This window comes from Marmota marmota, unplaced genomic scaffold (assembly GCF_001458135.2).
Source record: "Marmota marmota marmota unplaced genomic scaffold, marMar, whole genome shotgun sequence".
NCBI classification, from domain to species: Eukaryota; Metazoa; Chordata; class Mammalia; order Rodentia; family Sciuridae; genus Marmota; species Marmota marmota.
In genome coordinates this window covers 20,867,519-20,938,369 of record NW_026000026.1, presented here as the reverse complement: position 1 = coordinate 20,938,369, position 70,851 = coordinate 20,867,519, and the positions used below count along the sequence as shown (strand labels likewise).

General features: G+C 47.7%; 2 protein-coding genes across 5 annotated transcripts; one reads left to right on the top strand and one right to left on the bottom strand.

Annotated features, from left to right (window-relative positions):
* Positions 1-34,646: 34,646 nt before the first annotated feature.
* Positions 34,647-45,328, bottom strand: LOC107138243 (BLCAP apoptosis inducing factor). 2 transcript variants are annotated; one of them, XM_015480848.2, is made up of 2 exons: positions 44,813-45,328; positions 34,647-36,586 (listed from the first exon to the last, which is right to left on the bottom strand). In XM_015480848.2, exon 2 carries the CDS (start codon positions 36,410-36,412, stop codon positions 36,149-36,151), a length of 264 nt encoding a protein of 87 aa, XP_015336334.1. In that variant the 5' UTR covers positions 36,413-36,586; positions 44,813-45,328; the 3' UTR covers positions 34,647-36,148. The 2 variants fall into 2 exon arrangements, with proteins under 2 accessions (XP_015336334.1, XP_048666921.1); XM_048810964.1 differs by lacking the exon at positions 44,813-45,328 and adding an exon at positions 37,733-38,565.
* Positions 38,473-40,996, top strand: Nnat (neuronatin). 3 transcript variants are annotated; one of them, XM_015480830.2, is made up of 3 exons: positions 38,476-38,689; positions 39,660-39,740; positions 39,967-40,996. In XM_015480830.2, the coding sequence occupies exons 1-3, from the start codon at positions 38,618-38,620 to the stop codon at positions 40,057-40,059; spliced, it is 246 nt and encodes an 81-aa protein (XP_015336316.2). In that variant the 5' UTR covers positions 38,476-38,617; the 3' UTR covers positions 40,060-40,996. The 3 variants fall into 3 exon arrangements, with proteins under 3 accessions (XP_015336324.2, XP_015336316.2, XP_048666920.1); XM_048810963.1 differs by having other exon boundaries at positions 38,477-38,689; positions 39,660-39,735; XM_015480838.2 differs by lacking the exon at positions 39,660-39,740 and having other exon boundaries at positions 38,473-38,689.
* Positions 45,329-70,851: the final 25,523 nt, after the last annotated feature.

Genomic DNA, 70,851 nt, shown 5'->3' with positions numbered 1-70,851 from the left:
TTTTCCTGGCAACCCCCACTGCCTGCCGTTTCTGGGTCCTCAAGATGAAGGGACACGCCCTTCTTGTGCTTTCTAGGCTTTATCTCTGTGCTAACCAGAACATTTTTGGTTGCAAGCAACAGAAATCAAGTTTGAAATCGCTTTAAGGCAAAAGAAGAACGTATTGGCTCAGGGAGGGCCAGGGCTCATGCAGATTTCTGGGAAACTGAATGAACAGATGAAAGATGGGGGCAGGTCCCAGATACTCCCACCTGCCAATACAATACGCATTTTATTGTCATATATGTGTGTATATAACAACTTTACTGAGGTGTGACTGACATACAGATAAACCACACATATTTAAAATGTACAGTTTGATGAATTTTGAGACCTGTATACACTCATGAAACTGTCACCAGTCAAGAAAATGAACACACCCATTACCCCAAATGATTTCTGGTGTCCTTTTGGGCTCCCTCCTCCTCTTCCTGCCACTTGCCTCTCTCCCTCCATCCCTCAGGCGACGACTAACCTGCTCTCTGCCACAACTTCTAGAATTCTGTGAAAATGGAGCCATACAGAATACACTCTTGTTTTGTCTGTTTTTTTTTTCCCCTCACTGTAATTATTTTGAGATTCACCCGTGCTGTTGTGTGTGTTAAACCTTTCGGTGGGTGGGTGGCATTCCGTTGTACAAGGGTACACAGTTTTTTCCATTCACCCACTGAGGGGTATTTGGTTGGTTTCCAGGTTTTGACAATTACAAACAGACTCACGTACCAGTCTCGGTGTGGACTCGTGCTTTCATGCCTCTTGGGTAAATTTCTTGTAGAGGAAGAGTCTGATCGCCCCATAGGTGAGAGTTTAGCTTTTGAAGAAGTGGTCAATCTGTTTTCCCAAAGCGATTGTACCCCTCCACATCCCCCTCCCGGCTCTTCTGAGAGTTCCGGTTGCTCTACACTCTCACCAACACTCGGTGGGATCAGTGTTTTCAATTTTAGATTTTCTACTATTAAGACATAGTGCTTCATGGTAGATTTGATTTGTGTTTCCTTAGCAACTAACGATGTTGAGCCTCCTTGTCCTCCTTGTGTCTTTGGTGAAGGGGCATTCAAATCTTTTGCTCATATATTATTGGGTTGTTTGCTTTTTTTGTTTTTTAATTTAATGCTTACATTTTGACATACTCTGGATACAAGCCCTTTATCTGATATATGATTTGCAAATATTTTCTTCTAGTCTGTGGTAGCTTTTATTTTTTTTTAAATTCTCTTAGTAATGTCTTTCAAAGAGTTGAAGGCTTTAATTTTGGTGAAGTTTAATTTATTAACTTGTTATTTTAAGGATCATGTTTTGATGTTCTTTTTTTTTGTTCAGGGCATTGTATCTAAAATGTCCTAACGTTTTCTTCCTATGTTTCATAATTTTAGGTTTTATTCTTTCTATTTTTCACTTTTATCTTGATGCCTGAGTTAGTGGGGCTCCTGGTATTTCCAAGAAGAGTCCCTCTAATGTTATGATCTATCCAAAAGGCAGAGCTTGAAGCCTTCCATGGCTTCTCATTGATCTTGGGCTAAAATCGTAACCTCCACAGCGTGGCTCAAAGAGCCTGCCTGGGTTTCCTGGCTTGATCCCTGACCCTGTTCCTCTCTGGCACCTCCTCGAGCCCTCTGCTCCGCATACACTGACCCACGGGCCATTCCTGAGCTCAGTGTCAAGCTGGCCCGGCTGGATGACACGCTGAAGCAAGGCGCCACGACCCCTCTCCTCCAGAGCACAGCTTTTCCACTCTGAGACTGTAGCCAGGTCCCCACTTGGGCATCTTCCAGGGCTTTTCACAAATGGTGGCGCTCTGTGCCCTTAGGGTCAGGGTCTTAGTACATGTCTCCCAATCTTTTCCTTGAGACACAGACGTGTGTGTGTGTGTGTGTGTGTGTGTTTTACACAGTTGAAATCATATCCTGTATAATATAATTCGCACGCTGGATTCCCAGCTGCTCCTCCACTTTTTGCACCCTAAGAAATTTCCAGAGCTTTTGTAAAAATACAATTAGTCTATGAATAATAGTCCATTTGAGTGGATATAAAATAATTTGCTTCCCATTTTCCCAATAGTTGGTTATTTTGGTTGTTTCCATTTTTTATTATAAGCAAGGCCAGACTACATCTCTTGGTACATAAATCTTTTGTCAATTTGAGATTATTTCCTTCTGACCGAGTGCCGTAAGTGTGATTATTGGGTCAAAGGCTGCGGTGATTTACATTCCCGGCGCAGGCCTGTGTTTCATCACACTCTAGCCAGCATGGGGTATTCTCATTAAAATTTTCCTCTTCGCTCTGCGATGAGCAAACAGTGTTATCTCACTGTTGTTTTAATTTACTTTTTAAAAAATAATTAGATATTGGAAAATAGGTTCAACCTATGAGCCATAAAAAATTAATCTTCTGTTAATTGAGTGTTCCTACCCCTTCACATTTATCCAGCAGTGATTTGAATTCTTAAAACTCAATTTGTATGGATTCTTAAACACCAAGGATATTAACCCTCTGCCTGACATCCTTAAGGTCATTTTCAACGTTCACGTGGTTATGTCTCAAATTTTAAATCTCTTTTCTTTGTGGTTGCTTCCCTTACTTTTAGGCTTAGGAGACTCGTCCAGTTTTGAATGGATATTCCCTCTGCTTTACTCAAGTGTGGTTTCTAATTTAAATCTTTAATCCACCTGAGCTTGATATTGATGTATGACCTGGAGTGAAAAATAAAGTGGATTTGCTTTTCTAAACTGCTCAGCGATTATTCCAGCACCTTTTATTGACTCACCCCCTCTCTCCTCACTCTTTCCAAGGGTGTGGGTACAGTAATATCTTTCTCTTCCGCTGTGGGAGGGTTCCATATCCTCCAGCCCATGCTCGCTCGGCCCTGTACCCCCAGCCTCTGGGGTGCACTGTCCTTGGGGTCCTGGCAGAGGCCATGTTCTCCTGGGGGGGCTTTTGTTAGTGCCCAGAAGGGACAGCAGTTGTGCAGGCTGTGGTCTGCAGGGGGCCCAGAGAAATGAGAGCTGCGGGTTTTCAGGGGAAGCAGGGGCTTGAGAAAGGAAAGGTTCTGGAGTCGAAGCCCAGGGAGGAGGCCAAGAGCTTAGGCGGAAACAGGTCCTGAGTCCAACCTGCAGGCAGGAGAAGGGACGCCCAAGGATGGGACTAGAACTCTGGCTCAGCCTGGGCCCCCCAAAACAGGCTCATGTCACAGCTCCTGAACGAGTCCCAAGGAGAAATGGGGTCTCAGACAGGTTTGGGAGATCCCAAAGCAGAATCCCTAAGACTAACCCAGGGCTTGGAGCCAAGAGAACAAAGGCAGAATGGCCCGGAGCAGCCTGTGGGGACGGGTGGCCATCAGGGGACATGGTTGGGGCTGAGCCTTGTGAGCTGACAGACCCCAGGTGGGGAGATGCAGAACTTGGGGATGCGGTGGTTGGGTTGCCAGTACGTGAGGGTGGGACCCGAGAGGCAGGCCTGCCTGGCCCAGCTGAAGGGCATATTTGTCCTGCCTGGGAAGAGGTGGCATTCATTCCTGTCACACACAAGACACTTCTCCCCAAGTCCTATGGCCTCAACCTGCACCTTGATGCTATGGTCTCATCTGTGGGGTTTAGGGGTGGGTTTTGCCATCCAGGGGGGGCTAGACAGGCCTCCAGCTCCAGGCAGCCCCTGCAGTGTGTGCGGAGGGGGGATGTGCAGGGCCCGAGTGTGCGGGGCTGAGTGGCTGAGTCGGGGCCGGAGAGCAGAGCTGGAGTCCTGTCTGTCCCTACATCCCCAGGTCTTCCTCCGCCAATGCCCCCTCATTCAGGTCTCAGCTTCTTCTGTAAAATGGGTTGAACCATCTCCGCCCCCCTCGCAGTGATGTTCACAAGCAAAGCTGTCCCCCCCTCGTGTAAACCGTGGAGGCCCGTGTCCTGGGGGGCGGCCGACCTCCCTTCCCTTCCCACCAGCCCTGTGTGACCAGTCCCCATCCCCTCCCTTTCCGCCTTCCCAGGCCCCATCCTCTGCCCTGTCAAAGTGGGCCCGCGCACAGGGCTTATTGGTTTGGCTGTTCACAGACCCCTTTCTGGCTAAACGGTTTTGACTTCCATTTCAGACATTTGATTTCAGATCAGAAAATATTCATTTGGCAGTCTCCAGTCGGTTGCTCCCGGCTGGGGATCAGGCCAACGTGAATGAGACAGTGTCCCAGAGGTGGGGCGAGAGAAAATCCCTGCCAAAGAGGGCCACAGTTAAGTCACAAAGGTCACATACAAATTCCCTGAAAGAAAGTGGGCCGCAGGTCACTCAGCACAAGGCCGAGTGAGGACTCCTACCCCAGAGTTCAGGTGGACTGGTTGGTGGCAGGAGCTGTCCCTTTCCTTGGAGGCCTCATTTAGCTCAATGCCCGACTCTGCGGTGACTCCTATCCCACAGGTACCTTCCTCGGGGAAAATTAACAAAATTGAAATATTGCTCCTTTATTAAAACCAAAACTAGACAAAAAAATGCTTCCCCCTTTACCTACCCTCCTGGCAGGCAGACTAATCTTGTGCATGTCCCCCTGCTCCTCCCAAGCCCCTCAAGAACTAGCAAAGGGTCCCAGAGGTCAAGTCCAGGGATGTCAGCTAGCTTTCCCCCCCACCCAACTTCCTGCATGGAAACTCCTCCTTGGACTCCTGGGAGGTGTGGCCCTGTTCCCCCTGCAGTCCCTCTTTTCCAGGCCAGCCCCTGAATGCTGGTGCTTGGCGGGTCCCCCTGTCCTGCGCTCACTCCTCCACTCTCATCCCTTAATGTCAAGCATCCCCTGAGCACCTTCCACCCCCTGCATCCCACCTGGGCGGGAGGCCTCCCCGGTCTCCACCTCCAGCCTGAGTTCTCCTCTGGGCTCCAGAACCCAGAATTCCCCAAGGTACGTCAGACTCAGCATGCTTGACAGATGGCTGCTCCCCAGTCCAAACCTGCTCCTCCCCCCAGGTCCCACATCACGTGGAAAGACCCACCAGCCTGTGGACACCAGGGGTCTTCCTCCACAGTCGCTTGCCCTCCCCACCCCATCTGTACCCCCACCTCTGGCCTTGCAGACTTGACATCCCAGCAGCCCCTGCATCCTCCCAACTCTTTTCTACGCCACCACGGACACCCTGGTCTGAACCACCACCAACCCTGGTCAGCAGGTTCCCCCTCACAGGTCTCCCACAGCTACTCCTGCTCCCCACCTCATCCTTTCCCTGCCAGACGCCGGACAGATGATCTCGACAAGCAGATCAGAACATACCACCACCACGCCCAAACGTCCCTTGTCATTTGGTCTAAATATAATAAAGTTTCAAATCCTCAGAGCTGGTCCACCCTCCCTTTTGCACCCTGCTCCTGCTCATCCACTGGACACCAGCTCCATGGCCTCTTTCCTTGCCCAGAATCAGCTCTGCTGCCCCCACTGGGGTCCTTTGCTTGGTGTGCCCCTGCCTGGAGCGCTCCCCTGCGCTGCTTGGCTTCGTACCCTCATCTCGGGATCCCTGGGAAATCTCAGCAGATCCCACCCCTGACTCGAGCGCCCTCCTGTTCTCAGCACCACACGCCTCTCCTTTGTGACGATCAGGGTTTCTAATTACCCACGGATGCATGTGACTTGATTCATGTCGCTTTCCCCACTCGGACTAGACACTCCATGTGGGCAGGGGTGGGTCTGTCCTGCTGGCCTGGGCTAGCCACGCACAGGAAGTGCTCCAAGAGCATTGGTTAAACTGAATGGAGAACTTTCTCTTGATGCCACACCTCACTCTCTAGCTCCCAGACAAACCTTCTCTAAACTTTTCTAATTATCTAAACTTAATTATCTAAACTTCTGTGAAAGGGCCGTCTTCACCGACCGACTATCTATCATCCTCAGGCGCAGCAGTCGAGGTTCTGCTCCATCACACCCTGAAACCGCTCTTGCTGTGGGCTCCGATAACCCCCTAATTACCACCTTCAGTGGGTGTTTTTCCACCCCTGTCTTATTGGAATTCTCCGCAGGGTTGGATATTGTTGATCACTCTCGCCTTCTTGCAACGCTCGGCTCTCTTGGTTTCCATGACAACCCCCTCTCCTTGTTTTTAACCCATCTCTATGACGACTTCTCCTTCACAGTCTCATTAATCAGAGCTCTGATTCAACACCCTTGAAATGTTAGGGTCCTGAAGATTCGATATCGTAGAGATGTCAATTTTCTCCAAATTAATGTACAAATTCAATGCCTTCCTAATCAAAATCCCACCAGGATTTTTAAATTGAACTTAATACACTGATTCTAAAAGTCATATGGTAGAGAAAATGGGGGGAAAATAGCTGAGAATAATTTTGAGAAAGAAAAACAAGTGGTGGAAACAGAGTAGGAGGAAAAGGTCCAGATTTGCCCTACAAGGTAGCATATGACAAAGTGGCAGAGATCAAACAGCGTGGCAATGGCACAGAGATAGACACGCCAACCTGCAGGACTGAGGAGCTCAAGATCTGACCCAGGCTGGAGGGGGCGCGCCACATACCAGGAGGGGCTTTTCACTGATGCGCACTGGTTGCCCCGAGTTCTGAGATCCCACTTCTTACCTCTGAGGGCCCACCGGGCAGCCTCCCTCACACTGGACCATTGTCCTCCTGCGTCCCTCTTCTCCCCTTTCACAACCTGAATATGTGGACACCATTCCCTTCACACCTAGCTCTTCTATTTTTCTTTTCTTCCAAGTTTTCCTAGAATAAAAGTAATACATGATCTGGGATGATAAGTGTATTATATATTGTGCTCCTTATTTTATTCTAATTCTTTTCTGTATTTTTGAAATATATTATTATAAAAACAGTGATATTCAAACATCACAGAAAGTTTGGAGAGTAAACCAAGCGTGAAGAATTAACAAATCTTGATGAGAATCCCAGAATCTACTGTTGGGTTCGGTAAAAATGCATCTGGGAAACATGCCTCCTCTAGTCTTTTTATGCATTTGTTTACTCTCAATGTTTTTATTTTATATATAATTTGGGACCATCTTTTCACACTGATTATATGCTAAACACTTCTCCACATTAGTCAACATTCTTTGTAATTATTACGTTTAATGGGTGCCTAATAATCCATTTAATGAACGTAACATGATTTGGTTAACCATTCCCCTGGAGCCGGAGATTTTGCTAGCCTCCTTGTTCTTTTTTGTCTTTTTCTTTTTGTGCCTTGTAACTAAAGCCACAGCGCACATCTTTCTGGCACATCTTCGGGCATTGCTTTAGAGAATTTTGTTGGGATGAGCTTCCTATAAATGGAATGACTGAGTCAAACAGTATGAATCTTTTCGAGACTCTTCACGCATCTTGAGCAAATTGCCTTCCAGAAAGGTTTTGCCACTTCACAGTCCTGCCAGCTGTGCACGAGAGGCCCCTCGCCACTGGGGTGAGCCTGCACTGGGGGCTCTTGTTGTGTAAAGTGCCCCTTGGTCGGGCCCAAAGCGACATCTCTGCATTCTAATTTACATTTATTTTATTACGAGTAAGTTCAACATTTGCAACTGAATTTGCCTTTTGAACTTCATCTTTCATAAATGGACTCTTAACGCTCTTTATTGCCCCAACATTTCGTTATGAAAATTCGTACTGCCTCTGGGAATGTTTTATTTATGAGAATTTTCAACACACAGACGCTTTACCTTCCCTACAGTCAATTAGATTTGTATTTTCCACTACAATTCTACGACTGTGGAGGCTACAATGGCCTCCCTCAACCACAGCTTGGATAATGAATCATTTCTGTTTTTTCTTGTCATTAGTGTGCTTTTTTTTCTTCCACATTTAAATCGCCTGACATTGATTTAGGTGGTTGGTATAAAGGGAGATAAAAATTGTTTTTTTTTTTATTTGTATCTCAAATAGACAAAATAATTTTCCAGCCCCATTTAGTGAGAAGTCCTTCCATTCTTTATTAATTTGTGGTACTACTGCTCTCATAAATCATATTGTTCGATACGCTCGAGTCTGCATCTCGGCTTTCTGTCTATTCCAGTGAGATCTCTCGCTCTCACGCTCATTTTTAAATTGTTGTTTTGTCTTATATTGTGCTGCAGTGTCTGCTGGAGCCAGTACACTTGAATCTCTATTTCACATCAGATCACTTGCCCAGGTGTCTGACGCCCACATCTAATTTCCGCCTTGACATCTCACCTTAGGTCCCCACGGTGCCACTTCTTCACACACATACACATTTTTTTCCTAGCTATTTCTTCTCCCTGAAAGTCAAATTGTACCATCACACTCCATGGGGACAGGCTAGGGATGGGCATGGCCCTGAAACCTGGGGGGCAGGCTCTGGATCTGCAGGGTACACCCCGCAAGCCATGCGCTAGGCTGGGCCCTGGCATCCCAGCTGTTCTCTGAATTCTCAGTTTCCTTGTCTGTCAGCTGGGTCGTGAAGCCCACGCGAGGTCAAGGGTGTCACTACAGCTTCCTTCTTCACTCCACAATGTGGCCTTGTGGCAGGGAGAGAAGAGCAGGCAGGTGGAGCTGGTCTCTGCAGTGATGGTCTCCAGGGAGTCCACAGTCCATTAGGGAGAGTCCTCCATGACAGGACAAGGCGCCTGCCAAGAAATGGTCACCAGGACTCAGAGGAAATGCATGAGCCTCGCTTTGGACAGGTGGCTGCAGAGGGCCTTTCCAAGGCTGAGAAGTGGGTCATAGCAAAGGTTTAGCAGGGAGGAGGCGTGGCAGGAGTGGAACTCAGACAGGAAGGAGCTTGGGCCCTGGAGCAACTAAGACTTGGCTGGGGCTGGCGGACAGGGTGCAGGAGCATCCCAGGGGGACACGCAGGGCAGAGCCCGTGAGCCTCGCAGGCCTTGAGAAAGCCCTGGGGTTTTGTTGGAAGGGCACTGGGAAGTTGTGAAGCTGGAGATGTGAAGGAAAATGGGCCTCCTGCTAACATCCCAGGAAGTCGGCTTCCCTCCTGGGTGATGAGCAGAGGGCCCAGGAGGAAGCCAGAAAGCTGTGAGGCCGTCTGTCGCGGTGAGGAGATGGGGTCGCAGGCGCAGTGCGGGGAGGGAAGGGCCAGGGTTCTCAGAGATCATGGGACGGGCTGAGGGCGAGGAGGACTCAGGGTGACTCGGAGGGAAATTGGGTTGAGGTCTGGGCCATGTGTAGAGGACAAAGTGGGGAGGAGGCTTTGAGGAGAAGCAGCTGGTCGTCTGATGGGCCACGGTGGAGGGACTGGCAGGGGCAGCTGGGTGTGTGGGTCTGCAGAGGCAGAGCAGGCACGTGAGCCTGGAGCCACTGGTGATGGCTTGGGGTGACAGAGAGAGAGGAACAGACCCCCGCACGAGCCTTGAGGGAATCCTTAGATGATGGTGAAGGCTGGAGTGGATGGATGGCTAATTGGGAGGTGACGGTGTCATGATGGTGGCACAGGGACACTTGGAAGGGGCACTCTCAGAAGGGAGGGTCTCTGTGTCAGGTACAGCCATGAAGTCCAGTGACTCAGGGACAGAAAGCATTTGCTGGACCGAGCGACGGGTGGTTGAGAAGGAGGCAGCCCTGCAGAGCCCGGGAGGGGCCAGGCAGGGGCAGCTGTGTTAACTGTGACCCTCCCTCCCGTGCCCAGCCACGATGCTGACCTGGGGACATTTCCAACCCCCAACCTGTCCACCCCACCTACCCCGACATCTCTTTTCCCTATGATCACACTCCCGCTGAAGTGTCACTGAGTCTTTTTGGTAAAAAAAAAAAAAGAAAAGAAAAAAAATTCTGAACCTCCATTTCAGACACCTGATTTCAGGCAGAAAATAATTATCCTGCCCTCCCTCGCCAGCTGCCTGTTGCTAGGTGCCCAAAGGTACAAGAATGTATGCGAGGCGACCCGGCCACGAGGCAGGACGAAACCACAGCTAATTAGAGCTGCAGCCGGGACTCAGGGGCCGAGAAGCCTCCTGGAGAACACGGAGATCAGGTTCCCCGTAAATGAACATGATTGAATTGTGTTCCTTCCACCAACACAGCTAATCCCTTCACCTCCACACTAATCCCGCCGCCCAGGGCCCCTCTGCTGTCTGGCCCTGCTCTTCAGGCTTGGCTCACAGAGCCTTCCTCTGTCCAGATGTGGCCTGGGGGAGTGGGCGACTTCCTGGCCCTGTGGCCTCCTCCAGCCCGCCCCCCCTCCTGCTTTCTCAGCCAGACTCAAGAATGTCCCCTGTCCAGCAGGGCTTCTGCCCCTTCCCCAAGGTTGCTGTGGCCAGTGTTTCCGGAGGCTGGGCGGGCCCTGGCCTCCCTGACCTCTGTGCATATGGCCTGCCAGTGGCCACTGGTCCTTCTTGAACTCTCTTCCCTGGGCTCCTTGGTCTCCCTACTTCCCCTGCCTTCTTCCTGTCTCGGGCTTCCTCCCCACGAGCAGCACCACTTTGTCACCTTCGATGTGCCTGGGACTTGTGCTCTGGCCTTGTCTATGACGAGGTCCCATTTTCCTCAACCCCACGCCCAGGCCCCAAATCTTTGCCCTTCTCTCGGAGGCTGATAGTCCACCCCAGGCCTCCCCTGAGCTCTGCTCTCCCGCGGTGTCAAATCAAGCTCATTGTCAGGCTGGATAAGAGGAGGTCCGTTCCAGCCCAGCTAGGGACAGCCAGAAGAGACGGTCAGGAGTGCAGCCTGCCACTTCTGGGCCATTTTGCCTGGTAACACACTGTGTCTGTCATAGAGCTTGGACCAACACTTTCCCTGACTTAGGGTACTGGCGGGATAGAGAGAGGGTGTCCCCAAAAGACTCGCTTGAAATGCATTTAATGAAGAATCTATTGGCAGAGTGGGCAGGGTTTGAGTTTCCTGAGGAGGTAAGAGGGGGGCCCAAGCTTTCAGAAGCTGGAGAGAAAGTTGTGACTTTACGAAAGGGAGCCCACCTGTGGCTTCAGTGAGGCCAAGTGGCCTCATCAACCCAGAGCCCACAGGAAGGTGGCCAGGAACCTCCCTCTCCTCCCTCTACTGAACTGCAGTTCCTCTGCTGGTCACGCTCAGCCAGAGGCCAGAGGGCAAAGAGCCTAGCTGGTGTTAAACTTGGTCACTGGACACAGGAAGGAAGAAGTGGGGAGAAGGGCTCTGGAGGGGCCAGTCAAGTATAGACAGAACAGGTGCCAATGACCGATGCCCGCCTGGCGACTCGGTTCACCACCAACCTCCCCGTCCCCATCTCTGTACACCTTTTAAGTCAGGTTCTTTCTAAGTTTCCCAGGCGGGCCTCAAGCTTGCCACCCTCCTGCCTCATCCCCCATCACTGGGATGACCAGCCAGTGCCACCGTGCCTGGCTCACCCTTTTCCTTTTTCATCTTCACCACCAGGCGAGTTGGGTAGTGTAGCCACACAATGCCAACATTTTTAGGGACAGAGGGCACAGGGAGTCTTTCCCATGGCTTCCCTGCTCCCATGAACTGTCACCTATCAGACCCACTGTTTCCCTTCAGCCGGGATAAGAGGACGGATCTCAGCTCACTTCCAGGTCTTTCTTCCTGTCATCGTCTCTCTCTCTGTCACTGCCAGTGCTGTCTTTCAAGACTGGGACATTCTAGGATCTCTCCTGTCTTCAAAAGCCCTCCCTTGGTCACCGGCACTTTTCTCTCTACCATGTACCTTGTCCCCTGGTCCCGCAACCTTCTCCAGGCAGGGGTCTGTGTTGCCACCTCCCATTGGCCTCCTTGCCTCTGCTAAGCGGCCTTTACCCCTCACTCCCCCAAACATTTCCTGCCACAATAGCCCCCTGATTGCTGAATTCAAAGGACTTTGTCTGTTTCTTATTTTTCTGAGATTCGGGGCATAGAGCTGCCTTGATTACTTTCTCCTTGAAACCCTTCACTACCTTGGTTGCCATGGCAACCCCTCTCCTAGCTGTTTGTCGCATCTCTCAGGCCCTTCCCTCTCTCTCGTCTCCTTCCCACACCTCCACCAGCCCCTGAAATGTCTTTGTGACTCCCCCTTCTACCCTGGGCCCCCTCCCCTCCTCCCTCTCTGGTGATCTTACTGTTCCTGGGCTTCCCTTTAACCCCTGGCCCTGAGTTGGTCCCCCAGTCAAATCTCTTCCTGAGTCCCAGGAACCCATCTGGGATCCAACTGCCTGCTGGGTCCATCAGTGTCCCTGGTGCCTCCTCTACTCTCTGAATCTGAGTCCACTGTTGCCCTCCTTAAACGGACTCCCGGGTTGTGTCCCCATCTCAAGAACCTCCCACCATTCACCAAGGGTCTTGCCCAAGACACACGGGACTCACCTGGCCCTTCCCTCGCTCACCCCAGCAGCCAACAACCAGCGCACCTTTCTGACTTAATCTTCTAAGTTTGCCTCCCTCCCTGGAGACCGTCACCTCCAAAGCTGGCCTTCACACTCACCACCACAGAGATCTTCCCAATCCCAAAGCCGAGCATGTCGCTGGGATGCAGAATCTTTCAACACTGCCCACTAACTGCAGAATTTGGTGAAACCTTGACCTGGGCATCCTCCAAGTCCCCTCCAGGCCTGTGCTCTGTCCCCTTCTTAAATCTCTGCATCCCGTTTCCTCCTCTGCTCATCTTCCAGGAACACCCTTCAGTCACTGGCACTCCTCACTTCCAGAGCTTGGTGTGTGCGTCCCTTTAGCTTGTGATGTCCTTCTGGTCTCCTCTGCCTTACTCAGGTCAGACAATACTCACCTCTTCTGGAAAGTTCTGTGCATATCTATGCTCGACTACTGTACTTACCATGCTGTTATCATGGCTCACTTCAGGGCTGTGTATAGATTAACGTGGGGTGCTTCCCCCCACCCCACTTCCCTGTCCTTTACTGTTTTGGTGCAAACAAACCACCCCAAGCTTTAATGGCTTAAAAACATAGTTTATTATTTCTCATTGTGCTGGGGGTTGACAGGACTCAGCTGGGTGGTTCTTGTTTAAAATCTTTAATTCAATTTCAGACAGATGGCAGGTGGGGCTGGAGTCCTCTGAAGCCTCGACCAGGCTTAAGGTCTCAGAAGGCTCGCTGCCTGCAGGAGCTGGGGTGCTGCCAGCTGACGTGGGCACCTGGGGCTCACCTTGCTCAGACTCCACGTACAGCTGCTGGGTCACAGGAGGAGTGCTCCCAGACCAAGCGTTTCGAGAGGCTTGGGCAGAAACTGCAGCCTTAGGACTCGGCCTCACAAACCCCGGAATGCTCCTTCTGCCACATTCTTTTGGCTGAGGGGGTCTTGAGGCCAGCCTAGACCCACAGGGAGGAGACTTGCTCCCCTCCACGTGTGTAGGAGTATGTACATACATGGAGGGCAGGAATTGATGGTGATCACCTTTGCACACTAGCCACCATGGCCTCTTCTGATTCAACCAGAGCTTGGAGGGGATTCGGAGTCTTACAGCATAAAATGCAGTGAGAATGGCGGTCAGTGACTTTCTGACCATCTTGAAATCGTCTCTGAGACCTACAGTAGAGATGGATCGGGTTGCAGTCGCTGGGTGTTTGTAAGGAGGACACAATCTGAGGAATTGAATTTGAGATTGAGGCCCTGACCAGTAACCAGGGAAGAAGGCAGAGGCTATTTTTCTGCCTAAAAGGAAGTAAAAGTTTGACTAGTTATTGGGAGGAAGGGAATTATATGAAGATGTAATAGTAGAACCACTAGCTCTTTCCCTCCAAATTTTGGGGTATCCCAGGGCAGAAGGGGCTGTTGTGTGGCTTCTCAGGCATTGCCTAGGAGATAAAAAGGCCCCAGCACGGGCTGCGGAGGCGCAGGGGCCTTGTGGGAGGAGGCATCGCGTCCTCCTACCGGGGTCGTGGTGCGAGGGTGGGAGCCAGTGAGCAGCTGGACTTGTGACTACCTCGAGGTCAGGACAAGGGTGCCTCGGCTTAGTGGTTTGAGAGGATCGATGGTGGTGACCTAGTCAGGAGGGTGCCCTGGAGTCAGGGCAAAATTGGGGCTCCCAGAACCTGGAAGGCAGGTGCTGTGGGGAGCAGAGAGACTGCTTAAGAGAGACTCACACGTCCAGTTGTTTACCTGGAAGTGACAGAATGGAGTGGCAGAGGTGGTGAGCATGAACTTGACTAGCAAACAGTGCTTTGGGTAAGGCTGTGGTGGCTTTTCTGGGCCAGCCCTGGGGCGCCTTCCAGCTCATGCCCTCTCTTCCGTGCCCCTGACCCTGGGCTCCCTAGGTCCACTTCTAGTCGTTAGCTCGGACACCACTTAGCTCTGGCCTGCCGGGCTCCCTGGGCTGCCTGCTGCCTCTGTATATTCTCCCCACCCCCAGGCCTTTTTCTGTCCCCTCCTTCAAATCCTTTCTGCTGCAGCCAGAGGAATGGCAGGACTGTCCAGTGTTTTCTTAACTAGAAGACGCCAAGCCTCCTGGGAAATCAATCTGCACTCCAACCTGTGTGCTTTGAATGGAATGATGACTGAGCCCCCCTTATCAGCTAACACTGACTGGGCAGGGGTGGCCCTTGCTCGGGCTGGGTCAACGGGAGCCTTTCTCCAGGTTTCTGGTGCTCCTGGCACAGTATGGAGCTGGGGAGTCATCTCCTTTGACGGCCAGAAGGCGGAGAGGCTAGTGCTATTATGCCCACTTCACAGATGGGAACACGGAAGATAGAGGCCTTAGATAAACAGAGAGGAGCAATAGGCACTGACTTGAGGATAGTCTCTTAAAAGGCTCCTGTCCTCCTGCTGTGGTGTCTTTGTGGTTGTGACCCTGCGTGATGTGAAACATGAATGCAGTCTGTGGGAGAAATAGAGGCTGGCAGGTAGAGGTGTAGCCCCCAAAGTGTGTGACTTCTGCTCCCTAAGGTTGCCTCCTGGCTGTAAATTCCTTGTACGAGGAAGGGCACTTTCACCAGAATAAACCAAAGCCTAAGAGTAGCTGAATAATAAGAACGCTTATTTCAAATACGGAAAGTCCAGAGGTCAAGCAGTTCCAGGTATCTGGGAAGCTGCAAGTCTCCTGGCCTTCCCTCCTGGTCACGAAATGGCTGTCAGAGCTCCAAGCATCATGTTTTCATCCAACAGGACCTAGGCAGAAAGGACCGGGGACAGACGAGAAGCCTTTCCAGGTGCATCTCTGTCATTAGGGAGGAGGCTTCTCAGCATTGCCTAGGAGACAAAAAGGTCCCAGCACGGGTGGGAGAAGCATCTGCTCTCCTCTATTTCTAGTTCCTAAGAGCCACTCATGACAGGTGAGGCTTGGAAACCCTCCATTCCACCCTGCGTCTCCCCGCCGTGTTCACACAACTGCACTCGTGACCTTTTTAACTTGGAGAAACCTACTTGCCCCTTCACTCCGTGTTCCACCGTGCGTCCTCAGAAGCCTCTGCCCCCTCGGCGTCCCTGCCAGCCCCCACCTCCCAATCTCAATATCTTGACTTTCACGTTGTGATGAATGGTAATACTGACATTCTATTCTGTGACCATAACAAAATTCACTCAATACAGAAATTGACTATCAATGAAAACTGGAAAGGAAAAAAATTCTCATTACTTGAAACAACTGTACCACATATTTCCTGTGGGTGCCAATCTATGTGGTTGCAAGTTTTTAGAAATGTCTAGAAAAGTACACACTGAGCCCATTACAGTGGCCACCTCTGGGGAGGAGGAAGGGAATGGGATGGCAGGGGGTGGCCAGAGGGGACTTCAGCTTCAGCTGCAGCACTCTTACTTTTTAAAAAAGAGAATGTATTCATGTTTCGCTTGTGTCATTAAACTTTAATTTGAAAAAATTCCCATTCATTTTCAGCCAATTATGCCGGCCCGGTGTGTTTGGCCACACTGCATGTTTGTGCCCAGGGAGGAAGGACGTTGACGTGTGTGTGTCTGTGAATGAAGTGCAGTGATTAGGAAGTAGATTAAAAAGAAATGCAGCCAGCGAAAGCAGAGCCGAGGAGGGAGCGTGGAGGAAACTCGTGCAAGACGGAAACCAGAAACCACAGAAGCAAGCCCCTTAGGAACTGGGCACGCTCCCCACAGAGGAGGGCGGGCACGGAGGCCGAGGGGCGGCCAGAGCAGCCGAGGGCTCCCGGTGGAGGCTGCAGGGCTGGGCTGATGTCAGTTTCCTTCAAACTCAGCTCCAATTCACAGGAGTTGACAGGAGTGAGCCAAGGCAGGAGAGGAGGAAGCTCGGTGAGATGTGGCCTGCACTCCACGGTGTCAGAGGGAAAGCCAGGCCAGCCACATAGTTGGTCCTGACAGGGATAAGGAGAAAAAAAATGGTGAAAAAACCCAGGGGCCGTGGAAGAACCGAGAAACAGGGCCTCAGTGTGTAGGGAGCGTCCCCTCAGACCAGCAGAGAGGGCCAGCCGGCGGCCAGTCAGGGCCAGGTCAGAGCTCATCTCAGTCCAATCAGGAAATCACATTCCAGACCCAGTAAAGAACCAAATGCAAAAGGCGCATTGTTAGAAAGGAATAAAGAATATATCGAGGTCTTAGCACTGGGGAAGGACTCAACATGATATATATATATATATATTTTTTAAAGGAATAAGGGAAAAATTGATAGATTATATCAAAATTGATAACTTTTGTCTAACAAAAGTCTACAAAGAGTTAAAGGCAACAGACAGGCTGGGAGAAAATATTTGTCCATGTTCACAAAAGATTAATATCCAGATTATATTAGGACATTCCACAAGTCAATGAGCTAAAGACATCCGATTGTTTAAAATGAGCCAAAATAAACAGGCCGTTCAGAAAAGAGGAGATACAAATGCCCAATCCACATAGGAAAATCTCACTAGCAAACAGGAAAATACAAATTCAAAAAAGGATTTAATTTTTCACCCATCAGATTGGCAAATATCAAAAACAACTGCTTATGGTGTGAGGATTAGAGTCATCTCATACCCTCTGGCTGGAAGTTTAAATCAGAAATCATGGAGGATGCTTTGGAATATCTGTTAAAACAAAGAAACGGGCAACCTCGAGACCCAGCCTCCCCTCCACACAGCTTTCTGCAGTGCTGTTCACGTGGAAGAAAAGAAAGCAACTAAATGTTCCTGGAGCTTAGAGGGGATAAAATGTGGCACATGCACGGGATTGAATACAGTACCATTATTACAGGGCAAGAGCTCTGTGTATCAATATGGGGGTATTATAAAAACATAAGACTGAGTGAAAAAATGCTGCTTTCAGTAAAATCCCTATAATGTGGTATGACACATTCAAAATACCCACATCTGCTCTTGAACACCTCAAATTGGGAAGGGGATGGGAAATGAGGAGGACTTCAGAGGGTGGCCAAAGGGGACTGCAGCTATATTCATATCATCCTGCTTCTGAAGGGGAGAACGTGTTCATGCTTTGCTTGTTCATAGTTTGAGAAAGATTCTAATTTGTTTTCAGCCAGGCTGCCAGTTCTGTGTGTTTGGCCATGCTCGTGTGTTTGTGCCCAGGGAGGAAGGACATGGACTCGCGTGTCTGCAAATGGAGCTCAGTGACTAGCTAACAGGTGGAAATGGAACATGGAAAAACAAGTGCCAAACACATAAGAGCAGAGGGACCTCTCCACAGCTGACAGCGAACGCCTTTAAATACCAGGAATGAATCTATCAAGAAATAGGCAAAACGTTAACTAGAAAAGATCATAAAGCTTCTGACAGGAAAGATGCAGTGGTGGGAAGACTGTATGATAAAGATGTCAATTTCCTCAGATTGATCTATAAATTAGATGGAAACCCATCAAAATTTCCGAGCAGAAATCTTCTTGAAACTTGGCAGGCTAATTTAAAAACTCATGTGGTAGGACTAATATGCAAGAATGAGCAAGGCAATTTTGCAAAAACAACAAAGAGGGTGAGATTTGTCCTGCCTGTTAGCAAAGCATATCATCAAACTTAGGAGCAGACAAACAGATCAGTGGAGCAGAAGGCCTCTGACACAGACCTACACGGGATTAGTGTCAGACAAAGGTCGCGATTTTAAATTGGTGGTGGGGGGATATGTATGTGTGTGTGTGTGTGTGTGTTTGTGTGTATATTCCATGAATGGTGTTGGGACAATTATCTATCCATGGGGGAGGGAGTAAAATTAAATTCTGAGATTCATGCACATGGTATTTTTTTTTGTATAATATGAATACTTACACATATATGTGTACATTCTCTACAAATGTAAGAGAAGAAAAATGCTTATGACTTTAATGTAGAGAAGGCTTTCTGAAGATTGCCCAAAACAAAGGTATACAAGTACGATGGATAGATTTGACTCTATCAAAATTTTAAATTTCTCTAAGACAAAAGATGCCAGTCAATTAAATGACAAAAATCATAATGTAGAAAATGTCTGTAGTACACATAATGAAGTACTGATATACAAAAAAAAAAATGGTAAGAAAAAGACAAAATACCTTAAAAAAAAGAAAGAACAAAAAGAAGAAAGAAAGGAAGGGGCAAAGGATATGGACAAGCAATCCAGAAGAAGAATTATAAAAAGAGAGTAAACACAAAGACTTCAGCTATGCTGGAAATAAAAACACAAATGAACACAAGAGACTGAATTAGAAAGTCACTTTGAAGAACGTTTTCGCAGTATCTGTTAGAATTTAAGGTGTGTGTAGCTATGACCCATAGAGTGTCTGTCCCTGAGAAATCCATGTCCCTGAGTGAAGGCCTATACAAGGGTGCACTTACCCATCTGTCTTAATGGAACAACATCGGAAGCATTTTAATAGTCAATCAATAGGCAGCAACTAAATAAAGCAATGGCATAATCAGCTACACTGCCAGCGGCCAGCTGAAGGGAGCCCTGGAGGGAGCCCCGCTGTGAAAGGCCACACTAGGTGAGTCCCATGGAGTAAGCAGAGCTCAGGAGCAGCACCTCTAGCGTGTCCACCTCCCATCTATGCAAACAAACAAGAGAATAGAAGAGGCGTTTCGAGGGGCACAGGAAAACACTGCTGACAGCCACCCGCTACTAACTGGGACAAGGACCTGAGGCAGAGGAGGCGAGGCCTGTAGAGACTTCTTTATCTGTAATGGCTGATTTTATTTAAAAGAAAATGTATCATGTATTACTTGTGTAATTAAAATTTAATTTAAAACTTCAAATTCATTTCCAGCCAATTAGCTCTGATTTACATGTATGCTGTGTTCTCATTTGTGTGTCCAGGGAGAAAGCACATTCACTCTGTGTATGTCTGTGAATGAAACATAGTGATTAGTAAATTGATTAAAATTTGAAAAGTGAAATTTAAAAAGGGAAAAGGTTTCTCCAACCATGAAAGCAACAACACTAATAAGGTACTCCAGAATGAACTCATTAAGAAATGTGAAGAACCTTTATAACAAATGAGACCAGTCTTTATTATAACAAAACTAAACAAAACAAGTCAGACTCCAATTACAGGGAAATGGATACTATATTCCAAGACGGACGGCAAGAACTGGTGTCCAAAGGTGTCGTTTCCCACCAATGCACTCTCACCCACAACTTCCACAGGATTTTTTCCATGGAACTTTGACAAGCCGATTATAAAATGTATGTGGGAAAAATAAATGTGCAATACAATCAAGATAATTTTGAAAAAGAATAAAGGGTAGGTGTGGGAAGGTGCTTACCTTATCAGGTAGTAAGATCCTTTATAAAACTTTGTTCATAAAATGTGACATGGGCCCAGAAGTAAACAACTATCAATAGAACTGGAATCTAGACACAGGGAATTGGGAGAAAAGATGGTGTTGGGACATCTTAGCTTAGCAAACTGGATACCCATTTGGAAAAAGATCACATTAGACATCTTTGTCACCTCATACATGAAAATACATTTCAGATGGGTTAAAGACTTAGACATAAAACAACAGGCATTTTAGATGCACTGTGGAGGGGCCCTGCTGGCTGCTTCATCAGCACAGTGTGACAGGACACTGGAACATTGCAGGGCTGTAGGCAGACCTCACCCCCACTTTCTGCAAGGGCTACCACACTGGGTGGACTGAGGTCCACAGCCAGCTCCTGCCTCCTGCTCTGTTGACATAATAAGGAAGCTCCTTCCCTGGCTCCCATTCCTTCCTCAATGGGATAAAGTAATGCTCTGTTTCTCGTGGGGTTCGTAGAGTTGGTGTGAGATGATGAATGTGAACAGCACAGAGCCCTCCCTCCATGTTCACATTATAGACAAGGTGGGCCGAATCCCTTCTTTCCCCACCCACCCATCAAAACCCCTGAGATTCAACGCCCCAGTTCTTCTTTCTGGCATAGTAACTTCTGGAGAATTATCAGAGAGTTGTCATTCTTTTTGGCCAAAAAAAAGTTTAAATGTTGACTTTTGATATTCCATTCTAAGGCAGAAAATACTGATTTAGCACCCAAAGAGTTCACTGCCTGTTGCTAGGTGCTGACAAACGACAAAAAAATTAAGATGACACAATCCCAGCCATGAGACAGGATAAAACAGTGCTAATTAGACATATAGACAGTACACAGGTCAGATAAAAGCTCCCAAAAGAACATGGAGATCATGTTACTCTCTAAAAGGTAAATAACTTAATTTTGCCCCATTTGGTCAAACACACATTATTGCCCCAAACTAATTTATCCACCTCCACACTTGATCCTATCCCTGTTGGGAGCTCATTTGTTTTACTAATTGTCTTCATTCCTAACTGCTCAATTACTCAGGCTTCTTGCCATCCAAATATTCACATGCCAGCATTGCCTTCTTTCTTTCAAGGTTAGCATTTGAAAGTCCTGCATCTTGCTCCTCCCTCTCTCTCCTTTGTTGACTCCCCTCTTAACTACCTGCCTCCGCTGTCCTCGACTCCTTCCTGAGTCAAGCCTTTGCACAGGCTGTTCCCTTGGCCAAGAATGCTTTCCTTTGATTCCCTTTGTCCAGTGGACTCCTTCCTCTGTGCAACTTGGTTCGGGGCATCACCTCCCCAGGGAAGCCTCCCAGAGACAGGGACAGAGCCCCTCATCCACCCTCCCACATGGTGGTCTTTCCTTCAGTACATACTCCCCTAAGTGCCAGAGAGTATGTACTGACGTGTGTGGCTGTCTGATTATGTTCTTCCCCAACTCCATGCAAGCTGGACAGGGGCTCTGTCTATTAAACTCATTCTCCAGAATATCCACAGTGGTAGGAATACTGATGGGCACATAGTAGGTGCCAACTTGGAATATGTAGAATGGATGAAATTCTACCACCAAGCATGGGACACTGATCACCTTTGGGAGCTGATGTCTGCCTATAAACTCACTTTCTAAGCCTCAGCCTTCCCACCCACATCCTTCACCTTTCAAAGTCTTCCTTCCAGACTCCTTAAAAGATGCTTAGTGACAGTTTCATATCCCTCTTGATGTGACAACATTACTCCAGCTTATGTTCCTATCACTCCCCCAAAATGCTCTTATTAAGGACGCTAAAAGTTAGTAATCATGAAATCCAAAGGATTAAATTCTGTCCTTCTCTTATTGGAATTCACTGCTGCATTTGACAGCGTTGATTACTTTCTCCTTGAAACCCTTCACTACCTTGGTTACCATGGCAACCTCCTCTCCTAGTTGTTTGTGGCATCTCCCAGGCCCTTCCTTCTCTATGCTGCCCACACCTTCCCGATTCTGCCCTGGGCCCTCTCCCATCTCCCTGCACTCTCCCTGGTGATCATCTCACTCTTCTTAGGGGCTCCATCTTTCTGAGTAGTGATTGCCTTGGGCCAGTGCTGAAAAGCTGTGCTGCTTCCTGAGCACTAGACCTTAGTGCCTGCTGGGCCCCCCAGCTGGGCCCTGACCCCCTGGCTATATTCAAGCCTCTCTCCCATGCCTTAGACTGGGCTTTCTGTGCTGTTCACCACCTAGGGGGCCTCCCTAACATCCAGGACGGTTCCACTCAAGACACCCAGGAGGCAGCCCTGCCTTGACCCCCTCTCTCAAATGGCTAACCACTTACCCATTACTTCTAGTTTTGATCTACCACAAATTTCAGGTCCATTTCTCTCCATCCCCACAGTCTCGTTCAGGACTCTTCCTATCTGGATGTCTCCTGCCTCTGGACTGGTGACTCACTTCTTATAATGGAAATCCGGGTGTTTCTGTTTGTTTCTGGCTTCCTAGCACCTCGATTCCTCCCTACAACCCTGTATTACCTTTAGGGAGATTTCCTGGTCCTTATCTCAGCGGCTATGGCGGGAAATAGACTGCCCTATCATGCAGAAGCCACAGACATGCCTCCTTCAGGTCCCGCCTCTTGCCACTCAGTACTGTGAGGGGGTATGGCACGAGGCCCAGGCTCAGCCAAGTACACCAAGGCTCTCTTAGCATTGACTTTTGCCCAGATATGGGTCGTTACAATTTATTATCCAATGTCTAGGTGAGATCACCAGGTAGACCGTTACTGAGACCCTGAATGACACCTTCAAGACTGTGGCTCAGTTCCCACCCACTTCATTCCTCCCCTCTGCTCCACATCTCTTAGCTTCTTTCCCTGTGAAGTGAGAATAATGGTGACTGTCTGCCCCTGGGTGCAGGTGGTGTTACTTCGATGAGCAGACAAGGCCATGATCCCATGGTATAAACTATACGTTAGGCCGACATGGAGGGCATTTCCTGAGACTAGAGAGAATTTCCCAAGACACAGACAGCTTCAACCTTGACTTTTGTTTCCTTATTTGTTGATTCCTGAATGTTGCCCAGAAGTCTTTTTGGTTTAAAAAAAAAAAAAAAAATCAGATGTCTGAACCTCCATTTCAGACACCTGATTTCAGGCAGAAAATAATTATCCTGCCCTCCCTCGCCAGCTGCCTGTTGCTAGGTGCCCAAAGGTACAAGAATGTATGCGAGGCGACCCGGCCACGAGGCAGGACGAAACCACAGCTAATTAGAGCTGCAGCCGGGACTCAGGGGCCGAGAAGCCTCCTGGAGAACACGGAGATCAGGTTCCCCGTAAATGAACATGATTGAATTGTGTTCCTTCCACCAACACAGCTAATCCCTTCACCTCCACACTAATCCCGCCGCCCAGGGCCCCTCTGCTGTCTGGCCCTGCTCTTCAGGCTTGGCTCACAGAGCCTTCCTCTGTCCAGATGTGGCCTGGGGGAGTGGGCGACTTCCTGGCCCTGTGGCCTCCTCCAGCCCGCCCCCCCTCCTGCTTTCTCAGCCAGACTCAAGAATGTCCCCTGTCCAGCAGGGCTTCTGCCCCTTCCCCAAGGTTGCTGTGGCCAGTGTTTCCGGAGGCTGGGTGGGCCCTGGCCTCCCTGACCTCTGTGCATATGGCCTGCCAGTGGCCACTGGTCCTTCTTGAACTCTCTTTCCTGGGCTCCTCTGACTCCCACTTTTCTGGTCATTTTCTCTGGCCTCTTTTCTGTCTTCTCAGTAGGCCCCTCTTCCTGTGTCCATCCCAGAAAAGTCAGCCACAGGACAGTCTCTGGGGCTGGGTTGTTGCTGTGAACTCTGTATCTCTACTTTAAGCACATCCCTAGTTTTCCATTTCTTACCGCTTCTTTTATGAGTACCGATGGGTATAGATGGGTAAAGATCCGAGTGCCAATGGGAATGCTTGATGACAGTTCCAGTCAAGGTCAGCCATGGGCATTTTCCTCCAGCACCACCTGTCCTTTGATCTTGCTTCTCATTCTGACAGAAGGACTTAAGGTGAGACCCTTTGGACCTCTTTTGTCATGTTTATCCTTATTTCCCTTCAATCTAGCTCAGACCCTGTCTCCAGGCCCAAATCATTACTCCAGAAGCTTTTCCCAGAGATGGCCACACTGCTGGCCTTTCTTTTTCCTCTGCTCCGGCCTCACAGGAAACCCCTGGGGCTGAGGATCTAGACCCCTCATTACTCCCTCTGATGGGCGCTCAGACCTGTTGATGACTCTTTTGCCTGTTGATGACTCTTTTTATTTGTTTCATATCCCAGGTTTCCATGCCAGCAGGGGCTCTGAATTCTTCTTTCACATCTCTCTGACTTCTATTTCTCCTTTGTGGGCTCCTCTTTCTCTCTGCCCACCACTTCAGTGAGGATGAGGTTCTTGTACCTGCCCCACCTCATGTCTCTGCTCAGCTGGCATATTGTCCAGGGCCAGCTCACCAAAGTCCACGGCTACAGCGTCATCAGTCCCCACTCAGATCTCTTGCTTAAACCTCCTGCTGGGATTCAGATCCTCTACCTAGGATCCTCGCAGGCTGCCTCCTTTGATGCTCACCTTTGACTCAACTTGTCCAAAATTGAGCTTAATCATCCTTCTCTAGCTACCCAAGCCTGCTCTTTCTCCTGGGCATTCTCCTACTTCTCCAATCCCCTAAGAGACAAACAGAAAAGGTATCCTTGACTTTCTTTAACCCTAGCAACCAACTAGTGAGCAGGTTCTCCACCTCCTGGATCTGATCACCTCTCTCCATCTCCTTGACCTCACTCTCATCCAGGCTTTGCCTCCTCTACCCTGACCAAGGCAGTCCTTTTCTTGCTTGCCCTCACTGGATACTCTCATACTTATACTAGGTATGGTGGTGCACACCTGTAATACCAGCATCTCTGGAGGCTGAGGCAGAAGGTCACATGTTCAAGACTTGCCTCAGCAACTTAGCAAGACTCTGTCTCAAAATAAATTTTTTACAGGGCTGGGGATGTATCTCAGTGGTAGAGCACTTGCCTAAGTGTGCACGAGGGCCTGGTCCAATCCTTGGCATCAAAAACAAATAAACAAAACTTCATACTTGCACCACCAACCTTAGCTGCTCTTGTTCACATATCCTAAGCATACCTCTGGCCTTCACTGTCCACATATCATTTTACTACCAGCTTGTATGTGTTTGTTACCCCTCTGCAGGTCCAAAAGCAAGGATTATATTTATTTTATTATTATTATTTTTTTAGTTGTAGATGGACACAATACCTTTATTTTATTTATTATTTTTATGTGGTTGGTGCTGAGAATTGAACCCAGTGCCTCACATGTGCTAGGCAAGTGCTCCCCCACTGAGCCAGGATCATATCTTATTTATCTTCATATTTTAAAAACTAGCATCAAGCCTAACAGAGTAGGTGTTGTATAAATATGGGCCATTTGTGTTCTCTTGAAACTTTCATCTTTATTCTGACTACCTTATTGCTTTCCAGAAAGCATATACCAACTCACCCCCAAACCCAGCAGCAATGTACAGGCGTGCCTGTCGCACTGTAGTCTCATCAATATTGGATATTCTTATTGGAGATTCCTAAACTTTACCCCCTCCCTAATTTTTTGGTGAAAATCTTTATTTTCTTACCACTTTATTGTTGATCTTTGGTTGTTAGGGAAGGTCTTTTTCCAAATTTTAAGTTAATTCTTTTTTTCTTTTCTGTTTCAGTGACTTACAAATTATCCCTTTTGCTTTTGGATGAGTTATTTTATACATTATGGATCTGCGGATATTTTACCCACTCTGTTTTTTGGTTGCTTGTGATATTATTTGACTTTGGAAATAGTTTTAATGTAATCAAATTGACTGGCCTTTGCCTTCTGGATGTCATTTGTTGCTTTTTAGCTTAAATGGGCTCCCCCATTCAGACACTTGGTAAATATTCAATTCCTCTTCTCCCTGGCTTTTAATGGACTCTTATCTCCTTTTGACCATCTAAAATTATTTTTGAATTTGGGAGTGCTCTGCGGTGAGGTTGAAATGTTTCTTTCTTTTTCTTTTTAGTGAACGGTCTGAACCTCGCTTTTGGACAAGCTCTCCCCTCTCTGCTCCAGCTCCAAGTTATTCCTAGCTATGACATTTGTTGCAACAACCTTCTCAGAATATGCCACTGGGCAGGGAACTGGAAGGCTATAGGGAGGTATGATTCTGGACATAATGAGGCATTTAAGGGTGTAACAGAAAGTTTTTCTGGAAGTCCTGCCAGAAGAGCATGTGGAAAGACGTCACCTACTTTGCCAGTGTGAATGGACGAATCTAGTTGGCATCCACCAGTCCTGGAGGCATCCAATCCTGCAAGGAACCATTACTCAGGTGTTATAAAAGGGGGAAAGCCCCACCTTTTCTCCTCATCTGTACCAACCTACCTGCAGAGACTTTGCCAGGGACATTTCACCATCAGCAAAAGAATTGTCTCAGCCAGCTCCTGCAAAGTTCATCTTCCTGGGGCTGTGGCCATCACCATTATTCTTCCATGCTCCAAGATGTGGACTTGATTCAGACCTTGAGTCACTATGCTTCCTGTTCAATTAGTACTGAAGGCACCAGGGCATTTGAGGATGTGAGGCTAGAGCTGGAAAGGAACTCAGGGATTATCTAGTCCAACTGCCTCATTTTACAGATGGGGAAACAGATCTGGTAAAAGGAGGTGACTCACAAGACACCTAGCAAGTGACTGGAAAGCATCCTTGCTGGAAAGCCAGTATGAGGATTTTGCTTATATAACCATGATCATAAAAAATATTTGGAATCCTGGGTTATAAAGAACTACATAGTAAACTTGTTAATTGTTCAGGGAAGGGGTATGGTGTGTGAAAAACAGACACTGGTGTCAAAGGCCTATTTCTGACAGTTCTTTTGGGAACTGGGAATGTCTTCTTTCCTCTATAAAATGGGGATAATTGAGAATCCCAGGCGATGGAAGCAAACTCACCCACCAGACTGAATGAGTCTATGTAGAAGTCCTCAAACCTCAAAACCCTTAATGGGGACTACCCTTGCAAATCATGCAGACCTGTGTCCACAGGAGGAGCTGGTCCTGCTCGTCCTGTTCACCATGTAGGTCTCAACTGTGAGTACCCTATGCAGTCCCACCCAGCTGGCCAAAGGATGGGGCATCCAGTTCTCTTCTACTTCAGGAGCTTAACATTGGTATTTTTCCTCTTTGATGTAATTTCTCATTTCATATGTTTACTTCAAATCAGCAAATGTTTATTCAGCATCTCCCAACGATGGCTTGAGGACAGATGAGGTAACTGGCTGAGCACTAAGCCTCCGAGGTCTGGGTGGGAGGGTCATTGCACGTCTGCTGTCCGAGGCTGACCTATATCTGTCTGTCTAGTCTAGTCCACTCCAGGCATCTTGGGGCATAGCCTATTTCTTGCCCTTGTTCACTGTTGGTCTTTGCCTTCTTAATGTCATTTTGTTGCTTTTTAGTTTAAAAGAGATCCCCCACTTGTTAAATATTCAATTCTTCCCCCATCCCTGTTTTTTAATTTTTTTGAAACTGGGGATTGAACCCAGGGGCGCTTAACCACTGAGCCACATTCCCAGCCCTTTTTATTTTTTTTTTTTAAAAAGGGGGCCTCATTAAGTTGCTAAGGCTGGTTTTGAACTTGCAATCCTCCTGCCTTAGCTTCTTGAGCTGCTAGGATTTCAGGTGTGCACCACTGTGCTGGGCTTCCACCCCCAGTTTTTAATGGACTCATTTCTATTTGACTTTTAAAAATAGTTGCTCTAGGCCCTCTGAAAAAGTTCTGTGTCCTCCCACCCCTCAAATCCCATCTAACCTCTATAATGCCCCCTCTCCTCTCTCCCCCATCCCTAGTTTTCCACATCAGGCAGCCCCTCTGCCTTGTCCTTTCCCTTGAAGCTGAAGATAAGACAAGGATAGTGGTTGAGACTAGAGGACAGTGGAGGGGTTTCACATCCAGCTCCGCCTCTCATCTTGGGCAAGTGGCCTCATCTCTGGAACCTCCTCTATAGAGCACCTGTAACAGTGCCAACCTTAGGATGTTGAGGGCTAAGGGAGGTACTGCTGATAAATCGCTTATCAGGCCTGATCTAGAAAAGCACCTACCAAATACTGGATAAATAAAAAAAGGACAGTCCAACAGGTCCTTCCATTTCTCCATCTTTCTTTCCCTTCATAGTTGGAAAAAGCATATTGTGTATCTCATTTCCATTTTTCCCCTCTCCTCCTCCCCTCTTCCCACAGCAATGTGACATTTGCCTCTATCACTCTGGTGATCCCAAAAGGGATGATGAGACCTCCTAGCTAACCCAGTGGTCCCTTCTTGGTCCTCTTACTGGTGGTAGTTGGCACAGGAGACCTCACTTTCTTTTTCAAAATCCCTCCCTCAACACCATCTCCTTGGGCAATCTCCTGGCCTCACATAGGAAAGGGACCATCTCTCTTCAGGGAGGTTGGGCATAGCTCACCTGGCTGGGCACCTGGAGGAGCAACATAAGAGCATGCTGAGGCAGGTGGGAGTCAGACTGTGGACACTGAGCACTCTAGGGATGAGGAAGGACAGAAGTTAGGCTGAGAGCCACAGAAATGACCCACGCTGGTAAGCAGCCTGAGGACAGTAAGGTGGCAGGGGGGTCACAGGTCACAGAACAGAGGGAATAGCACTTCGCCTTGAGGCAGATGCTGAGGTGGGTCATATGGTCTCCAATTTACAAGTGATGAAACAAGCTAAGGGAGGTGTGGTCACAAAGGCAGGGCATAAGAGAGCCCAGTGGTAGCCATGAGGATGATGGGTTAGAAGGGACAGGATTGGAAGCAGAGACATCTGGTGCAACCCATCAACCAGAGATGATTGTGTCCAAATTAAAAAGAGGCGATGGACACAGAAAAGATTAACAGGGACCAGACAGAAAGGACTGGAGGAGCAGAGGCACTGTCATGACCAGGGATAAGGAGGCGCAATCCAATCTCGCTGGTTCACAACATTATTCAAGACTGCACACTCAGAATATCAGAAGCACAGTCATGAGGCCATTGGTTGCAGTAGCCATGGTGGTGCTATGCGCCTGTGGGCCCTAGTTTCTGTCAGTTCAAAATGAAACCATATGGCATTCATAAAAATGGCTCCTAGTGTGAAAATAAGAACTGGTTCATACTTGATCAGTAGGTAAAAACAAACAAAACCCCAAAACCAATTACCAAAAATCAGCTTCTGAAATGGTCCAGCCTGACCCCCACAGTACTGCGGCTGAGTCTGTGGGGCTGCACAGAGGCTGGTGGTCTTTTTTCTAAGTGGGTTGAAGGCACAGGGCCAAAGGCAGGACTTAAGTCTGGGTGATGTGCTCAGGGGAGTGTGTGGGGAATGCAGGTGGGTGAGGATGAAAAAAGGGAGTTCTGAGGCCATCACTCTCAAGAGAATGCTCATGGTCTGAGAGGGCAGGAAATGGAAATGGGAAGATAAATAACACTGATCACCGGCTCAGTTTGTGATCAGAGCTCAGATATCAAGGGCCAGCTTGGCCCAGCTGTGCCTCTGAGGGCGAGTAACAGAACCCCTCAGCAGAACTTTTGTTAGCTGAGAAACAGGGCAGCAGTCCATACCCTGCACTCTTGCCAGATCAGCTGCCTGCCAGGGTACAGGGAGGTGCTTATAAAAGCAGCAAAAGCCTGGGAAGTTACACCTGTGGGTTAAGGTTACAGGGCAGGTAGAGAGAGGCAGGAAGAGGAAATCACATCTTATGAGCAACTCAGGAATCCACCTACATCCAGGTCTTCTGGGGTGTCTACTACTGGCTAGACTGCCACACAGAGGATGTCAGGCTGTTGAAACTTTTATGAACTTCTTCTCACAAGTCTTTTGTTCAAAATACTAGTCTGGAGGCTGAAAAATAATCTCTGTCACTTCAGAGTTGCCAAAAGGAGACTTGGGAGGCAATTCCCTTCCATTTAAGAATGATCAGCCGGGGCTGGGGATGTGGCTCAAGCGGTAACGCGCTCGCCTGGCATGCACGGGGCGCTGGGTTTGATCCTCAGCACCACACAATAAAATAAAGGTGTGTCCACCAAAAACTGAAAAATAAATATTAAAAAAAATTCTCTATTTTTTTTAAAAAAGATAATAATTAAAAAAAAAGAATGATCAGGCCACCCATTCTTTAGGGAATCTGGCAATAGATTTGGGGGGGATCCATCTATCTACCCATGGGACTGGCCAACCAACAGGTACCATGCCAGGCCTGGTCAGGCAGCTTCTGTGCCTAGTCAAAGGACAAAGACTAAAAGCCCTATCTCTAAGGGCTGTGCAGGGCCTTAAGGACCAAGCTAAGGAGCAGGGACCACGGGCAACAGGGAACCAGTGCAGGACTTTGTTTTCCTTCCTCATAGACCTTTTCAGTGTCTGCCATGGTTGTAAGCTAACATTCTCGACAGTACTATAGCTAGAAATTTAAAAAAGTTTATTCTTCAATGAAAAATCCTTTGATTAAATACTTGATTGTCTTTTTTTTTTTTTTAAAAAACATGACGGTTAATACAGCAACACTCTTTTTTTTTTTTAAAGAGAGAGAGAAAGAGAGAGAATTTTAATGTTGATTTTTTAATTATCGGCGGACACAACATCCTTGTTTGTATGTGGTGCTGAGGATCGAACCTGGGCCGCACGCATGCCAGGCGAGCGCACTACCGCTTGAGCCACATCCCCAGCCCACTTGATTGTCTTAATACACATTTTTTCAAACATAATCTCTAAGACTGAAGTAGCAAAGATAGAGGTTACCACTGCTTCACAGAAGATGGCTTTGGAAACTTTAAGACTTCCTGGTCTGGTCCTCTCTTTGACTTATAAAAGGGGAAACAGGTCTAGAGAATGAATAGAGGAGAACAAAGTCACATGGGAAGTGGGTGGGAATCAAGCCCAGGGTCTTATCACCTGCCTCTCTGCCCCCTCCTCGGAGGTTGCCACACCAGTGTGGGGCAGGGGTTTAGCTTTGGCAGAGATGGTGAGCTGTCTAAGTGTAGGCTGTCACAACCTGCCCAGGAAAAGAGGTAAAAGGCCAGAACCACGCAGAGGATTAGTTTTTTGGGGAAGGGTCATGTTCAATCCTTACATGATGAAATACTCTTAAACAGGCAGAGATCACTCTCTAAGAGAGGGAGCTCCATGGAGGGTCACTGAGCAGGCTGGCTGCTGTGCTAGGGCTTGAACCCCAGACTTTGGTCTCTCAGAAAACAGCTACGCCTTGGTCTTTCCTTCCTCTATAGGATACTGTCCTTCCGGAGAATGTAAAATATCATTCATGGGGTTTGGGTTGTGGCTCAGTGGTAAGCATTCACCCAGCATGTGTGAGGCACTGTGTTTGATCCTCAGCACCACATAAAAATAAATAAAATAAAGGTATTGTGTCCATCTACGACTTAAAAAATATTTTAAAAAAACATAATTGAGAGATTTTATACCTAGTTACTGACAAATGGTCTCCCAAATAACCTCCCTGACTCCACTCAAGCCCTGACGGCAGGTGCTGTAACCACTTGCCTGTAAGACTGCCTCCTGCCCTGAAGCTCCAAGCTCCACCAGGACAGTGTGGTCTTGTTTTGCATTCATGTCTCAGAGCTTGGCAAAAAGCCTGATCAATGCTCCTTACATGAATAAATGAGCAGGAAACTCAGAGAATCAGTCCTATTCTGAAGCAGAGCACAGTAAGGTGGCAGGGGGGTCACAGAACAGAGGGAACAGCACTTCGCCTTGAGGCAGATGCTGAGGTTGGTCCTGTGGTCTCCACTTTACAAGCCACGAAACAAGCTAAGGGAGGTGTGGTCACAAAGGCAGGGCATAAGGCGTGGGGATCTCTGAAGTCTCATACTAGGGTTCTTTGGTCCTCCAAGTCTACCCTCTACCCAATGTTGGAGTCCCTTTTTCATTATCCCAAAGGAAGAAGGTTTCTGTCTGAAGTCTTCCGCTGCTGTTTGGCCAGCCTTCCCTCACTGGACAGACAACTCAATAGACAACTGAAGTTTCTCTCAACATATGTCATGCTTCCCAATTCTGTTTTCCCTTGGGCTTTCGGGAAGACACTGGGGAAGGACAGTTGCTGGTTTGAGGCAGGTTAATCTTCCAACAGTTGCCAAGAACACTTCCTTGCCCTCTCCTCTTTTCAGAACAATGACCTTTTTACCTGTTTTGGTGGGGTGGGTTGTGAGCTTTGCCGGGTGCCAGGGGACTAGGTTCTGGTTGTGCCAACTGACTGGACACAGGTGACAACCTTCTCTGGCCTCCTTTCCTGCCGCTATTCAGTGGGAGTTGGCTTTCCTGCTGTCCTCTTTCATTGCCTCCTCCCTCCTCACACATGGATGCTCCTTCCATCCACTTTTTCTCATTCGCAGTGGTCTGGCCAGTCTGGTCAGTGACCTTCTCAGCCGACAGCTCTGCTACTTTCCCTGTTGAAAGGCTGCACTGTGCCCAGCTGGAGTGTCCCACCTTAAATGCTGTTTGATTGTGTCACCTTCCAGCTTCCCTCAGATCCCTGTTCGTGATTGTTTCCTGTGATAGTTCCCAGTCAGCTGAAAATTGAAGAGTCCCCAGGGCTGAGTTTTGGGGCCTGCCACCAGCAATTCAGCCTTAGCCCCCCAACCCCCCTTTAAGATCTCCCATCAGTTAGTACTCTAACTTTAAATGGACTGACCTCTTTTGCCCAAAAAGCCTTTTGGGTTATGATTCTAGGGCAGCCAGATACTGGTGGTCCTTAATTTTACTCTCAGCCCAGTCTCTTTATCTGCAAGCACAGAGACGCTTGATTAGATGGTAAGAAATAACATCTCATTTATTACTTCACTGCTCAAACATTTACACTTGATCTTCAGATCTCAGTCTGAATGTCAATCCTCTCAGGTCTGCATCAGATCCCTTCTGAGACTCTCTTCTAGCACCTGCCACAGTCCACAGTTGTGTACCTCTCAGATTATTTGCTCAATGTCATTCCGTCTCCCATTTTCCTGGAAGACTCTCTAATGGTAGGGACTGTCCACCCTGTAGCCCCAAGCCCTCTTCATGCCTGGGATTCTGACAAATAGCAGCTGGATAAATAAAAATGCAGGCCTCCTTTTGAGGCAGGAGGAGCCCTCAAGGGCCATGCCAGGAATCTAGTCATTAAGGAAGAGTAAGTCTGCTTATCACCAGCAGAAGGCTGAGCCAAGTGCTCTAGGCAAGCAATCTCCAGGGAAAAATCCAGGAAAGCTTCCTGATAGAGGGAGTCTTTAGGTTTAAGGGGTATGTTGACTAATGCACAAAGCACATACAGGTTATCCCCAAGGTCCCCTGCTACCTGCTTAGAGCTTAGCCACCTTCCTCAAGTAGGTCCAGGAGGACCCTAAGATCCTGGATCCAGGATATCAGGGCTGAGAAAACTGTCTTTGTTCCAAAGACCAAATTGTATCTCTAAGGAAACTGAGGCCCAGGGCAGGGAAGAGACTTCCTAAAGAAGTCCAAGCCTAGGTCTTACAGTGTCTCATGGTTTCTAGGAAACTTGTGAGCAATCATCTGTCCCAGGAACTACAGTGTCAAACAGCTATAAAGTGTGGTTTTTCTAAGGCCTGGTGCCCCTTCCTCAAAGACATTTCAGGAAGATCCCTCATGGACCATGTCCTCCAGGATGGGGTACTGGGCAAGGTGAGAAGCACTGTTGGGCAGACAGGATGCTGATTTGGCAGGCACTGTGGGAGAGGTGGGAGGCAGGCACCCTATTGGAAAGGACCACAAGTCTTTCAGAGGGAAGCCTATTTGTGACTCTTAAGTGGGCTTGACCTAAAAAAGAAAGCTGCTTTCTGAGGGAGAGCAAAATAAGCAATAATCTTGGCTTCATTTATCACCCAGGTGCCTCCACAGGAGAGTAGGGACACAAAAGCCTTCGTTTGTTTGTTTTGTTTTTGGAATTTGCAATTGTCTATTTTGTTAAGTCTTCCCACCAGGCTAGAATCATGAGGTCTTGGAGAGCCAGGCCTGGGTCTTGCCCCTGAAATCCCCAGCAAGCCTAGTACAAGGTCTCAATGTTTGTTGAACAAACCGTCCTTTCTGTATATATGAATCCTCAGCTTGCAAGACTACAGAACCACAAAATATATTCAGAAACCCAGAAAAGAAAAAATTTATAGATAAAAGAACCAATGAGTCAGGTAGGAAAAATACCCAACATATATGATGGTTAAAATTTTGGTTCTTTGAAAATACCTCTAAAACAGATAAATTTTTGGTAAGTTTTGATCAAGGGAAAGCCTGGATAAGCAATGCTAGGAATGAAAAAAGGAATAAAGTAACAATGGGGGGGGGGACTTAAAAGAGCAGGAGAAAACTGCAGACAACTTTATAGCAATAAATTAACAGTCCAAGTAAGAAAGGTAACTTCTAGGAAGTTCAAAACCCTTCCACAATTCTTATCTCAGTAATTCCTTGTGAGAGCCTTATGCCTTGAGCAGGCAGCACTCCTATGATCCTGGGAGTAAGAATAGAGTCAGGAGTGGATGTCCAGCTCAGGGCCCTGACAAACTTCCCTGCTCTGTCTCAAGGTCGGTGGCCAATGGGAGTCTGTACACATCCCCAACATGGAACCGCACCACTTTCCTGCTTCTAGCCACCACCTTAAGTCTGCTGGTTGGACCGCCAGTCTTATTTATTTTTCCACTTGAGATGCCATGAGGGGTTTCACTTTATTTTTACTTCAAAAGCAGCACCATAAAAATCCTTGATGATTAGAGCTCCAGCTGTCTTAAGTTGTTTGTCAAGGGATCAGTTACTCAAATCTCCTATGGAGGGAAACAATTTCAGGCGGGAAGCCATGGGAGCTGAGAAACACAAATGTCTCATCTCTGAAAACTTTCAGACTCCCTCCTGTTCATCGCCTGGCCTGCCCCTGCCCCCCATCCCCCAGCTCCACCATCTGCTTTCCAGAGAGCAGATCAAATTTTCAGGCTAAGGTAGTCTGGCGCCAAGGACTCAGCCCCTCGGTGTTTCCCCCTGCCCCCCACCAACTCAGAAATCCAACACCATGGCCCAAATGGACTGCAGCCACATTAAACCACAAAGTAAAGTTTATAAAGCTTTATTAAACATTTCAAACAGCTGTGCAACGAACACACCAGAAATAAAAGCTCTACAACAGCAGTCCAAATGTTTCACAAGTGTGGCCTCACAGTCCCATTCCCTAGATGGACTGCCTCCAGTTCTGTCCTCTGCCTGGCCTGCTTCCCTCCCTCCTCAGGCAAGAGAGAGGAATGGTTCCGACTCGAAGGACAACCATGCTGATCCCCAGTGGGCAGGGGCCAGGAGAAAGTCTCGTTTGCCAACACTTGTTACTGAAGTGCAGAGAAAGAAAAAAGCAAGTGACAGTCACAAAGTCTTCCTGTGTGTTCTTCATAACGTACAGTCTACTTGCGCAGGAACGAAGAAGCTCCTGGCAGGAGGACGATGGCCACTGCTCCCCTGTGTCTTGTATGAATCACCTTGGAGTCCAGTGTGCTGGTCACTCTGCAATCCCCATGCTAAATAAAAACTGCAGCGGTACCTACTACATACAGCTAGCTACTGCTAAACCTCAAAATCGGAACACGTTCGGTAAAGCTTCTTTAAAAGGAATACACACATGTATTTGCACGTACATACACACACACACACACACACACACACAGGGCACACTGAAAAATATCCAAACACCTATCAAGGGGATCACGGCTGCTATGAAACACAAAAGAATGTTCCCATTCACTCAGCAGGGGACCACTAGCTCTACACAAACACACCATACCTCCATCCTGCAGAGCATGCACAGGAGACACAGGAGGCCCCCTCTCAGGATGCTGAGAAAGGCAGGAAGGAAGGGCAAAGGAAGCGAGGCTGGGCTGGGGAGCCGGAGCCCAGACACTCAGGTGAAAGAACAACCTCTATCTGTTGCTTCTCTCTTAAAAATGAAGCAGAGGAAACACTGGAGGTTTGTGGACAATGAACAGTCAAGACATGTTTCTGTCTAGCCTGCTGAAAAGGGGAAGGAGGATGAAAAAGCGAGGCTCTCGGGCATCAGCAATCTCTTCAAATTCGAGATAAGTGCAAAAATGAGCCCTGTTTTGAACAGGTGCTCCCAAAAAAAGGAAAGGGTAGAAGAGAACTAAAGGGAAAACAGGAGAAGGACTGAGGTGTCAGTAACATTCTGGGAAGGAGAGAGACCCTGACAAGGAGGGGTCACAGAGGTGACAAGGAGACTGGCATTTTATCTGCCCAGGGCAGTTGACTAGGATGGATGTAGACTCCTCGCTGTAATGAGGCGAGGGGAGTGGCCATCCTGCCAGCCGGGACCCAGATGGGGACAGAACACACACAATCACAAGACCACCCATGACTATAGGACTCTACAATAAAAGCACAGGTCAGTGCCATTATTCACATTATAAGGATAAAACATCACAGGCCAAAAAGGCGCCGTCAGGAATGTGGCACCCGCGGGGCTGCGGGATTTGAAACTCCAATGCTTTATGACCTATGTCAATGCCTCCCCTCCCGTCTTCTGCTTCCGTAGAAAGCTAACAGAGCAGCTGTTAGGTGCCCACAACACCAGGGTCGTGTGCTGATTCTGGAAGCGGGGAATCCGAGCAGTGGTACAGGAAACAGTTTCCCCAGCAGCTATAGCAGATGAGGAACAGAGCTGCCAGGAAAACCAAGGCACAAATTGTGCAAGGCTTCCGCTCCAGGAGGAAGCTGAGCAGGTAGAAGCCCATGAACATGGAGTGGCTGAACCACAGGGCGGGGTTGAGGGGCTTGGGGATGAGGAGGACGGGCAGCAGCCACTGGAGGCAATACATGATCTCTGCTGGGCAGGGCCTTCGCCAAGGCTGCCGGGCACCGCTGCAGGAATCGACCTAATGGGAGCCAGCGGGCGCAGGCAGCTGCCCTCCGCTTTCTTCAACCCTCTCTCCAGGAGCTGAGCCGCTGTGCTCTCTGGCTGTCAGCCCGGGATCACCAAGGCAGCAGGGATCCTGAAGAGAAAAGTCAACACAACAGACAAACAGACAAAGAACAGACAGACAGACAAAAAAAAAAAAAACAGGAACAGAATGTATACTTATTTGGGAAAATGGATCATGGTTAACAACAGTTAAATGTGAATGCCCTTTCCTCCCCGCCCACCTGAGCAAGTTCTACTCCTCTCCAAGCCACCAGTTCAGGAAACCTCCTGAGGTGTCTCCCTGGGGTTTCCACTGGGGAGGGGTCCCCCAGAGGGCTCTGGCACGGTCTGCACAGTGGACTGGCTTTGCCTGGGTCCTGCCCGGCAGAGATCATGTATCGCCTCCTGGGGCTGCGGCCCGTCCTCAGAGGGCCCAGACCTCACAATACCGCCCTGTGGTTGCCACAGGACCTCCATGGGTTCCATACTGTGCCCCCATGTGGTAAAGAAGGGTTCTGTAGCTAGTCTCTCTCCCAGCACAGATGCTGAGCTGGAGCAACCAGTGAGTGGTGAGTTAAAGCAGTCAGCAGCATACTGCAGGACCAGTATGAGGGTGGGCAATGGATCCTTGCAAGCTCTGGGCTGGGAAGCTACAGCAGTGGCTGGGCACCAAATATTTTAAGATGGCAGCCTGGGCTGGTCTTGTTTTTTTCAAACAGTCCAGTGTCATTTTGCCAAAACCAAACAACTTCTTCGAAAGTCGATGTAGGGAAAAGAATCACTATGCTACTTCAACCAAACTGAACTCCCTTGGATCATTACGCCTCCATCTGCTGCTGGCATTGTACAGAACCTGACCTCCATGAGCTTTTAATCAAAATTAATTTCCTATCCATGTAGGGGTAAGTGCCAGTTAGTCTCCATGCCAGGTAGCTTGTTGGAGAGAGGTGCTTTCCGCAGGCCAACCAGGCGCTGGGCCCCGCTGCACACCCGGTTTTGGTCTTCCCATGTACAAATCCAACATTCCGTGGAGGGAACCACCAGGCTGGTGCTCTGAGACGGACCCGCAAAACCCACGCTCAACTAGGGAAGCGCAGGGAGGGACTCGCTTCGCTATGAAACGGAGCTACCCAGCTACGGTAGCCCAAGCCTTGGCGGCTGTAGAGAAATCCGGCTCAGTGCTCCAGCCCTGTGGAACAAGGGATACAAAGACCCAAGCAAGCTGAGGCAGACCTACCAGGATCTGGGGGAGGGGAGCGGAAGGCAGAGATTGAAATGATCTGTCCTGCAGAAAACTCTTCCGAACACATTCCGACCCCTTCTCGGTAGAGCTCATTCCTTTCGCGCACACAAAGGGCGCCAATCCTTCTTTCTTCCCTCCCACAGAGTAGATACTATATCTTTTGCGGTAAGAGTGCAGTGTCCTGGCCCGGGTCCCTACAGTAGCCACCGCCACTGCTGCAGATACCGATCTTCTCGCTACCATAAAAAGCGGGATGTTAAGAATCACCGAAGGGTTCTTGCTCAGGGACTCCAATGAAGCAGAGGACATTGTATATTAGGAGAGTGCTGAGCAGGGGCCTCCGATGCCATGACTCCTGGAAGGAGTATCTTTTTTTTTGCTCTACCGGGCTGATGACCCCTCCCATAACTTAGGTTTTCCACCTGTACGGGAGGAACGTTCTGGCACAGCACTGGACATTGGGCTCAAATTTACAGGCCAGAGCTTAGAGAGAGGGGCGCCACAACAGGAGGCTTGCATTCCCTACCCTTGCCCTCTACTCTACCCAGAGTCGTGACGCCCCTCCATTTTACACCGAAATTCAAAAGCGGGCATGGCGGAATCTTCTGGAAGGGGGCTAAGATGGGACTCAGGAGGCGGGGGTCAGTGTGAAAAGAGCAGATGGATTATTTTTTTCTCGCTTGGCGAATGAAGAGCGCCCCCCGCCACCCCTCCTCTTGGACAGCCCCCCCGAGTGCGCATGCGCAGTTAGGTGGCGGGAGGGTACTTAAGGCGCGGCCGCGGCCGCTGCGGCAGTACGCCCAACAGCGGACTCCGAGAGACCAGCAGATCTCGGCGAACCCTTGCTGTCTCGACTACCCTCCAGGGACTCTCGGAACCATGGCGGCAGTGGCAGCGGCCTCGGCTGAACTGCTCATCATCGGCTGGTACATCTTCCGCGTGCTGCTGCAGGTAAGCGTGTGGGAACTCCAGGTTGAAGAGGGCTCCTGGTGCGCGCATCCCGATCCCACAAACCCTGCGTCGCGATTGCCGCCTCCCGAACCCATCCTATCCCGACTGCCGCGATCCCTGTCCGCCCAAGTGCCGCTGCGGCACCGCGCGCCCCTCGCGGGTTCCCTGCGCCCACCTCCTCGAGCAGACCCTTCCCAGTGCGCCCGCGCCCAGCTGGGAACAAAGACTCGGGCGAGGCGGACGATCGCTGAGGCTTTTAGAGACCTACGTGGTAAGAGAAACCCGCTACACCCAGACTCGACCCGAGGAGGGAGGCGGGGCGCTTGTATGTTTTAAGACTTTATCGCTCGCCTAGCAAAAAAATTCCGTCTTAAAAAAATTGCGCATTGCGGGGAAATTTTGTTTAAAAAATACACATACACACACACACACACACATATATATATATGCACATATATATATTTGCGCTTGCAGGGTTGGGACAAAAAGCAAGTTAGAAAAAGGTACTTCTCAGGGAAAAAAAAAATCACTTCACAAAAGGAAACACCAAAAGAGAGAAAAAGTAATTAAAGGGAAAAATAGAAGAAAACGCGCATTGCAGGAAAAAAAAATCGTTCAAAAGCATTTGGTAGGAAAAAAGCATTAGATAAAAAGCGCATTGCAGAAAAAAAATCAGACAAAGGAGCTAACAGAAAAAACAAATGAATCGGACAAAAACACTTTGAATAAAACAATTAGAGGAAAAAGCCCTTCGCAGAAAAAAATGGAAGGGGAAAAAAGTGCTTCCAAAAAAGGACAAATCACTTTGTTGAAAAAAAAAAAAAAAAAAAGGCAAAAGTGCTTTGCATAAAATAAATCGGAAAAAAAAAGCGCTTTGCCTATAAAATCATTTACCCGAAAAGCTCCCTTTGCAGGAAGAATTCCCTGCTAAAGGAATCTTTTGCCAAAGGAATCGCATATTTCCTTCAAGGTGTTCCTGGAATGCTGCATTTACTGGGTAGGATTCGCTTTTCGAAATCCTCCAGGGACACAGCCCATTGCGAGAAGTGAGGTATACCTAAGTTGTGGGTCCAATCAGCTTGCCGCCATGCAGCTCTCAGCACAGTTGGAAAAGCTCCAGCTGCCCTGACTCGTGGACAAGCTGCGCCCGCGCCCGCCTCTCCAGCCTATGCTGGGCAGGCGGGCGGGGCAGGGGGTGGGGCGCGGGTGGGCACGGCAGCACCGGACACACTGCGGGTGCCCTCTATTAAGGGTGGATCCTGGGTCTCTCACCGCAGGTGTTCAGGTACTCCCTGCAGAAGCTGGCATACACGGTGTCCCGGACCGGGCGGCAGGTGCTGGGGGAGCGCCGGCAGCGAGCCCCCAACTGAGGCCGCGGCTCCCAGCCCTGGGCGGCCGTATCATCAGGTGCTCCTGTGCAGCTCAACCAGCATGGGAGCCAGCGCCGCGCAGGAATGGGGGGTCCCCTGTGCTCCCTCGCCAGAGGAGCACTTGCCAAGGTCAGTGAGGGGCTGGTAGGCCCCCGGAGAAGCAGCACCGACAATTTCGACAATACTAGATCCCTTCCCAACCCCTTTGCACCTGCCCCTCTGCAGGTGGGGTGGGGATTGAGAGGGGTGGGGGGAGCAGACCCCCGAGATCTGGGCGTAGGCATCACATTCTGATCTGGACCAAGTCGGGACAGCACTATCCAAGCCCCGGAGCTGCAGCCATGCCAACAGGCCCCACCAAGGAGATCCAAACACCACACCAGCCAGCAAAATGGACATTCCAACAGCACCAGCTGAAGCCCTGAATCTCAATGCAGCAGAGGAGGCGCCAACTGTGTTGCGAGTGGCGGGACTGGAGGGCATGGGCAGCGAAGGAGGGGGGTTAAGAAACAGAGTGGGGCCCTCTCACCATCCCTTGCCTACAGTGTGCTTGCCAGCATTCCAGCCCTGCTGCCTCTGCTCCCTCCATTCCTCTTTTCTCCTCGATGACTCCCAAGCCCATCCTATCCCCACAAAATGTGTCACTTAATTTGGACCTATACAACCAATAAAAGAATCCCATCTTTGTACAAAACGTCTTCTCCGAGCCCCCTGCCCCTCACTGATCTTGCTTTCCCAGGTCTCACGCAGTTGTGGTCAATATTGTGGTAATCGCTAATTGTACTGATTGTTTAAGTGTGCGTTAGTTGTGTCTCCCCAGCTAGATTGTAAGCTCCTGGAGGACAGGGACCGCCTCTACAAAAAATAAAAAAAACAGTACCTCCCCCGACTCGCACAGTGTCCTAGGACCCTGCGGGTTGGTGGAGGCGCACCAAAAGATGTCTCTTGTGGCTTATTTTGCGGGGGTACACACTTTGCTAAGGCTGGGCCAATGTGCCCACTGTGGTGTGGGCCCACTGTCCTGAGATAAAGGACTATGCCCCTCCCCAAAGAGGAAAGTTGACATCTTTACTTGTGATCCCAGAATAAGGGACCACTTCCCCCTCCCCAGAGGGGTGGGAGCCTTCACCTGCGGTGCTGGAATAAGAGCCTCACCACAGGATATCACTTTGGGAGAAGGGGGAAAAAGTGGGAGTAGCACTCAAAATGGGGTATTGAGGCCCAAGGGGATGATTTCAGACACAAAGCTACACTCCAGTCTCTATTCAGGGGCCCCAAGGAAATAAGCATTGGGCAGGGTGGGAACTGGGCAGGGTGGACCCTGGCTTAGGCAATGAGGATGGGATAGGTGGTGCGGTATGGGGCCTCCTTCCCCCAGCTTAATGCTCCAAGTCCGTCCATCCTAACTTTGATATTCCCTAGGGTCTCCCCACCTCCAACCCCACTCCAGAAACCTCTCCCCTGCTCTCTCCCCATTGCCGGGTTCCCAGCTCCCCCCCACCCCAGCATTGGCCTCTCTATCCCTAAGGGTTGCTTACCAGGTCCCTGGCCCTGGACTCTTCCCTGCCATCAACCAGGATGGGTGGGCTGGCTGCTCTGCTCCCCTCACTCCTCAGCGAGTCAGGACTCCTTTTACTGACTCAGTTGGTCAGCTGACTGCCTCACCAAGTGGCCCCACCACCTGTTCAGCCTCATCTCTAGTTTTATCCATTCCTGTCACTACACACCTGTTCCTGGGTCAGCACCAAGGGAGGGAGTTGGAAGGCCATAAATCTCTTCTGCCACTTCCTCAAATCCCTTAGTCACACAGTTGTTACAAACATGCTGGAGCACAAAGCACCTCGGCCTCTTGAATCTGATGTTTCCCTTTCCTAAACAAGCCTCTTATATTCCTCAGTCCAATCACCAGCATCTCTGAAGACCCTATAACTTCACTCAGCATCAGAGAACTGTGTGGGATCTTGGTCTGGTCTTGGCTTAGCCATCAATTAAATCAGCCTAGGGCACCCAGCCAGGTCCCTCTCACCCCTTATCTTTAGTTCCCCTCTGGAAGAGCTCCTCTAAGATCCTGTCGACCCACATACATTAGAAACATTCTGCCAAAGCAGCAATCAGGACTCGGGTGGGATGGCAATGATAGACTCTATCTTCCTTAACTGGGTGGCTATATCCACTACCATGACCTGAAGGTAAAGCAGGTCTCCTCTTATCCAAGGGTGACTCTTTAGCAGGCCTCCTCTTATCCAAGGGTGACTCTTTAGCAGGCAAGGCCCACACCTCCTCCCTCCTGAAGCCTATATTTTAACCGGCCTCAAGACAAGGAGCTTCTGTGGTTTTTTCACACTAAACCCAAGGAACCAGGCACATATTTCAACATGTGTTCTCAATGAAGGCTGACCCTTCCCTCACAGCCTTCGGGGTGTGCTACTGCCCCACTGCCCCAGATGCTCTAACCTCAGTTCAAGTTAGACAACAGCTGAGTTCACAGAAAGAATCCAAAGCAGTATGGAAGGGCCTGTCAACTCTGGACATAGCATTTCCTGTGCTCCTCCCCTTCAGAAGGCAGGGTACTGCCGGTAACCTCAGGGCTTTCCAGATGATCTTGGCAAAGCCCTTTCCTCCATCCATCCTTCAGCAGGGCTCGGAGTGTATGTACTAAGATGATAGATTCTGGGTGGGCAAGGACTGCCTTGGTGGGCTGCATCCCTTTCGTCCCCACTCTCAAACTTAACCAGCAAATTTAACCAATTAGAGGACAAAAGGAATGCATTGACTTTCCATCCCCATGCAATGACTAGAAGTCTGATCCAAACACATCTTGTTTGTAAAATGTTTTTCACAAGCTATATCATAAAAAATTTTTATTCTCACAGAGCAAAAGGATATTTGGTTTTATTGCAAAGCCCTGAGTACATAAAGCTAAATGTCCCCTTTCCCTAAACCATTCCTCCCTAACCCCCCACCTCCCAACTTTGTCCCTATAAGGCCAAGAAAAGAGAATTGTGAGGAGACTGGAATGGCTTCGTGGGACGCCAGCAACAGGTTATTGTCCCACACCTTGGGTCGAATACCTGAAAAGGATGTCAAGTTTTCTTAGACCAACAAGGTGAAGTTGGGACAGGCTGGGGGATGGTACCAAAACTTCAAGAGTGTGGGTGCTATGTGACACTTGATACCTCTATCTTTGAAGCACCTGAGTTGTGACTGAAGGAAGGAATAGTTGTTATGGGGGGAAGGCTAGAGAAGGGACAAGTTTCTTGAGTTTCAACTATAGAACCAGCAACAGTTTAGTACACATGGCTGGATGGGGGAGCAATTGTGTTGTAAGCCATTTACTAGATTCTATTTTCAAACTTGTTTCTCCTCAGAAACAAACACCCCAGGGGGAGAGTCTGAAGATGCATTTAATTCCCTTCAGAGATTTACATGTGTGTACACATATGTGCACACACTAGTATAAAAACAGTCTCTTTTTCTGGGGTGACCTCTTTCTCCATATGCCCCTGAGACCCGTTACTATCTCTTCTGAGAATGATCCCCTTTATTCTCCCCACTTCCCCTCCTACAGGATCCAGATTCCTGAGTATTCTGAGAGCAGGAAGTCAGAGTGGCAGGCAACACATGGCCTTTGGTATATCACACAGTGATAGGTCTGAAATGGAATGCATGTATGTCAAAGACAGGAGAACAAAAACAAACAACAACAAAAAAGGACAGCCTAAGCCGGATTTCTCTTTGAAAAAACATATTACAGAAGGGAAAAAAAAAAAAAGCTTTCACTATTTCGGCAGCAATTCTAAGAAGACCAACTTCAGATACAGAATTGATCTAGTCACTGGAAATTGAACAGGTTTCCAGCAACTGAGCCTTCTAAGAGATCTGCTTGCCGTCAATTAATCTCTGATTTAAAACAAATAAGATCGAACACTTGGCGGTAGCACTGAATCGGAAACTTTTTTTTTTTGGTCCTGGCTTTGGTGTTGCCGTCCAGAAGGCTGACAGGATGGCTGGACCGTGTCAGGCAGGGCGGAGAGGCCGTCCCCAACACACCAGTTCCCTGAAAGGGACAAAAGACGATCCGAACCTATAAACAGAAAGGCAGTTTCTTTCCTAGGGCAGACCCCAGTTTCCCAGCGTTTATTATGGAAAAGGCCTGGAAGGAAACTGAAGCCGGTCTGGAAGGAGGAAGGGAAAGCAACGGTCCCCATCCCCCCATTCTTCCTTTCCAGGCCAGGAGTGTGCCAGGCATTCCGTTCCTTCAGCTGCCCTTGAGGGCCACTCCCCATGCACTGGAAGAAAGGGAACGAACGTCCAGACTTGATGTGAAGTTAGAGGGGATGAGAAGCGCCCGCGACCCGAAGCAAAGCGTCCACCTACCACCCGACACCAAAGCGGAACCCGGGGGCCTCGCCCACCCCATGCCCCTTCTGATTAAAAAAAAAAAAAAAAAGGCAACTGAAGTGGCGGNACCTGCCCCATCCCGGGGAGGGCGCTGACCTTGGAGGCCCCGAGCGAGCAACCCAGGAGCCCGCTGACCCACCCTCGGGCCGGGAAGGGACCCGCCAGGCCCAGGCCGGAGCGAAGCAGGGCAACCACGCGACGCCGGACAGGGGTGCCCCCACCCCCGGGCACGCGGAAAAAAAACCCAATGAGGGACCCAGCGACGCCTAAGGTGACCCCGAGGGGACAACATGGCGGCGCGGCCGCAAGGAGGGCCTCTCATTTCGCTCCCCGCGGGCTGACGCCACGGTACCTGCGAACCCTGCCATGGCGCCGCCGCCGCCGCCGCCACCGTCGCCGTCGCTGCCGCAGCCTGCCTCCACCTCAGCTCTCCACCAACGCCGCAGAAGCTGGGGAGACGCCCCCTTCGTCTTCTAGTCGAGCCGGACGAGGACCCCTCGCGGGATCGAGCTCCCCACGGCGGACGCCTGATCCTATGGCCCCACATGAGATCACCTTCGCCGGGACCTCCCCCAATTTCCGCCACAGACAACGCTTTGAAGGACTCCTATGTACTTTTAAGAAATTATGGGGTGCCGGGTTCTTCAGGACGGAAGAATTTTTAATCAGGCGAAGGCCGGGGAGCCCCAAATCACGGGCCCGTGGTCCCTTCATGCATATGCAGCAGATTGTGATCTTCACTCCTTGAGAGTCGAGCGGGCGTGGCTTAGTTCTCCAGGCGAGCCGTGTCGTGGCGGGTTTGCTCCTGCAGCCGTGGACTCCGGGCTCACAGTCGGGAGTGTGTGTGCCTCCAGGCTCACAGTCCGGCCCCGCGCCTGCCTTTCCACAAGGGCAGAGACCCCCGCTCAGAACTTGGAGCCTGCTCCTCCCCTCGCCCTGGACTTTGGGCAGGCGAGCCACCCGCCCACCCCCACGCCCAGCTTCCTCAAGTCGATGAAATGCCTGCCTCAGGGTTTTTATGGGCCCCTAATGAGTCAGTGTGTTCATATATTAGCTGATTAGGCACATTCCTGAGTGCCTACTATGTGCAAGCGCAGTGTTAAAGGCAAAGAGGTAGAGAGTACCAGGGCTCTGGGCCTGACCTCTGTGTGCTGCCAGTCTAATGGGTGAGAGTGTTGGGGGCGGGCGTGGGGGAGGAAAGACAGTTATCAAATAATCACTATATACCGATAAGTTTAAGCAAATCAGTACATAATTATACACCAGGGGAAGTGATGTGAGGAAAAGTAGAGTGTTGTGAAAGTGAATAGGGTCCTAATGTAGGGTGGGGGGATGAAGACAGAGCCTCCTTGGGAAGATGGCATTTAAGCCAAGAGACCAAGAATGATCAGGAGTTGTGCCGGCCAAGAGAGAAAGGGAAATTTTTCTAGACAGAAGGAACAACTTGTCCCAGACACGAAGGTGGGAAGGAAGGAACACAGGGAGTGTAAGGAGTAAGGCAGGTAGTGCCACACAATGGATTTGCATTTTATCTTGTGAGGAACAAAAAGCCATTTTCATCAATGGAATGATATCAAATCTGGGTTTCCAAACGGCCACCTCGGCTGCATGGCACAGAAGACAAGGGGAGTGGGTGTGGGGAGTCCCTTGTAGCTTTCCAGACACAGTAATGGTGACCAGACAGTGGGGTTGGCCTGGGGAGCCAGAGAGGGAAAGAATGTAAGATCAGTTCTTGGGGGCCTGGGGAACCCGTAGTAACACCTAGGCTTTGGTCTTGAGTACATGAAGGGATGAAAGAGTCCTTGGCTAGAGACAGACTGAGGGGGGAGATCAGAAGTTTGGCTTTGAGGACGTGAATTTGAAGTGCCTGAGCAACCCTTAGGTGGATAAGGAAACAGGCAGTTTTCTTTGAGGCTGGAGCTCAGGAGGGTGGCTGAAGATCCTCAGCACACCCTTCATGGTGCTGGTGAGACCCCAAGGGAGGGAAGGTAGATAGAAAAGTGGGCAGAGGAGGAGCAGCCAGGAAAGGAGACTGAGAAGCAGAAGAACCAGGTAATAATGGGTCCCAGAAAGAAAGGTTTAAGAAGGAAGGAGCGTTCAGTGGGGTTGAGAAGTGTGGAAGACAGGAATACACCATTGGGTTCTGGGATGAAGAGCATTTTGTTTGTGGACTGTATCCTTTAGGTTCTTTACCCTAAATTAATTGACTTAAAAAATAAGTAGTCTGCCATTCATTGGCTGATGATTGGAGTGACTTGGCATTGTCATCAAGGACTTAGGTTCATTCCATCTCTGTGGTCCTTTTGCTGATTTTTTGTTCATGGTCACACAATGATCACCCTAGTACCTGGGGTCACATCTAAGTCAAGGAGATGTCCATTCCTCCTTGAGGGGAGATTCAAACAGGCCTGGTAAGGGTTCAGTGTGTCCATGCCAGGCACACCCAGTATCCAATACTGGAAGGTAAGAGAAGACTTGTAGTGGAAGTTCTTATTTAGAATAAGAGGGGAGCCGGGCACGGGGTACATGCATGTAATCCCAGTGGCTCTGGAGGCTGAGGCAGGAAGATTGCAATTTCAAAGCCAGCCTCAGAAAAGCAAGGTGCTAAGCAACTCAGTGAGACCCTGTCTGTAAATAAAATACAAAATAGGGCTGGGGATGTGGCTCAGTGGTTGAGTGCCCCCAAGTTCAATCCCTGGTACCCCCTCCCCCACAAAAAAGAAGAGGGGAAGCTAAGCACTGGCAAGGATCTGGAGCAATTTGCAGTTCATCAGCACGTTGCTGGTGGCAGAGAAAGTTGGTCCAACTCCCGCACAAAACTGTCAGTCTACTAAATCTGCACATGCATGTATGCTATGACCTAGAATAGGCACTTCTAGGTATTTACCCTAGAGAAATGAGTCTCTTAAGTCTATACAAAGACTTGTGCAAGAACGTTCACAGAACATAAATTCATGCCAGGTATTGCCACACACACTGTAATCCCAGCAACTTGGGAGGCTGAGGAAAGGATCGCAAATTTGAAGCCAGCTTTGGCAATTTAGCAAGAATCTGTCTCAAGATAAAAAATAAAAAAGGACTGGGGATGTGGCTCAGTGGTTAAGCACCCCTGGGTTCGTTCATTCCCCGGCACCAAAGGGGGAAAAAAAAAAAGTCATAGCTCCACCGGTCTGGAAATACCCCACTGTTTATCAGCAGGAGAACAGATCAACAAATGGTGTCTTGTTTTTTGAATGGAATATAGTTGGCCTTCAGTCCACAGGTTCTGCTTCTGAAGTTTCAGCTAACATCTGGTTAAAAATATTTGGGGAAAAACTGCATCAAAATTCTATCTGAATAGACTGTTACCATCAGTCTAGAAAGTTCCCTCATACCTCACTCACCCTGGCAAACAATGCTCTGATTTTTTTTCTACCATAGAATAGTTTTCCATATAAATGGGATCACGCAGTACATATAAAACCTTTACTATACAGACTTTTTTTTTTTTTTTTTTTTTTTTGATACTGGGGATTGAACCAGTGCTTTTAACACTGAGCTATATCTCCAGCACATTTTTTATTTTGAGACAGGGTCTCATTGAGTTGCTCAGGCCCTTGCTCAGTTGCTGAGGCTGGCCTTGAATTGGCAATTCTCCTGCCTCAGCCTCCTGAGTTGCTGGGATTACAGGTGTGGCTACTACTACCATTTTGATGTTCATCCATTTTGTTATGTGTATCAAAACTTTGCTCCTTTTTCAAGCTGGTTAGTATTCCATGAATAACTGTTTGATAGATATTCATTGGTTCCCCTCTCCCCAGTTTGTGTGTGTTATTAAAAAAAAAGCTGTTATGAATATTCTTGCATTAAAAAATTCCATCTGAACTGAACATGTACAGAATTTCTCATCATAATTCCCTAAACAATACAGTATAACAACTGTTTACAAAGCATTTACATTGTATTGGGTATTATTCTTCATCCAGAGCTAATTGAAAATAAACAGGAGAATGCTAGGTGGCAGTGATGCATGCTTTAATCTCAGCTACCCAAGAGGCGGAGGCAGGAGGATCATAAGCTCAAGGCCAGCCTCAGTAACTTAGTGAGACCCAATCTCAAAATGAGAATTAAAAAGGGCTGGGGGCACCTGGGGATAGAGCTCAGTTGGTAGAGTGTTTGCCTCACATGCGCAAGGCCCTGGGTTCAATCCCCAGTACCATCAAGCTCTGTGGTAGAAGACCCCTGGGTTCAATCCCCAGTAATAATAAATAGAGAAACAAAACATACAGGAGAATTTGGGGAAGTTATATATAAATACTATTTCATTTTATATAAGAGACTTGAGCATTTTTGTTTCTTCATGGTGCCTTGGAACCAATCCCCTCTGGCTATGAGGGACAAGCATACTGTGTTCTGTGTATGAAAGGACAATCTCGGTGTCTGTGCAGCACCATGGATGAATCTGGCAAAGAATATGCAAGCTAAAAGAAGCCAGACCCCAAAAGCAGTACATGCTATTTGAATCTGTTCATATAAAGTTCAAGGGCAGGCAAAAACAATCTATGTTGATTGCAACCAAAATAGTGGTGACCAGGGTCAGGAGGGGAGTAGCGAAGGAAAGGAGCAAGAAAGACTTTGTAAGGTGCTGGAAAAGAACTCTTCTTAGACCTGTTGGTGACCATGTGCAAGAGCTTACCAAGCCAACCCTAAGGCCAGGAGCTTTATGTATGTTCTATCCCAAGAAAAAATACTGAATATAGGAGGGGTCTTACCATTCCAGGGCTCACGGTACAGCTGCTGAGCAAGGGTCAGGCCTGTGTCGTGGGGGACCTGTTGTCCGGTACCTTTATGCCAGGACGGGTTATTGCAAGGTCTCTATGGCCAGTCTTCTCCTTGGGGCTCCAGAAAGTTGGAGAAGAGAAAGCAGAATTACCCCCTGCCCCCAGAGCTGGCTCCTCAGCAACCCTTTCCTCTCTGTCCACAAACCTGTGCTGTCTTCAGGCTCAGCTCCAGGTGGTGAACTGACACCAGCCCGGGCTCTGGGAGCTTCAGAGTCCTGGATAGTCTTCCCGCCCTCCCCAGCCTGCCCCTCCCTGGACGCTGACTCACACTTCCCAAGCCTTGCCCTTTCCTCCAGAATCCTCCTTGGGGACATTTTCTGTCCCCATTACCAAAGTTTGGTCCCAGCCACCAGCCTCCTCTCCGTTCTCTCTGCCTCCTGTCTCACCTAGAACCCTCCTCCTCCTCTCAGCAGCCATTTCTAAAACGACCCCATCGTGCTTCCTCTGGAGGGGTGGTACCCCTCCTCTGTCTTTAGCTGTCCAGATTCTCTCCCGTCTTCAAAGCCTCAGATCAAAGGCCACCTCCTCCAGGAAGCCATCACATTCAATCAGCAAATATTAATGGGCACCTAAAATATGCCAGGCACTGTGCCAACCACGGAGGACCCAGGGGAGAAGACAGATGCATCTGTACCCTGGAGAGACGGACAGTTAAGCATCGCCAGTGCCCGTGTGCTTTCTGGGGCACTGACTTCACTGCGCTGTTAGCCCCTTGAGGAGGGGGCTCACTTTGGGGTCTGGCAGGGAGGGGAAGGCTGTAACTGCTGAGTGACTGAGTGAATGAATGATGAAAGGCCAGACCAAGCTCCTCCCTCCGTTATCTGTCCTCTAGACTTCAGGTTTAGCTGGGTTGAGAGACACAGTTAGGACAAGAAGGCAAATCTGGCACCAACTGATGAAGCATCTGGTAACAGGTCATGAGTGGGACCACCTTTTGCGAAATCACAAAACCTACGATCCTCTCCTGTCACTGTTTGACAAGTCCTTTTTCTGAAATAGCCTTCCTTCCTTCCTCTTTCCTCTCTCCTCCCTCCTCCTTTCTTTTTTCTGTTGTGCTGGAGGTGGAACCCAGGGCCTGTTTGTGCTAGGCAAGTGCTCTACCAAGGACTCAGGAACTTCGACCTGTAACGAAACAACTGTTAAATGTTAAAGCACCAAAGAAACTGTGTGTTATCAAAAGATCTCCAATAAGCCAAGGGCAGAGGTGCACTCCTACAATCCCAGCTACTTGAGAGACTGAGACTGGAGTTCAAGTTCAAGGCCAGCCTGGGCAAGTTAGCGAGACCCTGTCTCAAAAAGAGCTGGGGATGTAGCTCAGTGGGACTCTCTGGGTTCAATCCTCAGTACTGCCTTCCCCCCAATTTTTAAAAATGTAATAAGAAACATTATTACTAAGGTGACCAAAGAATGAAGATCTGGGATAGCACAGACTGTAGCCATAATGGATTTGTTCCCATTCCGCATTTACTAGCTGTGTCTCCTTGAGCAAAACTTAACCTCTCTGTGCCTCACTTTGCCATCTGTAAATGAAAAGAGCATGAGATCCTATCTGATATGGTTGCTTGTGGGGATTCAATGAGTTCACATTTTAAAGTGCTTAAAAGAGCAGCTGGCATAACACCCACCGTTACTTATTATTACATATAAAATGGACTGTTCCAGGAGTTGGATGTCCTCTGGGACGGAGGTAGGAGTCCTGGTCAGGAAGGCTCCTGTCTTGATTCTTTTTCTGCTGCTGTATCTAAATACCCAGACGGGTTCACTCCACGTCGGAAGCTCTGCATGGCCGGCAGAGCAAGCCCAGGTTTCTCTTCCTCTTCTTACAAAGCCACTAATGCCATCAGGAGGGTCTCACTCTCATGACCTCCTTTAATGCTAGTTACTTCCTCATAGCACCACCTCCAGATACCCTTCACATATAAATTTGGAGATAACTTTCCGGGGTCACATTCAAGCCATAGCAGTCCCTCCCAACCAGGGCCCTTCAGCAGGCAGGCAAATGGGTTCAAATCCCTAACCAGCTTTCACTCAAGTCCTGGGCCTCCCAGTCCCCAGCTGAGCCCCTTTGGTTCCAGCTCTCAGGGTTTCTCACCTGGGAAGTGAGTGCTGCTGTTTTAGCCAAGTCTGTGGCGACATCTAGTGGCAAAATGGAGAATTGCCTAACCTTTTAAAACATCAACCTATTAATAATTATTAATTATGGTATATACCTGGTACATTAAACATCTTAATTAATTCCAGTGTGGTCCTGTAAAACTTACCATTATTGTGCTTCTTCTATAGTTGGAGAAAGAAGGTTCAGAGAGAGGGAATCAGTTCACTAAGGCTGTAGGTGACAGCTGGATTTGAACTCAGGCCATGTGGACCTGTCGTTAAATTTTTTGGGAGGGTTTACTGAAGGTTGATCCCAGAGGCGCTTTAACACTGAGCTACATTTTCGGTCCTTTTACTTTTTTTTTTTTTCAAATTTTGAGACAGGGTCTCACTAAGCTACTGAGGCTGCCTAGGAACTTGTGATCTTCCTGCCTTAGCCTCCTGAGTTGCTGGGATTATAGGTGTTTGCCACCATATCCAGGCTGAAATCTGAGTTTTTAATCTATGTTTGGCCCTTGGATGAGTACTGAGAAAATTAAAAATTGTGTTCCTGCCCTTTTACAAAACCTAGAGAGATTCTGTGACTATTTTAGAGGAAATTGATGAGGACGGAGACCCATGCTTGGACAAACTGTGAAATATCTATCTTGAAGAATTTAGGACATGGAAACTCTTCCTCTTCCAGGGTCCAAGTTCTTTCCAGAAGATTATGAGACCCTGGTAAGGACCAGCTGCGAAATCCAAACTGTAGAGTCCCAGCTGCTATGTATTCATTCACCCGGCCCCATAGGAAACATTTATTGAGCACCTACTATAAGCCCGACACTGGTGGGCTCTAGGAATAGAGCAAAGAGCAAGATAGGAAGAGCTCATGGCTGCACTGAACTCACCGTCGACAGCAGAGGAGCCAGACACCAAATGCACAAGAGAAGGGAGTCGTCGTTGTATAGCAGAGAATCATAAACGGGAAGCCCCAAGTTGACATGGGGGTGGCTGGAGCAGGCTTTCTTTTACCCTGAGTCCTGAGGATGAAGAAGGAGCTTTCTGGGTTATGAACATGGGTGGTAGCATCATAGCCCCAACAGGTGAGCCTGGGTCAGGATCATATCAGGCAGGGTCTTAGGGGCCATGGAGAGGAGTTGGAGTCTTATCCCAGAGACAAGGGCAAGTCCTTAGGGTAGTGGTACCATCTGATTTGCCTTTATTTCTTTTTAGAATTTCTTTTTTACTTGTAGATGAACACAGTACCTTTATTTGTTTATTTATTTTTTTAATGTGGTACTGAGAATCGAACCCAGTGCCTCAGACATGCTAGATGAGCATTCTACCACTGAGCCCAGCCCTAGAGGAAACATTTATTGAGCACCTACTATAAGCCCCAGGTCCCTTATTTGCATTTCTAAAAGGTCACTCTGGCTGAAGTCAGTGGATTGGAGAAGAAGAGGGGCCTGGGGAGACCGAGGAGTGTGCAGCCGGTGGTGGTGGTCCGGGTGGTGGTGTCACAGGAGACACGGGGAAGGCTGCTGTGTGGCTTGTTCTGGAGGCAGGGCTGTCGGGGATTTGGATGTGAGGGGGCGAGGAAAGGGCTCCGGTCCTTCTTGGGGTTTGGGTTGCCAGGTGCGTGGATTGACTTTTGGTAAAATGGGTGGAAGCGAGGGGAGAGCAGGCCCGGGGACCGTCCTGAGTTCAGATGGACCCCAGGGTGGAGACCCTTGTTTCGCAGTTGGTCTGGTTGGCCCAGATGATGCCACAAGGTGGCCCTGGCACAGGGTGGAGGAGGTCCTGTGCAGGAAGGACAGAGACCCCCGGCCCCCACAGTGCCTGCTTCTGTGTCTTGGCCATTGCAGAATCGTGCTGATGATCTGGGGACCTGACCCAAGGATGGAGGGGTCAGATTGCCTTTCAACACTTAGTTGCACAAAGGGTGCTCTGGGGTCCTCCTCGGAGCAGCCAGATGGGTCCACGTACAGGTTGCCAAGGAGCGTCTCCCTGGCAAATGGAGGCTCATCGACGAAGGAATTTATTTGTGAGACTCAGGTTGATATGGCCCTGAGAAAAAGGAGCAGGAACCGTGGTCAAAAGTTCCTACCTAAAATGCCAACTGTGTCCTTCATGTTGTGGGGCAGGTCTCTCAGAAAACACGCCAAGTCCCGGTTTTGACCAAATGGAAGAGTCTTTATTTAGCCGGCTAGAGACTGCTCCCCGCAGGACCCGTAACTGTCTCTGCCAGGAACAGCCCTGAGCCTGAGCCTGAGCATTTAGGATATTTATACAAAAACCACACCCAGATTGACGCAGCCGCAAGCAAGCAGGTACAGAAGCTGGACTGGGCAGTTAGCGAGACAATGCAGTGGGTACGTTGGTATTTCCCACGGGACTCTCCAGGTTGGCATGGCAGCAAGCAAGCAGAAGGGAAGGGGGTCAAAATGACCCTAGTTCAGTGTAAGTTAGAGAATGGTCACTAACGTCTGGACAGTCAATCTCTGACAAAGTAGATTGCCCAAGAAAAATGAAACCAAAGAGAACAATTTTGCACTGTATCAGAATTGCTGTTTTGCGTTGCCAAGTATGTTATGCTAGGTAACTATTAATGGGTACAAGGCAGGGCTTTCCCACCAGAGAAGCATTTCTTACAGGATACGGAGCCCCGGGGTGAAATGGCGTCTGTTTGGCCATTGCCCGTATGGCCTGGCCAGTGACACTTCACGGCCCTTTGGTGGAAGGCAGTAGATCACCAGATAATTTAAGTGAAGGACCAAGGGTGTGGCTCAGTGGTAGAGTGCTTGCTTAGCATGTGTTAGATCCTGGGTTTGATCCCCAGCACCCCAGAAAAAGAAAGGAAGCATTTTAAGTAAAAAGGAAATGTATCGACAGGATGTTGGGGTCACAGAATTGAGAGGCGCTTGAAGGAGGAGCCTTGGAAAGTGCAGCAGGAACCCAGCAGCTTCCTCCTGCTCAGGGCCTTTGCACATGCCGTTCCTGCTGCTGGGACGCCTCACCTGCCCTTCTTCACCTGACTGACCAGCTCACTTGTGAGGTCCGAGCTTTGATGTTGCTTCCTCAAAAATCCCTCCCTGGTTTTCTAGATGAAGCCTTGCCCCGTCAGAGGCCATCCCAGTCCCAAGTCCTTTCCCTGGGTGGCCCTTAAGGTAACTGGCTGATGCACTTGATTAGCACCCGTCTTCCCAAGGAGACTGTGGGAGAGAAAGCCCCGAGATCTCCACACTTGGGTCTCTTCCCCAAAGCCTGAAGTTCCCGTTTCACCTTCAATCTGGAAACGCTAGATGTAGGTAATGACCTGAGTTCCAGTCACTGGACTCCTCCAAGAAAAGGTCTTGACCCTGTGTCAAAAGATTGGAGGGTGAATCCACACGTCTATCTTTTCAGTTAAAATAAAACACTTAAAATTTGCTTATGACATTTTAAGTCTTTTTTTAATTAACAGAGTGACCCTCAGCTCTCATAGCATCTTTGCATGAATATGAATAAGTCGGCCTTTTCTCTGGGTGGAAAAAAACTCCACAGAGAAGGAAGCAAGGACTGCGTTTTTGTCCCTCCTTGGATGAATGCTCTTGTGCAGATACCACCTGCTCAACTGTTCATGCCATTCCAGAAACGAATCTCCAATTCCAAGCCTGACAACCAAAGAGAGGGCTCTACCAGAATGGTCTCTACCTCCAGCTTCCCTGGGCCCTGTTCCCCTCCCGTGATTATCTTGACCTCCTCCTTCACTGTCTGTCCACCTCCTGTGCCGCTGCATATGAGGGAAGGAGGGGAGAGGGGAGCTCAAGGTTCACACTTACAGAGAGACTAGTTTTGCAAGAAGGGTCAGGTGAAGAGCCCTCTGCTGCCCCCACGCTGTGCCTCGTGTGCAGGGTTTGCGGCTGGGGCTGGTGGGGCTTTCTAGGTGATGTTAACAAGGAGCTCTGAGAGAGGGGAGCGGAGGGCAGGGCCTCCGATGGACACTTGTTGGTCACTGGTGTGCTCTCACACACGTAGTAGGGGCTTCCCTGTCCCCATAGCCCCTCCCAGGGCACTACGGACAAGCAGGCACCTGGATCCTGAGGCCAAGCCCAGGCAGCCACGGTGGCTCCACGTCCTGGGGTGCTGGGTGTCCCAGTCCTCAGCCAAGGCTCAGAGAAGGACCCGGGCCTGTGCCACGCCCCCAGAGCTGAGCAGCTGCGGCCAGGACGCCTCCAGGGCCTCTAGAGCCTTCCACACACGGGCCCTTACGGTAACTGGGGCTAACCATGCGCTTGGGAGACTGGGGGAGAGAGAGCCTCCAGATCCCGGGAATTCCCTCGACCTCTGGGAGCCTCGGAGTCCACAGGGGTCGAATCAAAGCCGCACTCGGGGGTGGGGGACTCTCCAGTGTGGCTGCAGACATGGCCATCGGCCCAGGGTGTGGCCCGCGGTGGACGCCCGGGAACCGTAGCTGCTCTGGGTACTTCTGGGATCCTACACAATCCTCTGGGTCCTACGGGGGAGATCTCTGAACCCCGGGTTCTGTCAGTCCTGAGATAAACGTGGGACACCTTCTTGTGGCCTCAATGGCTGGTTCCAAACCCAGAGCTCCTCGCTGAAAGTCATCTGAACACCGTGAGGAGACGTTGAAATGGGGGCCCTCAAAGGCCCTCAGAGATCTCCCCAGGTTGGAAAGCAGCTATGGGGACACGAGAAGCCCCTCCCACAGCTCTGTGGACAGTGACAGGTAATTTGACAGCTCCGTGGAAGGACAGGTTCTGGAGATGTCTCCAGCTGGCTCCCAGAAGTCATGCATCATCATGGTCAGGAATCGGTTCTCGTGTCCACCCCCACGGGAGGAGGGGTCCATCCATGCCATTCCTCTGGCCTCCAGACTCCGTGTTGAGCTGCCGTGAACAACAAAGGGCATTTCAAGCCCACAGGCCCAGAGCCCCCTGCCCCCTGCCCAGCCCTCTGCCCAGCCGCCTCTGTCCCCGGCAATGGCGCTCTTCCATTTTCAGGCAAAACACTTAGACCCATGCTCGGCTCCCCTTCTGGACAGCTGGTCGGTCTCTGCGACTCTGCCTTTGAAGTGTCTCCAGAATCCACCGACCACCCTCCTCCCACCACCCCGCTATGAAGGCTGCGAACACCTCCCCCTGGCCCTGGTTCCAGCCCTGCCCCCCAGGTCCTGGCAGCTACAACGGTCTTGCTGGACACAAGTCGGAGTGTGGCAGTGCTGTCCTCGAATCCTCACCGTCCTCTGCCCCCAGATTCTCCTGGCTCCTCCGTCACATCCTCTAAGTCTTCCCTCAGGTATGACCCAGGGAACAAGGCCGGCCCCGGCCATCATGCTTCACCAGCTTCCGGTCCCCAACTTCCTGTCCCCAACCCGCCCTTTGGCTCAGCTGGCTTACCTGGCGATGTCTTCTGTGTGTGGCTGTCCCCGCCTACGACGTGAGTTGCACGTGGCGGGCGATGTCCTGCTGATGGATGGATGACGTGATCCGTCCTCTCTAACACAGTGTCTCGTGAGGTACCGGTGACAGGTGCTCAGCTGATACTTGTTGGACGAGTGACGAGTCTGAGGACTTCCTGAGTGCAGCGGCCTGGGAAGAGGGCTTCTCCCTGCTGGAGCCTGAGCTGTCTAAACATGGGAATCGCCTGATTACTTTATCGCTTCCAACTTCATCTCCATCCAAGATTAAGCAGCACGAGGTGGGGGGCTTGGTCGGATGGGTCATATGTGCTCCTTTCTCCTGACTGAGAAGCGTGTGTGTATCAGGATACACTCTTTAAAAAAATGTTCTCATTAGTTATATGTGACAGTAGAATGCATTTTGACACATTGTACTCCCTTTCTCACTCCCCTGGCTGTAAACGGTGAAGAGTCACACCAGTCGTGTACTCATGCATGTATACAGGGTAATAATGTCCGTCTCATTTCACCATCCTTCCCACCCCCACACCCCTCCCCTACCCTCACTCCCCTCTGTCCAATTCAGAGTTCCTTCATTCTCCCCTACTGTGCCCCCCCCCATTATGGATCAGCATCCGCTTATCAGAGAAAACATTTGGCCTTTGTTTTTTTGGAATTTATTTATTTCACTTACCATTTATTCTCTAGTTCCATCCATTTACCTGCGAATGCCATAACTTCATACTTTTTTAAGGCTGAGTAATATTCCATTGTGTATCTGTACCAACTTCTTTATCCATTCATCTGTTGAAGGGCATCTAGGTTGACTCCATAGTTTAGCTATTGTGAGTTAAGTTGCTATAAACATTGATGGGGCTGCATCACTGTAGTATGCTGATTCTAAGTCCTTTGAGTATAAACCAAAAGAATAGGATAATTGGTTCAAATGGTGGTTCCATTCCAAGTTTTCTGAGGAGTCTCCACACTGCTTTCCAGGGTTGTTAGACCTACTTGCAGTCCCACCAGCCATGTACGAATATGCCTTTTCCCCCACATCCTCGCCAACACTTGTTGTTGCTTGTATTCTTGATAACTGCCATTATGAATGGAGTGAGATGAAATCTTGGAGTAGTTTTGATTTTCATTTCTCTAATCGCTAGAGATGATGTGTCGCCATCTGTCCTAGCTGGCGACCTAATGCTGGGTTCACAAAATCTGACTATTCTGACTATTCAAGAAAACAACAAAGAAAGCACACAACCATACAGAAATGCCTTTTCAGTAATCTGGAACCGCTCTGTCACCTTAAGGGTCCTTGGAAAGACAGGGAGACACTGGAATTTTTTATTCTTATATAGGGGACACACAAGGGGAGGTTCCCTGGAGCATTCTATCCCCAAAGGGCAAAGGGGTGGGATTACAAAGGAACAGGTGAGTGTAGCTCAACCCCCACAGGCGACGCCTACACCTGGAGCCACACCTTCTATCCGAGCTGGGACAACGCCCAAGTCACTACAAAATGTAGTAATTGGTCAGAGCCCCGGGGCATCAGGTTTGAAGTTGTGTTCATCCATGGCCGCTCTGACAGTGATGAACATTTTTTCGTATGTTTGTTGATCAGTTGTATTTCTTCTTCTGTGAAGTGTCTGTTCAGTTCCTTAGCCCATTTGTTGGTTGGGTTATTTGGTTTTTCGGTGTTAAGTTTTTTGAGTTCTTTGTATATCCTGGAGATGAGTGCTCTGTCTGAGGTGCACGTGGTAAAGATTTTCTCCCATTCTGTAGGCTCCCTCCTCATTGTTTCCTTTGCTGAGAAGATGCTTTTTAGTCCATCCCATTTATTGATTCTTGATTTTACTTCTTGGGCTTTAGGAGTCTGGTTAAGGAAGTCAGTTCCTAAGCCAACATGGTACTTTTTCTTCTAGTAGGTGCAGGGTCTCTGTTCTAGTGCCTAAGTCTCCGATCCACTTTGAGTTGAATTTTGTGCACGATGAGAGGGGTTTAATTTCATTTTGCTACTTATGGCTTTCCAGTTTTCCCAGCACCATTTGTTGGATAGTCTATCTTTTCTCCAATGTATGTTTTTGGTGCCTTTGCCTAGTATGAGATAAACGTATTTATGTGGGTTGGTCTCTGTGTCTTTGATTCTGTACTGTCTTAATGTCAATACCATGCTGTTTTTGTTATTATAGCTCTGTAGTATAGTTTAAGGTCTGGTATTGTAATACCTCCTGCTTCACTCTTCTTGCTAAGGATTGTTTTGGCTATTCTAGGTCTCTTATTTTTCCAAATGAATTTCATGATAGCTTTTTCTAGTTCTATGAAGAATGTCATTGGGATTTTAATAGGAATTGCATTAAATCTGTATAACAGTTTTGGTAGTAGGGATATTTGCACAATATTAATCTCACCTGTCCAAGAACATAGGAGGTCTTTCCATCTTCCAAGGTCTTCTTCAATTTCTTTCTTTAGTGTTCTGTAGTTTTCATTGTAGAGGTCTTCCCCCTCGTTTGTTACACTGACTCCCAAGAATTTTGTTTTTTTTAAGGCTATTGTGAATGGGGTAGTTTTCCTAATTTCTCTTTCAGAGGATTCATCACTGATGTATAGAAATGCATTTGATTTGTGGGTGTTGATTTTATATCCTGCTACATTGCTGAATTCATTTATTGGCTCTAGGAGTTTTCTGATGGAAGTTTTTGGATCTTCTAAATATAGAATCATGTCATGGGCAAATAGTGATGGTTTGAGTGCTTTTTTCCCTATTTGTACCCTTTAATTTCTTTCATCTGTCTAATTGCTCTGGCTAGAGTTTCCAGGCCTATGTTGAATACAAGTGGTGAAAGAGGGCATCCCTGTCTTGTTCTAGTTCTTAAAGGGAATTCTTTCAGTTTTTCTCCATTTAGAATGATGCTGGCCTTGGGTGTAGCATAGATAGCTTTTACAATGTTGAGGTATGTTCCTACTCTCCCTAGTTTTTCCAGTGTTTTGAAAATGAAGGGGTGCTGTATTTTGTCAAATGCTTTTTCTGCATCTATTGAGATGATCATATGGTTCTTGTCTTTAAGCCTATTAATGGGATGAATTATGTTTATTGATTTTCATATGTTGAATCAACCTTGCATCCCAGGTATGAACCCCACTTGATCATGATGCACTATTTTTAAATATGTTTTTGTATGAGATTTGCCAGAATTTTATTGAGAATTTTTGCGTTTATGTACATCAGAGATATTGGTCTGTAGTTTTCTTTCCTTGGTTATCTTTGTCTGCTTTTGATACCAGAGTGATACTAGCCTCATAGAATAAGTTTGGAAGGGTTCCCTCCTTTTATATTTCATGGAATAATTTGAGGAGTATTGGTGTTAGTTCTTCTTTGAAGGTCTTGTAGAACTTGGCTGAGAATCTGTCTGGTCCTGGGCTTTTCTTGGTAGGTAGGCTTCTGATGATGTCTTCTGTTTCATTGCTTGAAATTGATCTGTTTAAATTGTGTATGTCCTCTTGATTCAGTTTGGCTAGTTCATACGTCTTTAGAAATTTGTTGGTGTCTTCAACATTTTCTATTTTATTGGAATATCAATTTTCAAATAGTTTCTAGTTATTTTCTGTATCTCAATAGTATCCATCATGACATTTCCTTTTTCATCATGAATTTTAGTGATTTGGGTTTTTTTCTCTCTTTCTATTCATTAATGTAGCTAAGGGTTTATCAATTTTATTTATTTTTTCAAAGAACCAACTTTTCATTTTTTCAACTTTTTGAATTGTTTCTTTTGTTTCAATTTTATTGATTTCAGCCCCGATTTTAATTATTTCCTGTCTTTTTCTGCTTTTGATGTTGATTTGTCTATATTTTTCTAGGGCTTTGAGATGTAATATTAGGTCAGTTATTTGTTGACTTTTTGTTCTTTCAATAAACGAGCTCAATGCAATGAACTTTCCTCTTAGCACTGCCTTCATAGTGTCCCAGAGATTTTGACGTGTTATACTGGTGTCATTTACCTCTAGTGTTGTGTTCTTCCCAACTGAAACACTCAGGGTCACTCCAGGTGAACTGGGCTGCATGAGATAATCACACAAGACACAGAGGTACCTTTTTCTTTGGGGTCCTGTGGTGGCTCCTCTGACCTTAAGGGTCTGCAGAAAGAAAGAGACCGAGAGCGAGAGAGAGCACATGCTGAAGGCTTTTATTGGGGAGAAGCCCTTCAAAGGAGGCAAGGGGTCAGGTTTCAGGGGGTTGAGTCTAGCTTCCTGATGTCTGCTGTCAGCAGGTTGACTGACAGCTAGGAAGGCCATGCCCAAAGGTAGAGCAAAAGAAGGGGACACACAAAGGGAGTTTCCATGGAACATTCTATCTCAAACAGGGCAAAGGGGTAGGGTTACAAAAGAATAAGTGAGTGTAGCTCAACCCCAGGTGCTAGTGGGGAGCAGGGCCTGCAGTCAGGGGCGGGGGGTTGGGAGGGACCCCAAGGATCAGGGGTAGGCCTACTCAGAAGACTGGCCTTGCTATCTGAGCAGGGGAAAGACCAAGTCCCGAGTCATGGCACTGCCGCGCCAGACTACAGTGTTCAGATCCCCGAGGTACATGGAAGGCGTGGTACCTCATGTGGCTCCCCACACATTATAATGTGCCTTGGCGTGGGTCTGCTGTCATTTTGTACATTTGGGGTCCTGTAAGCCTCTTATTGTTGATTTTTCATTTCATTCTTTAGATTTGGGAAATTTTCTGATATTAGGTCATTGAAAAGATGGTGCATTCCTTTGGTTTGTATCTCCACACACCTTCATCTATTCTGATAAATCTTAAATTTAATCTTTTCACATTACCCCATATTCCTTGGAAGTTCTCTTCATGATTTCCTACCATCTTCTCTGTATGGTCGACTTTATTTTCAAGAGTATATATTTTGTCTTCATTGCTTGAAGTTCTGTCTTCCAAGTGGTTTAGTCTGTTGGTGATGCTTTCTATTGAATTTATCATTTGGTTTATTGATTCCTTCATTTTGAAGATTTCTACCCCCTCCCCAATCTCTGACTCTTTATTGAAGTGATCTTTCACTTCCTGTTTTTTCTCATTGATTTCACTTCTTATACTATCCTTTACTTCGCAGATCAGTTCAACTATGTACATTCTGAACTCCTTCTCTGACATTTCTCCTACTGTGTTATCTACAGATTCTATTGTTGGGACATCTTGGGGGTTTTGAGGTGATTTGTTCCCTGAGTGTTCATGCTGTTTGTGTGATTTCCCATCTAGCAGTATGGATCGGAGGCAGTACAGTTTCTACCCTGTAGTCTTATAGTGTCCCTGAAGGCTTCCAGGACCTTATTTTTAAGGGGGAGACCAATATTAACAGCACCCAAATGCAAACAATATACAACCTTAAACCAAATAGCTCCTGTTAAGGTGTCTACAGTTTTGTTGCAATAAACAGAAATGATGTGTTTAAGTATTGTCAACAAACAGTAAGTATGCTAAAAGTGCTGTTTCAAATGATGGAGAGTGAGGAAACAGAAGTAGTGTAGGGTGTGATGTTTATGAGGGAGAAGGAGAGAAGAGAGGGGTAAAAATTTATAGTAAGAGTGAAGGAGGAATTAACAGAGATTGGCTGTTAGCATGAGAGAGGTGAGAAAGAGAATCCAGGGAGTTAGATAAGTGTGAGAAAAAAAATATATAATATATACAGATTTTTTAAAAGTAAAAATATAAGAATACACAACAAAACTGAACTATACTATTCAGACATCCCACTCCTCAATAAATTGATGCATAAAAAATATTTGGATTCAAAGATGGTAGAGATGTGAAAGAAAGGTTAAAAAAAGAAAGAAAGAAGGAAAGAAAAAAGAAAAAGAAAAAGAAAATCTCTATGGAAAATTGACTGTGTCCATTGGCTTTCAAAATTTTTCTCAGCTTCCCTTCACTGCTGATAGGTGGGGTGTCTGAAGTTTGATGGTAGCTCCAGTCTGGTGGGTGCTGAACTAGTTGGGTGGGTGAGCCCTTAGCAAGATGCCCTCACACCCTCTTTCAGTCTTCCCACCCATTGTAGCTGGCTACTTCTGTCCCTGTGCACTTCAGGACTCACTGAGCTAGAGAGAGCCTGATTTTCTCCAGTTTCTCCAACCTGTGATCCCCATGGGGAACTGCTCCCAGTCTCTGGCTTTCTGTAAGCTTGCCAGACCCAGACTGACCCATGCAGACCCAGCTGCAATCTGACTGACTGGGCTTCAGCTTCCCAAGCTCTGCCTTGCTGCAGTCCCCCAATCCCAATGCCATCCCAACTTGCAGAGAGACCTCCAGGGATGCACTCACCCAAAGGAGTGACCCTGCAAAGAGGCAGCCAGATGGTGGCCACTAGCACACCCAGCAGGAAGACCTCAGGTGCAACCAGCCCTGCAGGTACCCAGATGATACATCTCCAGGCCCTGGCAGATGTCCCAAGATTGCGGCAGCCACATGTAACCAAACCTGAGGGTACCCGGATAATGGACTTCCAGGGAACAACAGGCAGTGAGCATTTCACAGGTGCTCTGTAGGCACTCCTTGGGTGGACGTCGGGCTGTGGGCAATGGGCAGGTCAAAGGCAGGTGATAGTCAGGCAAAAGGCAGGCAATATACTGGTGAAGGACTGGGTGATCCAGAGGACAAATGGTGGAGGTGGGGGCAAAGAACAGGGGATCGGTAGGCAGTGAGGGCTGCCTTGCAGAGAAACAGTATTTTCTCTGCTTGAATCCTGAGTCATAGAGTGACAGGGAATGCAGCCTCTTTCTCACAATATACCCTTAAATTTAAAAAATGAGTTATATAAAAAAGAAGTGGTAAAATGAATGAATGAATAAGTAAAGTCTTATATACTAGTGGCAAATAATTGGAAATTAATTTTTAAAAATTTCACTTACACCAGCATCAAAAAATAAAATACTTAGAAATGAATCTAACAAAAAAATATTCAAGACCTTTCTACACTAAAAACTCTCAAATATTGCCAAGAGAAATTAAAGAAAACCTAAATAAATGGTGAGATATACTATGTTCATGGATTGGATGACTCAAAAATAGGAAATTATTTCACACCAAATCGTTCTTTAAATTAAACATAATCTCAAGCAAAAATTGCAAAGACTTGTTTTCTACATAAGTTGACAAGAGTATTCTAAATTTATAATGAAAGGACCCAAATAACCAAAGAAAGTTGAAGAGGAACAAATTTGAATGGTTTACTTTACCTGATTTCAAGACCTACTTATAAAGGCCTCAGTAATCAATACAGTTTGGTGTTGGCAAAAATGTAATATACATCTGTGCTGGGGCACGTCTCATTCTATTTGACAGCATGTGGGTTTCTGCTGCATGGATGAATCATGTTACTTCAACTTTGTTGAAGTATAGTTTACATGAAACAGAACGAAACCATTTTAAGGATACTATTAGAAGATTTTGTTTTCAAATTGTATTGAGGCATAATTGAGGTAGAGCTAACTTTACATATTTTAATTGTACAATTTTGGGAACATGTGTATATCTGTGAAATCAGCTATTTCGGTCAGTTTTGCATTGCTGTGACCAAAATACCCAACAAGAACAACTTAGAGGAGGAAAATTTGTTTGGGGCTCACAGGTTCAGAGGTGTTATGTTAGTCCATAGACTGTTGATTCTGTTTTTCTCGGCCCAAGATGCGGCAGCATGTAAAGGGGGACCTCCAAGCAGCCAACAGAAGAGGAAAGCTTCTCAGCTCATGAAGCAGACAAAAGAAGGGGGAAGAGGCCACAAGGCAGATGAACCCTTCCAGGGCATGACCCCAGTGACCATCTCCAGCCATGCCCCACCTGCCTACAGTCACCACCCAGTCAGTCTATTCAGAACTAGAACAGACGGATTAGGTTACAGGGCTCACAATCCCATCACTTTACCTCCAAACATTCCTGCATTAGCACAGGCACTTTTCGGGGAGGACACGTATATTCAAACCATCACACCATTACTATAACCAAGATCATGAGCCTTTTCATTGAAACTCAAAAGTGTTCTTCTGTCCCTTTATAACTCTTTCTTGCCTTTAGCCTTGTCTCCAGGCAACCACTGATTTGCTTTATGAAATCTTTTAAAAATGGAAACATACTGAGATGACCTTTTATATGTTCATGTGCATTTTCTGGCTTGCATTGATCAAACCAGCCTTGAATTCCTGGGATTAAACGCTCTTGATCACAATGCATTATACTCTTTATATTTTGTTACATTTGGCTTTACTGTGGATTACATCTATGTTCATGGAGAGGATTGTATTATTTTTTTTAATTGCCTCTGTCTGATTTATATCTAGATAATATGGGTCTCATAAAATGAGTTGGGGTGGGTTCCTTTCTTTTTGGATTTTATGAAAAAGTAGCATCTTGTTACAAATCATTTTAAATTTCTAGCAATATCTCTTTTTTGCAGAAGATTTAAAAATTCTTTTATTTGTTCTTTTTAGATATACATGATAGAGGAGAATATTTTAACATATTATACATACATGGAATGTAACTTATTCTAATTAGGATCCCATTCTTGTGGTTGTATATGATGTGGAGTTTCACTGGTTGTGTGTTCATATACGAACCTAGGAAAGTCATGTCCAATTCATTCTACTGTCTTTCCTTTTCTCATGCCCCGTCCTTTCTCTTCATTTCCCCTTTGTCTAGTACAATGAACTTCTATTCCTCCCCCACCCTCCCATCCCCCTGCCTCTGCTGTGTGTTAGCATCTGCATATCAGAGCGAACATTAGGCTTTTGGGAGTTGGCTTATTTCACTTAGCATGATAGTCTCCAGTTCCATTAATTTACTGGCAAATGCCATCATTTCAGTTTTCTTTATAGCTGAGTAATATTTCACTGTGTATATATACCACATATTCTTTATCCATTCATCTGTTGAGGGGCACCTAGGTTGGTTCCATAGCTTAGTTATTGTGAATTGAGCTACTTCATACATTGATGTGGCTGCATAACTGTAATATGCTAGCAACATCTTTGATCCTAAAGATAAGTCCAAGACCAAGATGCCAGCAGACTCAGAGACTGGTGAGGGCCTTCTGGTTCATAGATGGTGCCTTTTGACTGAGTCCCCACACAGTGGAAGAGGTGAGCTAGCTCTCTGATCTCCTCTCTCTCTCTAAGGTACTGGGGATTGAACCTAGAGGAGCTTTAACACTGAGCTACACTGTACCACCCCCTTTTATTTTATTTTATTTTTTTTATTTTGAGAAAGGATCTCATTAAGTTTCTTATGGCCTCACTCATTTGCTGAGACTGGCCTCAAAATTGTGATCCTCTTGCCTCCCAAGTTGCTGGGATTACAGGTATGTGCCACTGCACCTAGCTGATGTCTCTCTCTCTCTCTTTCTCATTGTTGATGGACCTTTCTTTTATTTGCTTATTTATATGTGGTGCTGAGGATTGAACCCAGGGCCTCACACTTATGAGGCAAGCACTCTACCACTGAGCTACAACGCCAGCCCCCTGCTGTGTCTTTTTTAAGGGAACTAATTCCATTCATGAGTGTTGAGCCCTTATGAGTCAATCATCTTTAAAAGGCCCCATCTCCAAAAACCATCACACTGGTGTCACAGGTGTCAATGTGAATCTGGGGGACACAGACATTTTGCCATAGCCCTTGCTTTCATGGTGGCTGACTCTTCTTGTGTAGTGTAAAGAGTGAAACCATTTGCAGGAGGAGGACAGTTCTCTGGGTGGCCTTGAACCAACCCAGTGCTCCTTCTCTTCTTCCTTGTAGTTCTCAAGAACAACGGGAGTGTCCAGGGGATGAACATCCTGAGATGGGAAGGAACTGGCTGGATCAGCTGGGCTCTGTCCCAGGCCCCTAAAGAAACAGGATGCCCTGCAACACGAAAGCCCAGAGTGTCATGTTGCCCCTGAGGTGTAGAAGCCAAGGAGGGCTGCTTTCTGGGGTCCCTCAGCTGTGGTACTGTTGAGGGCCACAGCCGAGTTGGGATGACGCATGGCATTTTGCCAGAAGGGAGTGGTTGAGAGGTGACCCCAGCGAGCCATTGAGATGATGATGGTTATGTTAAGCTGCATATTCAATTGTATATAGACCTTTGCTGTCCGGCAATAGGGCAGCTCTTGCTGCCTCCGGCGCCCGCTACTTTGGAGTTCCTGTTGAGTTCTGGGGTTCAGAGGGAGTTGGCGTGGAGCCCGGTGGAGAGGAGAGAGAGTTCCTGGGAAGTGTGTGTGGAGTGCTGGTGGAGTTCGGGCAATAAAGTTTCCTGTTTGAACATACAAGTGCTTTGTGGCGGCTCGGTTATTTGTGCCCAGCCAGACTGCGGCAATTGGTGGCCCATGCGGGGGACGCCTGAAGCTTGGGGGTAAGTGAAATTGCTCACCCCTGAGGAAGAGCGAGAGAATGGGTGACCCTTTCAAAAAACAATGTGTTCTTGTTTTGATTTGTTTTGTTTTTGTTTCAAGCTGCCTGTCCCTAGAACTTTCTCAGGCAAACTGGGGAAAATAGTTGGCTCAGGGTTTGAAGTTGTTCGCCCCTGAGATAGAGATAGAAATAGACCACAAATATACTTTTCAAGAAAATAGGAAAATTGATACAATGCAATTTTGTTCCATTTTGGTTTCATTCTGTTTCGGTTTTGTTTTGTGTTATCTTGTTGGGTTGAGTTATCTTTATAGTAGATCAGAAATTAGTAAAAAACAAACTGAAAGAGTGTTAAGTAAATCGTTAGAGGTTCAGACTATGGTAGAAGACATTTTAGATCAAGTAAAAGAGAAGGTCTCTCGAGCTAGTCAGACAGAGGAAGAAAATTTAAAGGAAAAGGGGCTATCAGGGGAAAAGTTACAACAGGAGGCTGCTACTAGCACCTTTCTATCACCAGAGGGCGTAAGTGTCCAACCAACTGCTCCACCTATGGAGACAATATATGCTGGGGGGCCCTAACCCCTATAGTTGATAGATGGAATCCTGAGATAGGACCTCAAAGATTAGCATGCCTGTACTTGAGCAGGCAGGAGGGCAGCGAATTCACCGTGCTCTAGATTTCAAAACAGTGAAGCAGCTAAAAGAGGCTGTAACAACCTATGGTCCCCAAGCACCCTTCACTGTAAGCATGGTCGAATCCATTACCAACTTGGACATGACGCCAGCAGCCTGGACTAGCATGTGTAAAGCTGTGCTAAATGGAGGACAAAATCTGTTATGAAAGGTTGCCAATGAGGAATTTTGCACAAAGATGGCTGGGCGAAATGCAGCAGCCGGTTATCCTCAGAGAAATCTAGATATGTTGTCAGGACAGGGACCTTATGAGGGTCAGCGGCAACAAATTGCATATGATCCTGCCATATATTCACAAATTGATGCAGATGTGGTTAGGGCATGGAAGACTTTACAAGGACATGGAGATTTACAAGGTCAATTATCTAAGGCTATACAAGGAGCTAATGAACCTTACGCTGAATTTGTAGATAGGCTTATTCAAACAGCTACCAGAGTTTTGGGGGATACAGAACAAGCAATGCCATTAATTAAACAGCTAGCCTTTGAGCAAGCAAACAGATGGTGCATGGAGGCCATTAGACCATGGAAACATGGAGATTTAAACACATATATTAAATTATGCAGAGACATTAATGAACAAGGGCAAGTCTTGGCAGCTGCACTACAATAGGCTTTAGATGCCAGGCCAAAAACATGCTACAATTGTGAACAAACAGGACATTTTAAAAGGAGTTGTCCCATAGGAGGAGGGTTTAACAAAACTAGGTATCAAAAGGGTAGAATACCGGGTATTTGACCACGATGCCATAGAGGGAGACATTGGGCTAATGAATGCTGTTCTCAAACCACCATAGAGGGTACTCCGTTATCAAAAAACGGACAAGGACTAGGTGTTTACCCACGATATCATGGAGAAAGGCATTGGGCTCCACTGCCAAAAAATGGACAGGGGGGCCCAATGCTCCGGGGCCCATGACCACAAATATATGGGGCACTGGAGGAACCCAGCAATACCATCAGGGTAGTGCCCAGGACACATTGTCCATTAGATCCCTCATCAGACAAACCAGAGGGAGCACAGGGTTGGACATCTGCACCTCCGCCAGAGCAGCACTAACTCCAGAGATGGGAGTTCAAATCATTCCCACAGGGGTGAAAGGACCTCTTCCCCAAGGAACAGTAGGCTTATTATTAGGACACAGTTCTTCTACTCTAAAAGGACTTATGATAAGTCCTGGGGTAATTGATCCTGATAATGTAGGTGAAATAAAAATTACAGCCAGTTCTCCAAGGGGTATATCAGTAATTTCACCAGGAGATAGAATAGCACAGTTATTAATAATACCCAGCCTACATGATAAATTTTCCAGTCGTACTGTAGAAAGAGGTTCCAAGGGATTAGGCTCCACAGGTGTAGATTGGGCTATGCTTTCTTTAAATTTAGATTCTCGCCCCATGCTAAAACTAAATATTCAAGGACATGAATTTAATGGGCTACTGGATACAGGTGCAGACCTTAGCATCATCTCTCGTCAAGAATGGCCAAAACATTGGCCATTACAACAAGCCACTCAAACGCTTCGAGGCCTAGGAGTGGCGACTAATCCCCATAGAAGTGCAATGGTATTAGATTGGAAGGATCCTGAAGGATGTGAAGGAACTATACAGCCATATGTATTGGATCATCTTCCTATAAATTTATGGGGACGAGATGTCCTAGATCAATTAGGTTTGACATTAACAAATAACATCAATCCAAATGTGCCCACTATTGGGGCTAGACAAGGTTTTAGGAAAGAAAAAAGATTAGGAAAACAAGAACAAGGTATAGCAGCACCAATTCAAATAGATCAAGGAATAAATAGACATGGATTGGGTTTTGGAAGGGGTCACTGAGACAATAAAAATTACTTGGAAATCACAAAGACCAGTATGGTTTCCTCAGTGTCCCCTGACTAAAGAAAAGATACAAGCAGCCCATGACCTGGTCAAACAACAATTAGTGGAGGGACATATACAACCTTCCGTATCTCCCCATAATACTACCATTCTTGTCATTAAAAAGAAATCTGGTAAATGGAGATTATTGCAAGATTTAAGAGCCATTAATAATGAGATGGTTATTATGGGACCTGCTCAATCGGGGATTCCCCAATTGTCTGCTTTGCCAAAAACCTGGTATGTTTTAGCTATAAATATTAAAGATTGGTTTTTTTCAATTCCAATTCATCCTGAGGGTAGTCCACGTTTTGCATTTACTATCCCTGCACTGAATCATGAAGGTCCTGATCAGAGATATGAATGGAAAGAACTCCCTCAAGGGATGGCTAACAGCCCAACTATGTGTCAAATTTATGTTAACAAATCAATCCAGCCACTTAGAAATCAAAATCCTGAACTTCAAATATTTCACTATATGGATGATGTATTGTTAGCACACAAAGATAAAAACACATTGCTAGAATGTTATGTCACACTTACAAACTTATTAAATAATTATAATCTAGAGATAGCAATAGATAAAGTACAATTAATTATTTAGGAGTTCTATTATCCTCAACCATGGTCCGTCCACCAAAAATTCAAATACGAGTAGATCAACTCAAATCACTTAATGACTTTCAAAAGTTATTAGGAGACATAAATTGGATAAGGCCTTATCTAGGCATACCAACAGGAGAGTTGGGACCTTTATTTGATATCCTAAAAGGTCCATCAGATCCAAATTCACCCCGCATGTTAATGCCTTAAGCAAGAAAAACATTAAAAATCATTGAAACATATATGGAAAATATGCATTTGGATAGAATTGATATAAGTTTGCCTTTATTATTTAATGTACTACCAACAAAATATATTCCTACAGGAGTATTTTGGCAAGAAGGTCCATTATTGTGGATACATTTATCTTATTCTCGTAACACTATTCTTACTAGGTATCCTGAGGCTGTAGGACAATTGATACTCAAAGGAATAAAAGCAGCAAAGGGAGTGTTTGGAATTTCTCCCAATAAAATTATTACTCCATATACAATGGATCAAATTGATGAGTTAGCTAATGAGCTATATACTTGGGCATTAATCATGTGCAA

Bases quoted from the DNA above. Each gene is read 5' to 3' on its own strand.
- Nnat (XM_048810963.1), top strand. From the start codon at position 38,618: ATGGCGGCAGTGGCAGCGGCCTCGGCTGAACTGCTCATCATCGGCTGG. The intron at 38,690-39,659 runs GTAAGCGTGTGG...ATTTCCTTCAAG, and splicing joins TCTTCCGCGTGCTGCTGCAG to GTGTTCCTGGAATGCTGCAT. The intron at 39,736-39,966 runs GTGAGGTATACC...CTCTCACCGCAG, and splicing joins GACACAGCCCATTGCGAGAA to GTGTTCAGGTACTCCCTGCA.
- LOC107138243 (XM_015480848.2), bottom strand. From the start codon at position 36,412: ATGTATTGCCTCCAGTGGCTGCTGCCCGTCCTCCTCATCCCCAAGCCC.